General features: G+C 42.8%; 3 protein-coding genes across 6 annotated transcripts; 1 reads left to right on the top strand and 2 right to left on the bottom strand.

Annotated features, from left to right (window-relative positions):
• Positions 1–17,639: 17,639 nt before the first annotated feature.
• LOC306925111 (metalloreductase STEAP4-like) lies at positions 17,640–38,543 on the top strand (the record flags this gene model as incomplete). The annotated part of the gene is made up of 9 exons (XM_079503790.1): positions 17,640–17,771; positions 18,784–18,832; positions 20,633–20,703; positions 25,017–25,101; positions 33,032–33,310; positions 34,071–34,165; positions 34,992–35,145; positions 35,986–36,156; positions 38,274–38,543. Exons 1-9 carry the CDS (start codon positions 17,722–17,724, stop codon positions 38,541–38,543), a joined length of 1,224 nt encoding a protein of 407 aa, XP_079359916.1. The 5' UTR covers positions 17,640–17,721.
• A 3,821-nt stretch (positions 38,544–42,364) lies between these two features.
• LOC306924441 (serum amyloid P-component-like) lies at positions 42,365–54,283 on the bottom strand. Of its 4 annotated transcripts, none has more exons than XM_079502947.1 (6): positions 54,010–54,283; positions 53,755–53,937; positions 53,567–53,621; positions 52,620–52,722; positions 51,125–51,419; positions 49,603–50,694 (listed from the first exon to the last, which is right to left on the bottom strand). In XM_079502947.1, the coding sequence occupies exons 2-6, from the start codon at positions 53,809–53,811 to the stop codon at positions 50,476–50,478; spliced, it is 729 nt and encodes a 242-aa protein (XP_079359073.1). In that variant the 5' UTR covers positions 53,812–53,937; positions 54,010–54,283; the 3' UTR covers positions 49,603–50,475. The 4 variants fall into 4 exon arrangements, with proteins under 4 accessions (XP_079359074.1, XP_079359073.1, XP_079359072.1 ...); XM_079502946.1 differs by having other exon boundaries at positions 53,755–53,877; XM_079502948.1 differs by lacking the exons at positions 49,603–50,694; positions 51,125–51,419; positions 52,620–52,722; positions 53,567–53,621 and adding exons at positions 42,365–42,672; positions 43,147–43,441; positions 43,975–44,077; positions 46,290–46,344 and having other exon boundaries at positions 53,755–54,283.
• Positions 54,284–58,644: 4,361 nt separating this feature from the next.
• LOC306924743 (serum amyloid P-component-like) lies at positions 58,645–62,285 on the bottom strand. Its single transcript, XM_079503374.1, has 5 exons — positions 62,155–62,285; positions 61,967–62,021; positions 60,781–60,883; positions 60,006–60,300; positions 58,645–59,575 (listed from the first exon to the last, which is right to left on the bottom strand). The coding sequence occupies exons 1-5, from the start codon at positions 62,209–62,211 to the stop codon at positions 59,357–59,359; spliced, it is 729 nt and encodes a 242-aa protein (XP_079359500.1). The 5' UTR covers positions 62,212–62,285; the 3' UTR covers positions 58,645–59,356.
• Between the last annotated feature and the right edge of the window lie 9,804 nt (positions 62,286–72,089).

Raw genomic sequence — 72,089 nt, 5'->3', positions numbered from 1 at the left:
CCTCGGCATAGCAAGAGACCTGTCTTGTCGTTCTTACTAACTACAAGACGGTTTAGTGTCGTTGTCGGGAAAGAAATTCCCTCTTGGGCGGCAAGGCACAGCTCCTTAAATGCTGTGTCCCGCTCTCCGACAGAGAGCACCGCCCCCCACTGTACACGACTGCCGGACTTGAATAAGCCTCCGTGGCCGTGCAACACTCTGCGGACGTAGCCAACTGCCCCGCAGAGTTTTGACAGTGTGCTGCATCTAGCCAAGTCCATTTGGTTCACAAGGCCTGACCCCCACAGCTGTTCAGTTTCGTCATTAGATGCTGCCACAGAACCCCCATCACTGACTGGTGAAGGACCCCTGCTGACCGCTGGAGACCCCCCATTGTCTGGTGAAGATCTGCCACTGACTGGTGAGGACCCGCCACTGTCTGGCAGTGGCGCGGACCCCTGGTTCTTAGTTTGGGATCTAGTAACAGCAGCAGAGAATGCTTTCATTTTGAACACTTTTCTCAGCAATGTACTCACGATTTCCCGCGATGAAGCGGCCACCTCAGCAGCCGACTTCATGGGCCATTGGTCGACTGGTCTGGCTAGGAACTCTGGTCCCTTTTGCCACAGGGAATCACTGTCTAATTGCTCAGGAGAACCCCCCCTCGTGACTAGATCAGCTACATTTTCCACCCCGGGAACCCACCACCAGTCAGTCACAGGCCCCGCCTTCTGGATTTCCCCAACCCTATTAGCGAAGAACGTTTGGAACCCATAACTGTCCCTTTGAATGGCACCCAGCACTGTCTGGCTGTCGACAAAGTGATACCACTTCTCGATTGTCAGCCTGCTATGCTTCAGCACGTACCCTTTCAGTCGTGCGGCAAAGACAGCACCGCAGATTTCAGCTTTCACTGCATCACCCTTTTGGTCTAGAGGAGCCAACTTGGCCTTTGACTCCACCAGACGAGTCTCCACCCCGCTAGCAGTTTCCCACCGCAGGTAGAGCACCGCTCCGTAGGACTCTGAGCTCCCGTCGGAGAAGGTGATGCCCCAGGGTTTCCCCACCCATCCGGGCGGAGTGATACACCTGGGGAACGTGATCGCACTCAGCTTTGCGTATTCCTCAAAAAGTTCAACCGCTCTCACGCGGAGATCGCTAGACAACGGTTGATCCCAAGTGTCTTTGGTCAATGACCCCGCCTCTTGGAACGCCCTCCTGACTAGAATAACGCCTTTCTGTTTCAGAGGCGTCACAAGGCCAATGGGATCATACAGCCCCGCTACTTGACTCAGCAACATACGCCGAGTCAGAGGATCTGGCGTCTTCTCCGCCACCTCCTCCAGAGCAAGGTTTTCCTCGCTCCGCACTTTCTTTTTTCTGGCGGAAAAGTTTATGGCAACCATGATGAAGAGGCTGTCCTCCTTCACATGGTAACCAACCCCCAGAGCCTTATTGTCCTCCTCTCTCATCTGATTCGGAAACAACATAGTCTCTGGTTTCATTTCTCCATCTCCTTCCCTCCCACTTTGGCCTGACCGTACCCAGGGCTTTAGGTGAAACCCCCCGGTAGCCAGAATGGTTTTAACCCCCGCCAGTACCTTCTCCAGCCTCTGGGGGCAGTTGTGATATAGAAAAATGTCGTCTACGTAAGCGTTCTCCACGATTACGTCCCTCTCGTCAACCATGTGGGTGAACTGAGGTAGATACGCCGTCTCACGCATCGCTATTTGAGCTATGCTACCCGCTGGACGGTCTCCCATATTGACCCGTACAACTGCATAGTCTTCAATCTTGCTGTCAACTGAGTCTCTCCATAGGAACCGGTGCAAATGTACCTCCCGCTCTTCTAGCCAAACGGAGTGGTACATTTTGCTTACGTCGCCAATGGCGGCGTATTCCCCCTCCCTGAAACGCAGCAACACTGCTCGGATCGGGTTCAAAACATCGGGCCCCTTCAGCAGGATACTGTTCAAACTCACGCCCCGGAATTCTTGACTACTGTCCCAGACTATCCTAACTGGCGTGGAAACTGAGTGTGGGTTTGGTGCCATAAGATGGTTGATCCACCAAACAGCCCCGTCCCACATGTCCATGGCAGCTTTAGACAGCTTGACAGCAGCACCTCTTTTGAGCATCTCATGCACCTGGCTAGCATAGGCCTGGTACCACACGGGATCTCGCCTGAGACGTTTCTCAGACTTTAAGAACGTGGCCTCAACCGCCGCTCTGTTATTCGGTAAAGTAGACGGGTCCTCTTTCCAAGGATAGCTCGCGTCCCAATGCGACTCATCGCTGTGAGCGTCGCTTGTCTTAAAAGTCAGGCCCCTCTTGACAATCTCCATTTCTCTCTCGTCAGCGAGAGACATCTCTTTCCCACCAGGGGCGCATTTCCCACAACGACAACCCCCACACAGGGGATCACATGCCGCCCCAATACTGTCCCAACGCCACCAAGACAGTGCCGCGCTGGTGTCAGTATGGCATGTAGCAGCCTTAATTTCAACGGCTCCACCTCTCATTGAAAGAGCAAAATGGGTTAACGCCCACTGACCTGTGATCATTTCACTGGCGTCGAATAGAGACGGATGACATCCGCTAACCGTCTTACCCAAAATCCCCGACCAAAGTACCAAATCTCCACATCTAGCCAACCGCTGTGGGGCTAAACGACCCTCACGCGCACTGATAAGTATTTCCACTTCCAGTGGACGTCGCAACTCCTCCGGATCGGTGCCCGGAAAAAGATCTGCAATGCGCCTAGGATTAACCGGACAATTGATCTTTGCAATCTCATCCAGACCATAACAAGTCATGTCATGGTCCAGTGGAGAAGAGCCCTTCTCCCCCATTGTCTTCAACTTAATGGAGTATTTTTTCGTCTTGAATGTCTTTTTCATCCCCCCAACGCCCTGCACGCTCAGAGTGACAGGTCTTCCTTTCAGCCCGAGCCTGTCTGCAGCTTTGTGGGTGATATAATTTGTATCAGAGGCGAGATCTATTAAAGCCCCCACCCAATCACCACTTTCCGTGGTTACTTCCAACGTCATCATCAGAGCGGGCAGCTCTCCGCCCTCAGTGCAGCCTGTCGCGGCTGTATTGTTTGTGTAAGCTTTGCGCACTATAGCTAGTTGCTTTGGCGTCAACTCGGCCTCAGCAAGCTTAAGTTCAATTTCATGTGTAGGCCCACGTGAGTCCCTCCCCACGCTACTAGCCCCCCCTCTCGCGCTGTCACTATTATTATTAGTGCTACTATCCCCGTTTCGTGGACGCGCTTTGGGGCACAACTTGAAATTATGAGGAGGCGACGAGCCGTCCCTTTTGCACTCACTTAACCTACACAGGAAATTGTCATTGCGCACTCTGCATTGGCCGTCATGTAGATATAAACACTTAAAGCATGCTTTATGTTTCTTCGCATACGCTCGCCGGCCTTCAACGTTGGCTTTCATGAACATTTTACAACGGAACAATGCCCCTGAGTGATCGCTCTCTCCGCAGATTACGCACGAACCCCGCGCCTCCTCGCCGCTAAACGTAGCCCTTGTCGACGCACGCTTCTCGCGCGCCCCGTTCCCCGGCTTATCATTCTGTCGGTCATTATTACGGCTACGTGGGCTCGGATCACTTCGTTTGGTCCCTATGCCTTTTGCATTTAATTGTTCTTGTTCAACGAGCACCTTTGTATGCTCGCGTAAGAAGGCAATGAAATGCGGGAACCTGTTTTGGCTATCAATATTATTATTTGGATTACAACGCATCACAAGCCACCGTTCTTGCATTTCTGGCGGCAATTTAGCCTCCAAATTGTGAATCACGAGTTGATTTTGAATGACGTCGCCAGCATTAAGATCCGCTAGATCTAGAACCGATTGCTCTATTAATCTAACAAGATTTAATGTCTCCTTTGGCTGGCCACTGCTTACAGCGGGCACACTTTCCAACTTCATTATAATCTCCTTGACAATCTGTCCTACGTTTCCGTAGTGGAGTTCTAATTTCTGGTAGACCTCATCTGAAGTCTGGCAATAATCAAGCCTTAATTCATCATTTATCCTTTTATCAATAGAATCAATCAGTAGCTGGTAACGCATGTCATCACCCCATCCAGGATTGTCAAAGAGTGCATAAATCCTATGCCACTGTCTCTTCCATCTGAAGTATGACATGCGTTCCCCACTGAATTGGGGTAATTTCATAGGCTGAGCAGCCAGCTTGCTACCGGCTGACTTCTTTCCTCCATTGCCAACGGCGAGAGGTACACTTTCTTGTTTAATTTCCTCTTTCATTTCTATTACTATTTCGCCTTTGTGCTTTAAATCCTGGAGGTTGGCACTCTTACGTGCTTTCAAAGCATACACCTCAGCTAATACCTTGGCCAAATTCCCGTCAGAAATGCAACCTTCCCAAGAGTTTAGTAACGTCTGCATGTCTGTTAATGATCGATCAATCACACCCTCTAGCCCGTAAATAAGACTTAGGTTAATATCCTGTTCTTCGTAACGGTCAGGACGCGCTCTGTCTGCTGCCTCTGCTACCCACTTGAGGGTGCGCTGCACAGACTCATCTATGAACCGCTTCCATACGTTTTCCTGCAAATCTGTCCGAGCCAAAAGATAGGATATCTTTGCGGCATCGAGTCTCGTACTAACAACAGCTATGTCCATAGCGTTTTCATCAGCCTCTACCATTGCACTTGTATAATCCGTGCTACAAGTTAGAAGCTCATCAAAACCTATATCCATGTCTTTCAGTAAAGCCTTAAGTTCACTTTCGGACTTATGGGCAGCCGTACTTTTGGCTTTGGTCGTTAACCTTGTTAACGCGCCTTGGCTCGACGCGCGCGCTTTCTTTAACGCAGCTAAGGCTGCCATGGTTACACGAAATGGCTACTCGCTCGCCCCCCCCACCAACCTTGTCTCTCTTTTTAGATGGCCGGTTCGGCGTTCCTCCCTGGCGGCCAGTCGTGCTGTGAAACATACACAATGCGGTAGCCCCAACCCCTATGCTATTAGCGTTAGCATTGGCTAGGCTAGCCCCAACAACATCCAACTGGAGTTACCCTCCTTTAGCTTAGCATTAGCGTCAGTCAGCCCTCCTTTAGCTTAGCATTAGCGTCAGTCAGCCAAAGTTAGCCACCGTTAGCCTAATGCTAGTTGGTTGCTAGGCACAATGCAATGTCAATGGGAAGGTGGCTAGCTCCTTGCTTGTTTACAAGTTAGCTTGGTCTGGTATACCCCCCAAAGTCAATGCACAGTTCCTTTCTGCAACACACAATTCCAGCGATATTCCCCCCAATGCACAAGCACTCATGTGGGCACTGAAACTCTTTATTTAGGTCGGCAAAACCGGATGCTTCCTAGCACCCAGGGCACAACCTCCTTAGCAGCAGGATCACGCTACTAGCATCCTTTCCCGAGTCAACTCAGGTCACCTCAATACGGCACGGATGATTCCCGCAGATATCAGCTACCTCCGGCAGCCTACGGGTTTCGGTCGCTGGTCCTTGGACACGGCGATCGATGACGGGTCAGCGATGCTCCGCAAACGCTGGATGGCCGTCCCTTCGTTGTCTTGCTTCTCAGCTAGCGTCACGCTAACAGCAGACAACCACCATTGCTCACGTAGTAGCTAAGCTAACAGCTAAGCTAACACGGGCCGATGGCTTTCATTAGCATTTGCGGATCACACAGAATGCCCGTATTTCTTTAGCTACGGTGAATTAAGTACCGTTGCTTCAGTAATACGTCGGCGGATTACACCGAAATGAATTATTACTCCGGTGGGTTACACCGCAATTAATTATTGCTCTGGTGAATTACACCGCAATTAATTATTACTGTACGGATATAACTAAACTTTGCTGTTTCATAGCTTTGCTTAATTACTGATTCAGACCCTCCGCAAAGGGGTTATAACAAACAGGTCTGGTAACTGTGATTTAACACACACCACTTGTAACATTTATATTACTCAAACATACATAGCCTCGACGTTGCAATAATGCCCGTAAACAATCACTTGATTTTGGCCATTTTATTACTATTACTCATAACACACTCACACACGTACAAACATACTTCTACTACACTTGTGTACAGTATAAAGCCTTATTTGCCTTGTCTGGCCCGTGTTAGATAGTACAATAGCATTGATGATCATTACAACAAAGGAACCTGAGACTGTGGCGTTTAGGTAATAACTGCAAACACAAAGAGAAACACAAGATACACATGACTGAATTTAGAGCATTTAACGAACATATAACACATTAAAAGGACTTACTTAAACGCGTCATCCCGTTTGCTACATTGTTTCTGTAAGAATGAACGAACACATCGTGCCTTGGTATAGCTCGCCCCTTCCTCTGTCACCCGACACTTCCTATCCCCATACCATGTAGTAAGACCTCGCATTCCTGGTATATAGTATTAGTAACACATTGGTAACACATTTACCCCCCAATTAGCTGTATTAATATCTACATCCCTGAGATATACTGTAATTGGTTGATAAGAGGATCTCTGTTCTTATATAACACAGAGTATTTACTGTATAGGCAGTGAACTTCATAATAGCACCAACATTCTATACATAAATGACACAACATGAAGTTACAAATATAAGCTGGGCCGGCACTTAATATTATAATGATCCCACTCACGGAATAAACTCGACAGTGTGTGTGTGTGTGTGTGTGTGTGTGTGTGTGTGTGTGTGTGTGTGTGTGCGTGCGTGCGTGCGTGCGTGCGTGCGTGCGTGCGTGCGTGCGTGCGTGCGTGCGTGTGTGTGTTTGTTTGTTTTGGTGCCGGTGCCTGTGTGTTTTTCTTTCCTTTGATGAACAAGCATAGTCCACAGAGTAACTTTTTTTTTCTTTCTTTCTTTTTTTTACACCAGGGATAGTCCATCATGGGATACAGAAAAACTGCACAACTCATAAATCACAGAACGACAGACTGAAGTCCAAGGTCTCAGTGTTCATGATTTGAGGCATTTTCAAAACGGACCATTCCTGCAAACTTTGGAATCCAATCTTAGCCAATCAGGATGGAATATGAAAAATCGGGTAGGACGGACAGGGGCAAAATCATAGTCTCTGCCACGCCTTCAGCCTGTCGGAGACAATAATATGATGTATAATGGTGTCAGGAGGAGATGGGGGTTAACAAAAGCTTGCTTCCTGAAGTGGAAACAAGAGGTGGAGCAGCTGCAGTATCCATGCTGTGGTGGTGGTGCCATATTTTGGGCATGCTGTTCAGAATGACGCACCCGACCTACCTCCTGAAATGTCTCCTTAATTATGTCCAAGGGATATTCTCAGTTAGCTCTGTTGTTTGAATCGTCAACTATTAAAGCATGACAGAGAGACACGCTCTGTGGGCCAGGGACCCGAAATAGATAGGAACTGTTACTGCTGTACATTGAGCAGAGCCGGATAAAGAAAACCAGAAGGCTGGATTCACAACATTTTTAGAAGACGAGACATATTTGAGCATCTCTCTCAGCAATGTCATCTCCATGTTGAATGTGAGTGATGTGGTGAATTCATAATGGATTTTTATTGCAAGCAGTGTGTGAGTGTTGTGAACCCGCCTACTGTATAGGTCAATCTACTATCTAATCTGCTCTTGAACCACGTGAAGTGCCCTATACATGTGTCCCTGTTCTGGGGGAGAACATTCTGTGAAAATATCACCAAGCTCACAAAGCGACTATAGGGAAAAAAGGCACGGACCATGTATAGAATAATAGAACCCTGAGGGACCTGTCGTAGAAATGTAGATACAAACATATAATAATACCCCTTTATTGCACTCTGAGGTTATCTCATCTGTCACACCCCTGTGGGGCTGTTTGGTTACTTTGTTACTGTCCCATTCCCTGGGGCTATGTTGGGGGTTGACTATTGTGGGAGTGAAACTATAAAGGCTGTGACCCTATGTAGCTCTTTGAGTCAGACATTACGTGAATGACATGTAAGTTCTTGACTCCTTACTCGAGTAAAATCCTAGTACTTCCAAACTCTGAATCCTTGTGTTGCCTCATTATTATGTCTTTCTGAGAATGTGTCCTACAGACTGCCTTAACATTTGGAGGTCCCACCGAGATGGTATGCTGTATGCTGGACTTGGCGGTTGTCGGCCTGGTGAGTAAGTTCATTCTTTCGGGCTGGGCCGATGACGAGTGAGTATATGGATGTTCAGAAAATGAGGTATTGCTTTTATTCAGGGTTTTAAGGTATCAGTGATGAATTTGGTTGTGATCACGATAGGCATTTTTGGATGGCCTATATATTTAAAGAGGGAAACTGTGAAGTTTTGCCTTTCATGTGCATGCCATGAGAGACGGAGGAACAGTGTTTGGTTGGTTGAATGACTCAAGATGGTTAGACATGAGGTCTGACAAGTACATTTGAAAAAAATAAATAAATACAAATAAATCACTCATTACGTTGCCTGCTGTCTAAATAATAATAATAATGAATTGCATTTTTATAGCGCTTTTCCAAGTGCTCAAAGCGCTTTACAATGGTTCATTCATTCACACATTGGGAGGTGAAGTGGCGAACAGTCGACGCCAGAGTCCTCACTTCCCACATTCACACACCAATGGTGGCAAGCTTACACCGACCAACTCATTGGAGGCAATGTAGGGTTCAGTGTCTTGCCCAAGGACAATTTACAATTTACAATTTAGGCATTTAGCAGACGCTCTTAATCCAGAGCGACTTACATTAGGCAGGAACAAAAGTATGGGAATACATCACATATATAAAATGCATTTATCAAGAAACATGCGTAAGCTAAGAACGTAACTAGAACATATCTATATAATGACACTATACATATTAACTATACATATATACTATACTATGCTATACATATGTAGGCTACTATGATGTGCTATGACTATATACAATGCAATTATTGTGCTGTCTACATGACATGCTATAAGTCTGTTTCAAATGCTATCTAAGTCTAAAAAGTGCTATCTAAGGGGGTAGGATAAGTGCTATGGGCCATGATGGAGTCTGAAAAGGACACTTCGACATGTGGACAGGAGGAGCCGGGATTCGAACCGCCGACCCAGGGATCATTGGACGACCTGCTCTACCTCCTGAGCCACAGCCGCCCCAAATAGGGGGACGAGATCCTGCCTAGGGTATCCTGTTGTTTTATGAAGCAACAAAAATTGGCTAGCCAGAGTTTGAATGAACTGTGTCTGAGTGTTTTTGCCTATCTGCCTGTGTGTGTGTGTGTGTGTGTGTGTGTGTATGAGAGAGAGAGGCAGTGTGAGAGGATGAATATGAGAGAAGAACTATGTGGAAATTAGAGAAAAATAGTTAACAGCCTAGAATGAAAATGGAGATATGAGAATTATGATATAGAGATATACCTGAAAGGTAAAGTAATACGTTTTAAATCATATGATGTCATATGATTCTCGAGACGAGAAAATGGAAATAGTTCCAAATAGGGATACAAATAAGGAAGTGAATAAAAGTACCTAGAGTATGTGTATGGAGTACATATGTCTCAATGTATACTGTTTGAAAGCGTGAGTGTACACATGTGTATGAGTGAAAATGCTCAAATTTGTGAAGAACATTTTTTAGGGCCTGGAGAAGATATTTAGGTGCATTTATGGACAGTTTCTGTGTCGAAATGTGGGCTAGAGTAGTCAACAGGTGAAAATGGTAGTCAAAATGGTTTAGTCTATTACCTCACTCAGTTATCCTGAGTGTGGGACTAAAAGTAACCTTTGATGGAAGAGTAGCATAGATGACTGGTTTACTAGTTATCACTTCATTTTGATCAAGTGACTGTCTAATATAGACTGCCTTAACAGACCCCACCCCAGTCAATAAAGTACCTACAGTATATCGTCACTGTTGGACAGAAAATTCAGAAACCTTGTATCTCCATATTTATTCAACTTGTTGAATAAATATCTGTTTTTTTCGTGTGTCGCCCTTATCTTTGGCGCAGATCCTTATGAACATTTAGTATAGCATCTCTGTTAAGACAAGACTATAAGAACTGTCTGAGAATGGGGTTGGGAAGGCTTGTGCCCGGAGGGGCTGCTGCAATAGGCAAGGAGGCCTGTTCCTTACTCTCTGTATGTTGTTATTCTGCTGGATCTTCTCAATAAATTCTCAATACTTCACCCTGAAGAACTTTGTCATTCCTTCATCTTTGGAAGATTATTTAATCTACAACACCCTCCAGATGACAGCACCCTTCTGTTCTTTTGACTTTATGCCTTGATTTACACACCATACAACACCCCACACTACAGTGATCACACATCCACACTGACACTACTGATACTACTGACTTACACATCCCACACTCTTTTGTTTGTAAGCCTAATTTGGGTTATTATACCTTTTGTTAATAAATTATTGTTAAAAGTGTTACACTGCCTGCATCCTCCTCCATTTATCATGGCCCCACGGGCCGGGTTGTGACAAGTTGGGGGCTCGTGCTGCTTTAAAGTTAAAAGTAAACTCGGATTGGCTGTGACTCTGCAAACAGGTCAAATCAATTCCTGTTATTGTTTGAAGCCTAGATTGGCAACTTTAGTCACAGCATTGCTGAGGACGTGCATGGTAGTGTTTGGTTTTGAGTAACAATTTGTTTGAATTACATTTACTTTTGAGTAATTTGAGTAACAATTTGTTTGAATAACATTTTGTTTTGAGTAATTGGAGTAACTATTTGTTTAATTAAAAGTTTGTTTTGAATTTAAGTAATTGATTTTGATCATTTTGGATTAAATACAATTATTTAGATGTTGGTCTGGTGCTGTCATTTAGTTACCACTTGTTTGGTAATTAGGGCAGGTGTAGCAGGTGTGTCTTGCAGTCTGAGGGGTGGTGTTCCCCACCCACGTAGGTCAGCGGCATTTCCCCATATGGGATTCGGTCGTTTGTGTTTTCTTTACACTTGATATTTTATAGATAGACCATTAGACAGAACGTTCTCTCTGGCCACGTTCAGGTGTGTAGACAGATATCTCATGTTTTGTTTATAGACGCTTGCGTCCCCTCTCAAACAAGCTCTTGCCCGGTAGGACAACCTCAAAGCAAACTCCACATTTTATTTACCTGCCTGGGGTAGGTGGGCAACCCTTAGTGTCATTGCCTAAAGTGATTAAATAGCCAGTACATACTGCACTATGGGACTGTGCCAGACTTTAAACAAGGTTGGTGCTTGTCGTTGCAATCATCTTCTTGACTTATCACTCCACCTACAGCAACATGCTAATTTAGCCAGCCCACACTTCAGTTCAGTTCAGTGGCGCATGCTGAAGAAGACTCAGCCACGGGTTAATTATCTAAACCTTGCCAAACGAGCACAGCTCCCCTCAGATGTACTGACCTAGATATGTGTGACCTTTATCAGACCACTCCTGGAATATGCCTCATCTGTTTGGGCTGGCCTCCAAAAACACTTGACCCCATATTTGGGGACGTTTGCAGAGGAGGTGCTGCCAGGTTCTTTCTTTCCCTACAGCCTAGAGGTGAGTGGAGACTGAGTGGGTAGAAGTAGAAGAGAATTTGATGGTCTTCTGCGAGTAGGGACCAGTCGACTAATCCAGACTCATGTCTACAAAATAAATGTCCTTCCTCTCTGGCTTGTATTTCAATATTTACACATACATTTACTTTTGGATTACACCATAATAGAAAACATAGTGGAACCTTCAGTGCCTATTCCAACAAATGTTTCACAGTGCAATAAATATATCAATATCCATAATGAGCAAGTAACACATACATAAAATGGGTGTTCGGGTGAAAGGATGGCGGCGGCGCCATAGGAGGAGACGACCTAGTAGTACCACGCCGGCAATGGACCACACTGAACCATCTACGAACTGGGGTCGGTCGCTTTAAAACATCAATGAAGAAGTGGGGCTTTGCGGACAGTGCGGCATGCGAGTGCACTGACCCTGAGCAGACCATATAATCACCACCTGCCCCTTATAAGACCACCCTCGGAAGCCAGCCTCTTCGACCTAGGACCAGAGATGCAGGCATGGCTACACGACACCGAGTTGGACCTGACATTACACAAAAGAAGGGTGAAAGGATAAATAAAGAAAGAAACTGGATCAAGCTGTAAAAGGGAAATTAAGACACAAACAAACAAAGAACTGTAATACACATACAGCACGATTACCCATACAAACAAAATAATGTGTGCAAAGTATGGTGATGAGAAACGGAGGCTCGGTTTCAAGAGTGTAAATAGAATCCTGGCTCGGCTAGATGTGGCTTTTATTGAACAGCACAGACACACAGCAGTGTGTCTGTGACAACAAATAAACTGTTTTCCGATACGAGTCTCAGGTTAATGTTACACCACCACGGATAAAGTGCTGCTGATTGTTTCAAGCCCTGCTGTAAATGTAGCGTAGCTCAGAGCGTGACCGAAGCCAGATAAGATTAAGTACACTGAAATGGTTGGGTGGAGAGATGAGTCATAGCTGTAAAAACAAACCCAGGCATATATGCAAAACATACAATGTTTTTCAATTTTGTATTTACCCAGGCAAGGCTGACGGAGCACTGATACCGTACCAAAATATCTCCGTGCCATCTTCGATTCAGACCTCAAATTTGACAAACAAATCAACTGTTGTGGGTGGTATCTTCTTCCAGTTTATAGCCATTGCCTTTCCTCTAAGGATCTGGAGATTGTGATACATGCTTTAATTCCCTGCCATATAAATTATTGTGCTTTATAGTCAGTCACCTCTATCTTGGCTGCTAGGCTCCTGACAGACACTATTGAAAGTCCGCTACACTGGCATTTCCTCACTGTCACATACAGAATCAACTTGAATGTTTTATTATTTTGTTTTTAAAGCACTATATGGATTGGCACCACCATTTTTTGACCTCCTTTGACCCTATTCTACGTCCAGGCCATATAGTGTGCGGCAGTGGCTGGTAACAAGACAACTCACCCCTTTTGCCACTTTTGGTGAGTTGTCCAGACAACTCACCCCTAAACGTGAAGACATCTCACCCCTGCTTTTTTAGGGGTGAGATGTCTTCACTTTCCGGGGTGAGATGTCTTCACTTTTGGCCACTTTCGGGGTGAGATGTCTTCACGTTTAGGGGTGAGTTGTCAGGACAACTCACCAAAAGTCTGACTGAATATGTAGCCTTTGAGCTATACTTTACTGAATATTTCACAAGAATATAACACAAGAGTCAAATGTACGGTCAAATGTAATGTAGTTTATTTAAATATAGAAACATTGTAAACAAAGTTCAAACAGCAGTTTGTACAAAAAATATAAAAAAAAGGTAAACATCAAAAGTTTAGAAAAACATCAGTTTGTACAAAAAAATATAGAAAAAAGTTAAGTATAGAAAAAATGTAAACTAAAAAATATAGTAAAAAGTTGTCATAAAAAAAAAAAAAACATCAGTTTGCTACAAAAACACTAAAAAGTTGTCATATCTACAAAAAGAAAGAAAAAAGTTGTGCTGTGTGCAGTGCAGTGTGCTGTCCCATTTTGGTCAAAAGTTGTGCACTAAAAAGTTGTCATATCTACAAAAAGAAAGAAAAAAGTTGTGCTGTGTGCAGTGCAGTGTGCAGTGTGCTGTCCCATTTTGGTCAAAAGTTGTGCAGTGCAGTGTGCTCATCTCCACACTGGGGCATTCACTTCAGAAGCGAGAGTTAGCATGTCCATGATGGTCAGATCGTTCCTTTCCAAGTCCTTCCACAACTGGGCCAGATTGCCCTGTGTAGCCTTGGTCTGCTTTCGCTGGTAGCGGCGTAGCTTGTTCTCTGACACCATACGCAGCTGGAAGTCGATCAAGGTAGCTTCCTTGTGCAGCAAATCAATGAGCAAATAAATCGGCAAGTTTGCTCGCTGTGCTTTCCGATTTAGGCGGTTATGCCACCCCTCGACATCATTGTTTGTCCTGATGGCACGCTTGTACATACACCAGTGCTCTGGCTTCCACTGGCCACTTATCCAGGTGGACCGCATGTAGTCAACAAAGGGTTTCAGCTCGTCTGAGGCGTTTGCTGCGTGCAGGTTGAATGCTCCTTCAATCTCATGGATGGGAAGATATTGAAGGGCAAACAGCATCTTGAGGTATTGTCTGACCTCTGGTGTGGTTCTGTAGGCCACTGCCAAGCCAAGGTCTTGAACGTGTCTCCACAGAGCCTGGGTGAAGTGGAAACTACAGCCATGCATCCGCGCATCAGGAAAAACCTTTTTCGCAGCACCCCAAATCGCTGACTCAAAATCTGTCACCATGTCGACGTTGCTGAGGTCTATTCAGATGTAATTCAGTCAGTATAGGCCTGTGAACTGTGATTGATTGATCATGCTTCCGTTGTGCGTCTAATTAGCAACTTTGTACAGCCGTCAGACTCTGCCTTTGAAGCGCAAACATTATCCACAAACGACCCCCCCCCCCCCCTCAATGCTGCATAGAGAGAGAGAGAGAGAGACGCTCTACTCCTTACAAGTGTTTCACCGGATTTTACTGTTAAATAAATAAATAATTAGTCGTGATTGCGCACGTCTGTAGGAACCGATAGTTAGATCCGAAATTGAATTATGCCTACTGTAATGGGTGCCACGGAAAGTACAGACAACTCACCCCGCAATGTCAGAAAGTGAAGACAGCTCACCCCGGAAAGTAAAGACATCTCACCGGGGTGAGATGTCTTCACTTTCCGGGGTGAGCTGTCTTCACTTTCCGGGGTGAGCTGTCCGGGGTGAGCTGTCCGGACAACTTACCCCGACATGTCAAAAAGTGAAGACAACTCACCGGGGTGAGATGTCTCGTATTCCAGTGGCTCAGGGGTATAGTGTGGCTGGTAGAGCAGCCGGATGGGAACCGTGAGGTTCCCAGTTTGATCCCTGAGGGCTCCCCCAGAGTTAGTGTTGAAGTGTCCTTGAGCAAGACTCTGAACCCCTAATTGCTTCCGATGTGCAGGTTGGTGCCTCTTTGCATGGTTTCATCTTCCATCGGTGTGTGAATGGGTGAATGTAATGCACAATCTATATGTAAAGCGCTTTGGATAGAAACGCTATATAAATGCAACATTTACCATCGTCTGACTAACTACTCCTACTACTAGTCGCATTGTGAGTTTGTAGATCTCCTATTTTTGGTCTAGAAGGGGAAAAGTAGGATGCCTTGGGGATTATTGTCAACAAAATATATCTTTTTGTATGTGCTCATTCGTTTTGGGACTTTTACTTAGTATTCTTGGTCTGTTTCAGTGTTGTATGGTAATTTGTTGTTTTCCTAGTACATCTTATTTTGTAGTGATGTTCTGTGCTTTCCTTTTTTTTCTTATTTTTTATCCCACGATTTTGCAACCAATTTTTTCACCCAGTATCTAATCTAATCCTGGGCGCTACACTTCTGTGCTTTCCTGTCTGCCTTGTTTGCTGTTCCCTGCTTTGTCTCACCTCCCTGTATTATTGCAAACCCAGTCATCTGTGTTCTGTTTGCCTGTTAAATGGTAAATGGTAAATGGTGCATTTATATAGCGCCTTTATCCAAGGCGCTTTACATAGATTGTGCATTACATTCACCCATTCACACACACATTCATACACCGATTGCGGCGGAAGCCATGCAAGGTACCAACCAGCACATCGGGAGCAATTTGGGGTTCAGTGTCTTGCCCAAGGACACTTCGGCATGTAGACAGGAGGAGCCGGGATTCGAACCGCCGACCCATGGATCATTGGACGACCTGCTCTACCTCTTGAGCCACAGTCGCCCCTGTTAGCCTACCCCAGTGGTGATTGTCTGTTTCAGTTCACCTGTGTCTAGTTAGTCTTTGTCTATAGGCCTATATATGCCTCAGTGTGTTCAGTTCCTTATTGTCAGTTCATCGTCGTATATGATGTGTTCAGTTCTAGTTTGTGTCCTCTATTATATTTGAAGTTCCTTGTTATATTCCCAGTGTGGGTTTGAAACCTTTTGAACTTTCACTTCTGTGTGCTTGGTCATTCTGCATTTCAGTCCTACACCATCCGGGTCCACACCGTGACATAGGGCGTAAGTGGTTAAAAGCTGTAATGGGCAACCATGCTTTCTCTAAAGGCTTTGAAATAGTTTACCACTTTCTCTTAATGGGTTTTTCCCCGTATTTGACTCTTATAAATGCTGTATTAATACACACCACTGAGAGCAGTCTACGGTACAACCACAATGTGCTACTGCTGGCCACTGAGAGTTGTCTAGTACAACCAGCCAAGGAGAACTATAGCCAGTACAATAGACTTTGAACTGGGGGGAAAAAGTGAAGAAGATTTTGTGCTGATTCACGTTTGTATGTTGCCTGTGTAAAGGTTCTTGAAGGACATTCCCTGATTGCTGGTATTGCCCCTGACGGAAAGCTCAGATAACGATATAGCATGGTGCAATAAACAGATCTATCTAAGCCTACAGTACAGTACACACCCATTTACACACACACACACATGCACGCACGCACGCACGCACGCACGCACGCACGCACACACGCACGCACGCACGCACGCACACACACACACACACACACACACACACACACACGTCACACGTCAGTGTACTGTAAGTGTTATTAGCCTATATACAATATGCAATATAATATAATCAGGTGCAGTTCACGTCACTGGATTGTATTTGAAGGCTGGATACTGAATTAGTGCTACTGCCCAAACAGGACCCAAGCAGGATATTAGTGTTGACAGAGTTCTTTATGTTAACCCGAAAGTGGGAACATACCGAACGGTTTGCGGAGCGGTCTTGATACCGGAAGGTCGCCAGTTCGTATCCCCGGACCGGCACGTTGAAATTACCACCGCTGAAGTGCCCTTGAGCAAGGCATTTAACCACTACCATGAAATGTTCTATGAGCAGGGCCTGGCTGTAAACAAGTATCTGATGCTTAGTCCAGTTACCCTGGGTAAATATAGTAACTTATGTGAGCATAAAGTTCAGTTGAGTTGACATGGGCATTGGCCGATTAAAGCTCACCTCATTCACCTCATGCACCTCATTCAAGGACTACTCAACACAGTTTGTTTAAAACTGGGAATAATAGGTTGAATAGGTAGAGATACAGTAGGTGCATAGATATGTGATAGGCTGGCAGAGATAACCCTTTGATCTGCACAGTCATGCTCAGCTCTCTCTCTCTCTCTCTCTCTCTCTCTCTCTCTCTCTCTCTCTCTCTCTCGCTCACGCACGCACGCACGCACGCACGCACGCACGCACGCACGCACGCACGCGATTTCACACAGCATAGCAATGACGACATGAAGTGTCAGTGAAAGTTCTGTCAGTAATTAACTCTGTCACAGCCCAGCTGTCAACCGATGGGCCGACGCCCATCGGTTGGTCAGTTGTTGAGCGTACTGAGCCAACTATACATACATACATAGAAGAGAGTCTCTCTTCCTTCCTCTTTGGATCTGAGTCGTATTTGTGCGTGTGGCTTTACCTCCCGCCAAACACCACCAGACTGAGCTTTGTTTCTCTTCTGAACACAGAAAGCCTTTTCCTGCAGCAGCTCCTGGGTCTGTGTATAGCTGAGACACACAGAGGAAGCTTCATGTCAGGACAGGAGAAGACAGACAGCATGTGTCTGGGCCCTGTGGGGACAGCGGCCGAGCGTGAGCTGCTGTGTGTGTTCGGGACGGGTGACCTGGGTCGTTCTCTGGGCCAGCGTCTGATCCAGGCCGGCTACAGGGTGGTCTATGGGAGCCGCAGACCCCACAGCTGTGGACCCCTGCCTCATGGAGCTCAGGTACGTGTACACACACACACACACACACACACACACACACACACACACACACACACACAACACACACACACACACACACACACACACACACACACACACACACACACACACACACACACACACACAACCACAAGCAAACACATAAGATATTTCGCCAATGATTTAGTCTTTTTTTTACAAGATTGGTTTATGTGCTGGAATAAATACACCATCCTCACAGCTGGGTGCCCTTCTTGAACAAGGAATTCAGGGACACACACGCTGAATTCTTAGCACCTACAGGCTATAGTCACTTTTTAGCACTCTAATTCCTCAACTACATATTGTTTGACACTTGTCCATGTCTCATACATTTGATCTTGCACTTTACAAGTCGCTGCGAGAGTGTCTGCTAAATGCTTAAAAGTGTAGGCTGCTAGACAGCGCTGAGATGTGTGTATGAAATGTATGACGCATGTGCTGCTTTATAGATGCACGAGTGTGTCTCCCGTGGGACTTGGAAGCTCGGGCCCCTGAGACAGTCAACAGGGTTACTGTACATGCTGCATGCGTTTAGATTTAGATGAGTTCTGCTGTATACAGTATGCTAGATGTAAACGTGTCTTCATCTGTCTAGGTCTAGTACTGTGTTTGTATTATTGATGTCTCTGCCTCCACGTGTGTCTCTCTGGATGTCTTTATCTGTCAGTCTCCACTAGTCCCGTCCCCCTCCTCTCTCTCTCTCTCTCTCTCTCTCTCTCTCTCTCTCTCTCTCTCTCTCTCTCTCTCGTCTCCCTCTTGTGGTGTGTTGCTGTGTTTTTTCACATCTATTGCAGAGCATAGCCAGAGTATATCCTTATATACAGTAACATGTGTGTGTTACTTTGTGTGTGTGTTACTGTGTGTGTGTGTGTTACTGTGTGCGTGTGTGTGTGTGTGCGTGCGTGCGTGCGTGCGTGCGTGCGTGCGTGCAGGTACTGAGTCATGCAGCAGCAGTCCAGTATGCCAGCCTGGTCTTCATTTGTGTCCACAGAGAACACTATGACTTCCTGCAGAGTCTGGCTCCTCAGCTCAAAGGGAAGGTGAGAAAATGTATACTGTACCTTCTGTCAACTCTCTGCTGCAACTCGCTCCTCTGCTGGCTCTCTGTTGGTGTTTCCTGATTAGCAGCTGTTTTTTTGTTATCCTTTTTTTTTATTTCAACGACCCCCCCATAACTTTGAGAGAGTGTCAGAGTTACAGACCTGTAAAGGTCCAGTTTCATCCAAACGCTTTCTTGTGAGAGACAAGTCAAACTCAGAGATTCGTCACATCTGGCTGACTGGTCATTGACAAATGTGAGTGACTTCGCCAGCCCTTTGATGCCCAGTGGACATCAAATTCCACAACCAAGCTTGACCCCCATATGAGAACTGTAACCGAAATTAAACCCTATATACTTTGTTGAGTGGTGACAGATCTACAGTAGAAGTTCACAATGCATCACAACACACTTCTTCAAGCTTCTAGATCTGCTTTTGCTGAATTTTTGTCTATTATGACACACGCCCAGACATGCTCAGGGTCACTAGGGTTCAAGTGGTTCAAGGGCCGTCCACACCAAGCACTATAACCATATTGTCCACCACTGTCATTGTTATACAGTCGTTGCGGTTAGGGAAGGAGCTCGAAACCTGAGCCCATTACACACTACATAACACATTTATCGAGACCCGGTATCAATAAGCTTTGGGCTTATCGAGCCTGTTATCGAGCATAGAGGCCTATGATGTCATTTTTAAACAATCAAGACAAGAGGCGATCAAGAAATAAATCCAATCATCCACACTGGCACAAACATGTCGGTCTAAAGGTGTATCGATACCTGCCAACCAGCACTGCGTGGGTAAACAAAATGACACTTTTAAAGTGACGGTATATGGGGGCACGGTGGCACAGTTGGTAGTGCTGTCGCCTCACAGCTAGAAGGTCCTGGGTTCGTTTCCTCCTCCGCGTCATCAGTGCCCATACCCGAGGCGGGGGTGGCGAAAGGGCCTTTCTGTGTGGAGTTTTATGTTCTCCCCGTGTCCCCTATAGGGTAGGTACGCTCACAAAAAACATGCAGTAATCCTGGTCTCTAAAATGCCTCCCCCTGGCCAGCCGGGGCGCCTGATGGAAGGGAAAGGAACTGGTTGGAATAATGTGTTCCTTCCATGCACTACATCCAATCAGGGAAACTCCCCCCTGTCAGGTGTGAAGGAGCAACTTGGACACTCAGGCATGAAGGAAGCATCACATTAGATAATTGACACAGGGGTGAAAAATGGGTTACAAAATCGTGGGATAAAAAAGAAGTGATGGTATACACACATTAAGTTAAAAGTTTATTTGATATGGGAGTGATGATGACACACCTGTTGTGCATCAATCTAACCAAAGCCCACAGGCTAAATCAGACATCCTTACACACAGAAAGAGTCTTAACCGGCTACGTATGCATGATCCATAATCCTTTAGCTTTTATTTCCATGTGATGACAACTACCTTGAGTACACCTACATTAAGACATGGCAAGCCGCAGAATGCGTAATGTCTGTTACTTGGTGCACCAGGAATAAATTAGAACATTGGTTCAAACCCTGCTGTTGTCTGTTGAACTGTTCTCTTCTCTTATAACAATGGAAGCAGCTTTGGGAGAGAGCAGCCCACAAGCTAATTTCTTCCATTATAATCTTCCCTCCTTTTTTGTCACCAAAATAACTGACCAACAATGCTTTTTTGGGGGGAGGTGTTATTAGTTTGAAAGTGGAACTTTCATTTATCACTTATACTGTACAAACCCTTATATGAAGTTCAACAGATGTATATCTATATTGTGTCTCCTCTTGTGTTGTTATTGCCAGGTGATAATAGATGTCAGTAATAACCTGAAGAAAGGACTCTACCCCGAGGCCAATGCTGAGTACCTACAGAGGTGAGAACAGAAAGAAGTTAAAGGTCTCTCTTTTCAGTTTTTTCCCCAGTGGTCAAATCCTTTTAGGATGGCTGTGACAGTCGGCCTGTCGGTCGGTCAGTCCGTCCATCCATCCACCACAATATCTTGAAAACTATAAATTTCTGTTGCCGTGAGACATCCAAACGGATGGATGAGCAAGTGTTTGTTGTTATGCACAGGTGCGGGGGAGGAGAGGTGAAGTATAGTAGGTGTGTTGTCTGTACTGTAAATCAGCAGGACACAGCTGATTACCCAAGCGTACCAGCCAAGTTTTATAGACAACATTTCTCATGTGCAGGTCACAAAGACATTACAATTTACAATGTAGGCATTTAGCAGACCAAATAATCCAGAGTGATTTACAGTAATCAAGAACAAAACATGGTAATACATCAAATACATAAAAATACAGAAAGAGAAAGTGCATTCTCCGGCAGCGGCAATCAGACTGCCGGGGGGAGGGGCGGCACCTGCCGGGGAAGGTGGGGGGATAATTTATGACACTCCACTGCCGCTCAGTGCCGGGGCAGTGTCGGTCCGTTTGGCGGCCGACGCTGCAACTGCCGAGACTTGCCTTGCCGGGTTAAAAATCACCCGTGTCTTCCCTGTGAGGTTAGGGTTAGGGTTTGGGGTAGGGTGTCAGCATCGCTGGTTAACACTCACCCGTAGCTCCTGACATGCACTGCGGGTTAAAAATCAGCCGTGGCTTCCCTGTGAGGTTAGGGTTAGGGTTCGGGGTAGGGTGTCAGACTGATGATGCCGCCGAGAAACATTGACGCGGGTGTTGGCGGCAATTGGTGGCGACTCCGCGGCATCAGTCGCTGCCGGAAAATGCAGTACCTAACAGTGGAATATCTATATCTATGCGTATACAATATACTGAATATAGAATGCTATATGTTACATTACACCCAGACACAAAATGAGTGCTGCACGAACATCTTACTGCAGGTGGACGTCTGCTCAGGCTGACTCAAAGCGCAGAACAGAGCTCTGCCTAGGGTTTCCACATAGTGGACGGACATCCGTCCACATAGTTTTTTTTGTGAATATGAATTGGGATTATGAACTGGACTTTACACTGAGAAACGCTTCTCATCAGACCAGTGCTACACATTATCTCTCCCAACTTGTCACATAGAGTCATGTGGTCTGGACACCTTGGTGTCACTATTAATGCACTGGACATCCCTGTAGTTTGTTTTTTCAGATAGAATGTGTTTTCACATGACTGATGTTGGAATGCAGAGTGCAGACGTACTGTAAAACTGCAAAACAAGGTAAAAGCTTGCTGATGAACAACCGTTGAAATATGTCAAGGCGGAATTTAGAGTGTGAATTCCTTGACCAATGCCAGACGTATAAACTGCTGTTTGCCCCAAGATAATTGAACATCATCTCCTTTGGGCAGTCTGAGGTGCCATAGGTTTGTTGTTGGCTACTTTAAACTTCCCACACAAGGCCATCAGTTTGCTCTTGAGAAATTGCATTTCTGGGGATTTCTATCCATGCCATGCTGAGGAAATTACCACCACACCATTGTGCTGAGCACAGTGTACTACTCTTCAAAGTAATGAAAAGACATAATTCGATTGTTCATGATTCAGTCTACCTCCAACACCTAATATATTCAGCCAGCCTAAGGGTACAGTCACACATGGCCATCTCCATCCACATGATGCAGGCGATGCGACGCAGATATTGAAATTGTGCATGTGTGATAACGTGTCATAATCCAACCCACTTCTCCACTTTGCTGTGGTTACTCCACCCTTCGCACAAGGATGCTAACGCACACCAAAGTCCTTTTTAGCGGTGCCGGCCCACGGGAGAGAACTTGAAGAGGGAGTCTTGAAAAAACAAGAAAGTGGCCATGCACACACACGCCAATAGCCAGAGTGCCAATACTTATAGGACGCAGCAGGTTAAGACATATGAATCCAACGTTTCGGCGGTTAAGCCTTCATCAGGGAATACAGAGCACATAATAGTTCACACTTAAATATGGTGCCAGAGAGTCAACCAATCAGAAGGTAGTACGGAAACACGGGTTAAATAAGACCAGTCCCTGTGCTATGAGAAGTCGGGATCAAGGTCATGTGGTGTCTCAAGTTCATGTAAAGGAGGAGTTACCTCAAAAATTACTATAAGGCCTCATATAAGAGGCTCTGGAATATCATTTCCTTGTCAGAGAGACAATTAAATACATCTGAGAAATACAGCAGATATAAAGTTATGAAACGAACTAATAAAGAACCATACAACAGTAAAATCTATACTACAAATGTCCTGAAGGTAGACCTAAATGCCCCTAGTTATAATGGATTGAGCCTGGAGTATATAAGGTAGGCCACCTGCAGGTGAAAAGGGGAAAGAAGGCAGTTATATGTACAAAAAATATTTTTAAATGTATTTTGTTTTTACAAAAAAGATTTGAGGTCAAAGTCTATATTAAGGCCAAAAGGAGATACTGTTTTTAAGGACTGAATCCAAAAAGCTTCACGTTTTAGCAGAAGCTGATCAATCTCCCCATCTCTTCTAGGTACAGACACTTTTTCTATGCCTATGTAGTGATAGAGATGATACCGGGTGGTTGGCTTCCACAAAATGAGCGGCAACAGGGTATGTCATATTCTTACACCGAATAGTACTGCGGTGCTCTGCTATGCATACTTTTAATTTACGGGTAGTCTTACATATATCCGCCTTGCCACACGGGAATGTCAGGAGATACAATTTAATAACTGCCCTATTGTGCAGGTAATAACGCCTCTGATGGGGATATTTTGACCAGAATGAGGATGCTTAAATTTGTGACATTTATGAGTGCTGTTGCATTGGGCGCACAAACCGCATTTATAGTTGCCGTTAGGAATAGGAGCCAATACACGTTGAGTTAAATCAGACTTGACCAAATGATTTCTGAGATTCTGACCACGAGAGAAAACAATCAGAGGAGGTTTGGAAAAGGTGTTATTTAGTAGTGGATCCGATGGGGACTCCACCCTTCTCCAGCCATGAAAATATCCACACGCTACAGCGTTGACTGCACTTCATGCCACGCCGTTCACAGGATTCCCCAAAATAGAGCCATATAATATAGTCTTGATTTTGTAACAATACTTGAAATGAATCATTCATTGGTTCACAAATGTACACTTTATATTAAGGTCAGCTCTATGATGCATTATAAGCTCATTTATAATGCTCGTTATAAATGTTTATAATCATGTATAACAACTTATAACCACATGTATAACATATTATAAGTGCTGGTCATAATGCATTATGTTCAGTGAAACAGCACATTATAACTACCATAACTTAGTCAGTTATAATGGCACATAGATAAGTGCTGTTATGTGTCATAACGCATTATAACCAATATGTTTATTAAATGGAATAATGTCTTATAATCATCAATAATATGCTATAGCACTACTTTGAGACCTTTATGTTGGTATTTCTCAGATCAAAGTTTGACATAGCTAAAATAGCTCATAATTTTAACGACAATCACTTAATGTCCCTGAAAACACTTTGATTTATGTGCACTGTTTCTGTAAAGAGTATACTGTAGGTCATCATTGAATAATAACTCACCAACTGAAAACAGTTCACATCATCGGCATCGCAGTCTCGGAAGACCATAGATATCTTGTGCCTAGGAGTTAGGTCTTTGGCGCTCGGGGGCGGGCGGAGCGCCTGGTTCCCCGGGCCTGTTCGGAAATCGCACTAAGTATGAAGGAGTCCCAGGGGCGGGCGGTTCTTTTGGCCGTTCTTGACGCAGCTTCTGCTGTGGCTGAGAAGACCAGCAAGTGTGAGGCAGGCTCGGCCGCAGATGACCCACGTGTGGGCCAGTCCCGAAGTTGTTGATGGTGTGGCGGTGTCCAGTTGTTTTTGCTTTCGCTTTGTTCTCTTTGCTTCATGGTGTTGAGCCATAAAACAATAAATAATCTATGTTCTTATTTCTTCAACTGCATGTTAACCTGCATACAGGTGATGCATTTGTCTCTACCACAAGAATCTATCATCCCAATAGCATTAGTAACTTAGATATACATTAAAAATGAGTACCTTGAGGACTGTGTTGTGTTACGTTATAGTTTAAGTTTTGGTGCCTGAACATTTCTTTCATTTGTTAGCATTTGTTTTTGTTTTTTTAGGTATATGAACTGCAGGGTTTCACGCTCTGATGTTGTTAATAAGATGTTGTTGTCACTGTCATTTGACTGACAGGCAGGAGTACTGTCACTTATTGAAAACACCTGCGGTTTTGTTGTCTGTTATAGGCTGGTCCCTGCATCTGCTGTAGTGAAGGGTCTGAACACTCTCTCCGCCTGGGTCTTGCTCAACGGACCACTGGCTGGGAAACAGGTGAGACCGGAGCCTATAACATAAGTTAACAAACCATAGTAATGTCAATTATTGCCATAACCCTGGCTCTTAGGGTATAGCAACAAAGCAACTATATGTGAAGATTATTCAGGGGGTCGACATACTGTATCTGATCTCATGCAATTGTGCAATTTGGAAATGACATGGCGCACACACACACACACACACACACACACACACACACACACACACACACACGCACGCACGCAAGCACACACACACACACACACACACACACACACACACACACACACACGCATGTACGCAAGCACGCACACACACACACACACACACACACACACACACACACACACACACACACACACACACACACCGTGAGTATTGGCCAAATTAAACATTTAATCACATTTAAATTATTAAATCATTATAAATGTTAGAGTGTGCAATTTAACAGCAACTGTGAAACATAACATCAGTAACAGTTTGCTACTAGTGAAAAAGTACTAACGACTAAAATTAGACAGAGCACTGTAGTTAACCCATCTACAATGAATGAAGAGCTCATAATGTCAGCTCTGGAGAGAGAGAGAGAGAGAGAGAGAGAGAGAGAGAGAGAGAGAGAGAGAGAGAGAGAGAGAAGAGAGAGAGAGAGAGAGAGAGAGAGAGAGAGAGAGAGACTGTAATTCTAATCTCATCAAATCATCTGTTATTTGCAGCACATAATGTGCCTGATATTATCATACTGTAAGAGGTCGGGACATTTTAACTGACACTTGGCCCTCATTGAAGTATTGTTTTTAGAGAACCCCTTGAGATGTGCCATCTGCTTCAGATACTGTAGTTAAAATGAATACATTTGAAAATGAGCTGTAAGCAGTGCTGCTGTCGTCTTACTGTGTGGCACGTTTACATTTTCAGTGATAATTCATCTGGACCAGTGGTTCTCAACGACCCAAAGTTTGACAACCACTGATCTGGACAAACGAGAACAAATCTACATACATTGTACATAAATTGTACTGAGAGGAAGAAGGTTAGTTTTAGTTGCAGTCTGATAGACTACATCAGCATAATCATCGGCATAATCCATTCTAGGTAGTGTGAGTTGTAGAATGCGCAGGTCTGTAAATGTAAAACATATTCTGTTCCGGAAAGAACACCTCAGTGGCGTGCACAGATAGACACTAGCCCTTTTCCCTCTGGACAAATGTGCCCTTTTTTTGTACAGTATACACTGTACAGTATGTGGACCGTGGTGACATTGATCAATTATTGATAAAAAAGCTTCTAATATATTATTTAGGCCCCAAAATCTATAAATCTCACACTATTAAGGCAACCGGCCGGTTCCACGCGCTGCACAAGGTGCCCTTTTTTCAATTGAGCACCTGCCCCTCTAAATGTCTGCATGTGCACGCCACTGAGTAGCCTACTGAAATAGATTTTCCTCACAATGTGGCATTCGAATGAAAGTTCTGAATTAACCCAAAGGCCAAGGTACAGTATATGATGTGATATCATGTATGCAAGTGTGTCTTCTCTTATGGGGGTCCCTGGCATATGTTTTCAAATGGGGGTCCACGGGGCTAATTGGTGTCAATTTGGGGGTCCTTGACGTGAAAAAGTTTGGGAACCACTGTGTTGGGGGTTAGGGTCATCATCTGGTATTTGGCAAGGTACCGGTGTTTAACCCCTTAAAGTTTAAACCCTCTAGACGTAGCAAACTGGACCGCTTTTTTTCTCCATCCTATATGCCAAATCTCTTCACCAAAAAATAGCCGATCTGTGTGGCTTTGCAACGCATAGTGAGCTTGTAGAGCTTGCGAGTTATTTTTGGCTAATGTTCCACCCAGAATATGGATGCTGGAGTACAAGTGGTTAAAAACATTTAACTTTAGATCTTAGTGAAATGAAGTGAGCGACTTTGCTGGAGTGACAGCAGTGAGATGCAGACATGTAAAGCTGAACTTGAATTTATGTTTCTTACATTTTTATTTTATTTCAAGGAAACAAGTGTGTGGAGAGGCATCCAGCTACTTTAAAACATTGGCATGTACAGTGTATTGTCTATACTGCAGTGGTTCTCAAAAATGTATGTGAAAAATACTTTTTTTCTTTTAATCGTGATACCAATAAGAACCTCGGGAATATTTTATTTCCATTGATCCAAGCCAGAATCCAATCAATTGATTGATATTTAAGATGAACTGATGCTCGTGGCCCACCCATCTGACAGCTGGCTAAGCTAGTAGGCAGGCTAAGCGGGATGGGTGGGCCGTGAACGCTTTGAAGATTTTCAAGCGAAAAGCTTGAGGACCACTAGTCTACAACTGGTATACACGTCAGACTTTACATTTCATCCCATTTGGGCAAAATATATACCTATGTTCTTAACCGGGAGCGAAGATGATTATAATAATAATAATAATAATAAAGCTTTATTTATATAGCACCTTTTAAGAACAAGTCACAAAGTGCTTAACAGAAATATATAGAGAAAACATGGATCAAAAAGGCATAGAATACAATAGAAGAGAATAGAAGATAACAATACAAAATAAAAGAATCACATGGGTGATGGGCTAAATGCAGCTCTGTAAAAATGAGTCTTTAGGAGCGATTTAAAATGCGACACAGACTCGGCAAGCCTGATCTACAGGGGCAGGGCGTTCCAGAGTGACGGTGCCCGGATCGCAAATGCCCGGTCACCTACAGCTTTTTTGCAGCCTGATTTTATGGTCAGAAGGGCCGTTCCGGATGATCTCAGTACACGAGCTGGCTCGTAAGGGTCGAGTAAGTCAGATAGGTATGCTGGAGCAAGACCGGATCTAGCTTTGAATGTGAATAAGAGTAATTTAAAGTCTGGCCTGGGCCATGGCTCAGTGGTCCAGGCACCTTGGCTGGTAATCCAGTCTGGCAGTGTTTGATTGATTGATTGATTGAAAATTGTATTAACAGTTTGCAGAATTACAGTACATTTCAAGCACAAACTCAATACAAAGGCTGTTAACTGTGAGTGGACGACCCAATTAAGCATTACACTTGTTTACAACAGGGTCCACCATGTTCAAATCATCAAAACATTTAGAGACGTACAAATAGACACTTCTATATAGACAAAGAACAGTACAGGAATTCATCATAATGGAGGTAAAAAGGGAAAAGAAACATATACAGTGAGGGAAAAAAGGGGGGGGGGGCGGTGGGGGGGGGAAATGTGTGCCGCGGGTTCGACTCCCGATCCCGACGGCCTTTACTGCATGTCTTCCCCCCATCTCTCTCCCCATTTCCTGTCAGCCTACTGTCTGTCCCTCCATAAAAATATAAAATAAAGGCGAAAGCCACAAAAAAAAAACATTAAAAAAAAATATATATATAGTAATTTAAAGTCAATTCTGTAAGAAACAGGGAGCCAATGTAGGGAGGCCAGAATAGGGGTAATGTGGTCGAATTTTCTAGAGCCTGTTAGGATGCGAGCTGCAGCATTCTGAATGAGTTGTAACCGGTTGATGGATTTTTTTGAGAGGCAGGAGTATAGGGAATTACAGTAGTCGACACAGGAGTAAATTAATGCGTGGATAACTTTTGTGAGGTCGGGGCGGCAAAGAAAAGGTTTGATTTTGGCTATGTTTCGAAGGTGGTAAAATGAAGACTGGACGACTTTCGTTACGTGACCCTCGAGGGAGAGGTCAGAATCCAGAGTGACACCCAGGTTTCTGGCTGCAGATGAGATATTGGGACGTAGGGGGCCAAGGCTAAGTTCTAAACGTGCTTTGTCAGATGGTGGGCCAAATAGTAGGACAGTTTTGGATTCATTAAGTTGGAGAAAGTTGTTTGTCATCCAAGCCTTGATGTCGGCTAGGCATGAGTGCAGTATGGCTATGGCTATTATGGGGTGTATGCTTCCACATTCTCCCTTATGATTAATTACTGATAAGTGTGTCCAAGCAATTTACAATTTACAATTTACAATTTAGGCATTTAGCAGACGCTCTTAATCCAGAGCGACTTACATTAAGCAATAACAAAAGCATGGCATACATCACATATATAAAAAGTAGTTATCATGAATCATGCGTAGACTAAGAACGTAACAGTGGAGTATCTATGTAAACTATACATACTATACTATATAATATATTATACATGTGTACTATAAAGTGCTATGACTACATAAAGTGCAATTCTAGAGCTGTCTACGTAACAAGCTATAAGTCTGTTTAAAATACTATCTAAGTCTACATAATGTGCTATCTAAGGGGCTAGGCTAGGGCAAGTGCTACGGGCCATGGTGGAGTCTGAAGAGGTGGGTTTTCAGACTACGGCGGAAGATTGGGAGTGAGGCTGCAGTTCTGACTGTGATGGGAAGTGCATTCCATAGTTTTGGAGCCAGAAGGGAGAAGAGTTTGGGACGTGTGGAGCGTTGTCCCGGCGTTTTTAGTGAAGGTACCTCCAGCTTCCCTGCGTTGGCTGATCTGAGTGCGCGGGAGGGTTTGTAGGGTACGATCATACTTGTGAGATATGGGGGGGCCATGCCTTTGGTTGCTTTGAATGCCAGCATCAGAGTTTTGTATTCTGTGCGGGCAGCGACCGGGAGCCAATGGAGGGAGCGGAGAAGGGGGGTGACGTGTGAGAATTTTGGCTGGTTGAAGACCAAGCGGGCTGCGGCATTTTGGATCAGTTGGAGGGGCTTAAGTGCACATGCCGGTAGGCCAGTGAGGAGGGAGTTACAATAGTCAAGTTTTGACAAGACTGTTGTCTGGATTAGGAGCTGGGCTGACTCCTGGGTGAGGAACGGTCTAATTCGTCGTATGTTGTACGACATACATACCACTGCATATAGGCTGCAGGAAATGGACTGGGTACTATATTTTTCCTTCAACCACCTCGTCTAAGCTTGAACTGGCGGGGGTGTGGGGCTGTCCTACTGGTGTTGTGTGTGTGTGTGGTGCGTATAATTTTTCACCGGTCCCATGATCAAAAGTGTTAAGTGGGCCATGCCTTGAAGACACGACCGACACCATGTCTGTTGGTTCCTTTCGCCATCAGAAGTCAAGGTGAGGTGAGCTCCTGTGCAGTAAGATTGATAGGAGGTTACTTAGGTGTACTGTTACAGGTGACTGATTTTACCCAGGTGACTGATTTTGTCCCTAGCAATGGCCTGATGAAATGAGGACAGCGTTTGTACGAACAAATACACGCACGCACGCACGGACGCACGCACGCACGCACGCACGCACGCACGCACACACGCACGCACACACACACACACAGCTTTGTGATGTGAAGATGAGAGGAATGCTTTCATGGCGGTTTCTATTTCTCACAGAGAGATGCACCAACACATAGGAACCTCCAGAGACCAAACCTGAATCTGCCTGAAATCCCCTCTCTCTCTCTCTCTCTCTCTCTCTCTCTCTCTGTGTAATGTACCTAAACACATAGCTATACACACGGACGCACGCACGCACGCACGCACGCACGCACGCACGCACGCACGCACACGCATGCACGCACGCACACACACACACACTCAGAGAGCTTTACGGTTGGTGTAAGACAAGGCATCTGTAAGAAGATCTGATGTGTGCTCACTTGCAAGTTGCATCATGCACGTTTTGCGAGTGTATACATTATGAATATGCAGCGTGTCGCAAGAATGTGTGTGCGACTGTGCGTGCATGTGTGCATTCGTGCGTGCGTGCGTGCGTGCGTGTGCGTTTGCGTGTGTGCATGCGTGTACATGCATGTGTGCTGCTGTTCCCTGGCTGGCAATTTGATTACCCACAGAGGTCTGTGGTTGTGTCACATTTACATTCAGATGCAGGTTTAGTCTGTCGGCCATCCTCCTCTGTCACTGCTGTTGTAATGTATGGAGACATGGCTGGCTGCCCACTCCACTTATAGACACACCTGGGGGCCAAAAGCACTCATTCCTGCCAACTGTACCATCTGCCTGTCAAACCACTTCTCTCGCTCGCTTCTCTCATTTGTTTCTTTCTCCCTCTCTCGTTCATGGTCTCTCTTGCAGCCTCTCTTGTATACTGTATACCACTTCTCTCTTTCTGGATGTCTCTCTCTCTCTCTCTCTCTCTCTCTCTCTCTCGCACACACACACACACACACACACACACACACACACACACACACACACACACACACACACACACACACACACACACACACACACACACACACACACACACACACACACACACACACACGCAGACTGATTCTTTTTTCCAAACAATTGAAATCTTCTCATCATGGCGGTGGGAGTGGAGTAATATAAGCCCCACGTGCGGCAGTAAGAGACGTGAGAACAGGATTACATGACGTGCAGCGGCAACGTCCATGTGGCGTGCACGTGTCTTTAGATAGACAGTATACGCCTCCATGAGTCAAACACCTCAAAAGACCCAAACACAAGACGAGGAAGATTTTGTGGAGCAGAGACATTCCAGGCTGTAAACAATACACCATTGTCCTGAACATTTCAACCATGATGAAATTCCTGTTAAACTTGCTATCGATTATAAACAGCTGACAGCTTGTTTGACAGCAACATTCACACCTACTTGCAACAATAGGCTACTGAATAGTTGCTTGCCGGTGTGATGCTGTGACGCATTGTGAGCCTATCTGCTATTTCTGGTGCTCAACACAATGTACAACCAAGTATAACTCAGGCTGAAACTTTGTTTCAAGTAGGGCCTAAACACAAGACAGTTCTACAGGCCAAATCAAATCAAAGCCTTCTTTATGGAGCACATTTTTACATTAAAACCTATAAGTAATGGTACTGTAGGATAGTTCAGAGCTAAAGCACAATTATTCTGATAGTAATCATCGCTATGGAGTGTTTGTTCATTAACAGGAGTCTCCTCATATCTCAGCTCTTTAAGGAACAGACATTTTTATTTTCAGGTAGGTTGCAAATGTTCGGCCAATCAGGAGCGAGTACCCATTTCAGCTTCATTTTTAATGCATTTTATTAGGTTCAAGTCAGACATAAAAACCTATTTTTGTGACAGTTAGCATTCAAAACCACCCAAAAAAAGAAACAAAAACAAAACCACGTGCATTTTGATAGTGCTCCAGTTCCAATTTTGTGTGCTCTTTGTGTCATTACTTCCAATTTCACTTGTTTAATCTGTATCCTGTCTGAGTTCTCTATCCTGATAAAACTGGTATCCCGACATTAAAATGCATCTTATGTTTACTAAAGAGCTGGTATACAGGGAGACTCCTGATACTGAACAAACAGTAGCAATTAATATAAAGCTATTTAACACTTATTTTAACCAATGAAAATCACTTACCCTATAGGCCTATGTAATACGATTCCACTGCATGATCACCACTAACATACAGTTGCGAGACGCCAAGCCAATTCACAAACTAACAAATGTCTAGCACAATAAAACACTGGTTCTCTGCCTCTCTCACAGCAGGTGTACCTGTGTGGGGACAGTATAAGTCCATTGATCCTATAGGAGACGTCATGCCGCTGCTCCACGGCAGCATATACACAGTAAAATCAGGAGAGTTAAAAACGGGGTCCATTTGTACACTCTCAAGAGTTAAATGTAAACTCTGATTCTCGCTGTGCACTGTATGTTTCTTTTAGATTTCAGAATTACCTGTGTTGGGACCGTGGGCAGTAGATACATTCAGTTCGGTATACAGGGTCGCCCAAATCAACCACTATACAGTAACTATATATCGGTCACCACTGTTGTCATAATCCTCTTGAGGTTTAATTACTTTTAAAACAATATCTTTATAGTTATAGTTAATTAGTTATAGTGCTTGTGTGGACTGCCCGCAACTCTCCACATGTTTGTTGTACTGCACGTGCACCTGTCTGGGGACACTGTTGTATGTAGGCTATGGTATGGATGGACAGTAGTGCTTTCACTCTCCACTTGTCTCCTCTGTACTGCAGGTGTACATTTGTGGGGACAGCGCTGAGGCCAAGCAGATGGTAGCAGACCTTTCCACCAGCATGGGTCTCAGCGTCGTAGACAGGGGTTCCCTGTCAGCGTCCAGGGAACTGGAGGATTTCCCACTGCAGCTTTTCCCCCAGTGGAGACTGCCTCTGTGCCTGGCCACTGGCCTCACCGCCTTCTTCTACTTCTACCTGCTCATCAGAGATGTCATATATGCTGCCGTGGAGTGGAACAAGGACATCTCTTATAGGATCATTGTCGCCCTGGCTAACAAGGTACAGCATCAGAGACAGAGAGACACACAAACAAACATTGACCCATAGCTCTAAAATGTATTGTGAAACATATCTGAGATTTGGCTAATGAAAATATATATTCAAATTAGACTTGAAAATACATTCCCGCGAGTCCACATTTCCTTCCACATATTTTACATATCTTTTTACAGACTTACTTAAGCGTGGGCGACTGGGCGTGCTTTGTGTCTAACAATATTGCTGTGGCAGCTAGTGGCACTGGGGAAGAGGCGCTATACCTCTGCCAGTGTGACATTATTGTCACAGAACCCCAGAAATCCAGGCAGCTCAGTCTTGTGGCTTAAAAGCGTTCCTTCCTTAGCCAGTGGAAAGCCTCTTGCTATCCCACAGCTCAACTATTGACAAGTGCCTAATGCTTGCGCCTTATACCAAGAGAGAAACATCTGTTCATTGCCTAACTAAGTATCCGACAAATAGAATGTCCATAAGATGTTTTTATTCTTAGGTAGTATATGCCCTGATGCCCGTTGGGAACAAAGCCCGTTAGGAACGCATGCCCCTCTGGTTATGCAGTATAGCAGTAGCTACAGTACCTGTTGTATCCGTTGATACGCACGGCAAGTTTTACTGAGCAGTCGAACGGTTCTCAAGCTATGCTGGGGACACAGGGAGGACAGTAGATACACACACTTGCAGAGATGTCACACATTTATAGATTAGAAATAAATGGATGGATGGATGGATTTAGTCCCTGTTCCTTTGTCTGCTCATGCTTCAGGTCTTCCCCATTGTGTCTCTGGTCATGTTATCTCTGTGCTACCTGCCTGGAGTCCTGGCCGCCATTCTGCAGCTCTACAGAGGAACCAAATACAGGTCAGGCAGCAACACGCAGGACCAACTTCTGTGTACTTCCATGGTTTCAGACCTTGCCCCCGGCACTTTCCTGTTATTACATCCTCTATGGTCTCAGCTCACAGGAGCATTTTGCGAGTGTTGTGGAACCGGCACCATTTCACAGGAGATGCTTTTTATGTGTGCAAAGTAACGCAAGATTGTCCGGACGTTGGTTTTTATAAGTTGCTCTGTATAAGAGGTGCATGTATAGGACGTGTGTTCTTTCTGGGTTTAAAATAAAGTTTAAATAATAGGCACATGGAGGACACGTGAAAAGCAGACACAGGTTTGCGGCAGATCCCCATTTTTGAGTGGTGCCAAGCGCTCCTTTAGGTGACGGAGTGTGTCTGTCTGTATGTCCCTATGTCTGAGTAAGACCTATTGACCTCTGCAGCTGATGCTGATTGTCCTATTGACCAATGAAGTTGGGGTTGGGGTTTAGTTTCGTATACTCGTATTGTTTCGTTTGGTATAATAATCGTTTGGTATGTGCATTTTTTATTCTAACTCGTAGCACGACTACTGAGAGTAAACAAATTGATTTGCATTACGTGGGGAACAAACAACACCAACCGGAACCAACCTCCGGAACCACAATTATTATTATTTTCTAAACCGGATGGATCACACGGCTAGTTTTAGAACGATTACAAGGCTTTCCTCCGAGGTGTAAAGTCTGGTGACACAAGGTCAGTGTCACGCTAGTGTCACACTTTTTTTTTGTTTTTTCTTTTTTTTACACCGAACCTTTGATGGAGAAACATGGGCTGGCCTCCATAAAATTAAGGTGTTGTCATATTTCCAGGCGCTTCCCTGATTGGCTGGACCGCTGGATGCTATGCAGGAAGCAGATTGGTCTGTTGGCGCTGGCCTTTGCCTTTCTGCATGTAATCTACACCTTCGTTATCCCCATCCGCTACGCCGTCAGACACAAGCTCATCTCAACGGTGGTGGACGAGGTGAAGTGGCACAAAACACATTATCCCTTAAACACCATTATGGGTAACCGTACTACCTCAGGGCTCAATATAGTGTATTTTCGTTTTTCTCTTATTGTGGGGGAAAGCTTCCGCTGAAAATAGCTGATCGACAAGCTCACAACGCGAAGCAACGCATCGCGTTCTGAGCTTGTCGGTCTGCTATTTTCAGCGGAAGCTTTCCTCACAATTCCGATGCTGGGGTTCAAGTGGTTAACACACTGGTTCCCAAACACGGGGCCGGGACCCATGTGTGGGTCGCGGATACATTTTCATGGGTCCCTTTATTTTTTTGTTTCCTACATTTTGTTTTTAATTCATATTATTAAAAAAAATTAATGAAATAAAAATCCCCAAAAAGCTAAACAAATCATGAATTATAAACAAATTCAATGATTTTTTCCAAAGTAATTTCATGAATAAAAAAAGAAAATTCGATAAATTAGAAAACTATAGTGAAAATAGCCGATCTGTCTTGAGCTTGTAGATCTGTTATTTTCACTAGTTTCCATCCCGGGCAAACATCTAATTTCTCTTTTGGGTCACGAGCTAAAACGTTTGGGAACCACTGCATTAAACATTCACATTTATGTTTTATCCCAAGATTAGCCAACATATATAATTGAAAACGTTTCTGTAACGAAAGAACAGCGTAGCCTAAATGCTTGACTTGGGCCCCCGATGAGGTCAGGCGGGAGGTAGCAAACTGAAAAGTCTGTGAATTCTGCCACACACTTTGACAGCTACATTTTTCAAACCTACATTGTGAAATGTGGAACGTTTTATTGTCATGCAATATGGATGGCGTGTTATGTGTTCCAGATGAAGGAGAACAAGACGACTCCCTTTGACTTTGACAATACGGAGTCGTGGGGGACAGACTCCATGTTTGCTTGTGGGCTTCTGGGCTTCTTCCTGTACGTTCTGCTGGGACTGACCTCTCTGCCGTCGGTGGGAGCCACTCTCAGCTGGAGAGAGTTCAACTTTGTCCAGGTCTGTATGTATGTATGTATGTGTGTGTGTGTGTGTGTGTGTGTGTGTGTGTGTGTGTGTGTGCGTGTGTGTGTGCGTGCGTGCGTGCGTGCGTGCGTGCGTGCGTGCGTGCGTGCGTGCGTGCGTGCGTGCGTGCGTGCGTGCGTGCGTGCGTGCGTGCGTGCGTGCGTGCGTGCGTGCGTGCGTGTTTGCAATAATTCCCATTTGGAGTTCAGTCATTAAAACATTCTTAGAAGCCAAACGTCACCTGCAATGCTAATCCCAGTCTGGTTAATGAGGTGTCTAACACCAGTGCACAGCACGGACGCACAGATAACTTTAGGCCTGGACTTTAAATGTTAAGTTATTCATTAAATAGAATTATGATACTAGGGCATATAAATCCCCACCGGCCAGATGACTGTTAATACAGGTCGCTAGTCTGTTTGTGTAAAGGTCAGAGAGAGAGAGAGAGAGAGTATAGTTGGCAAGTAAGCAGTCAAGGTCAGGCTAATCTTTATAGTTTAATCTTGTGCAGAGGAGTTGTCCAGATATGAAATTAAGTACTAGAGCATTATAATGGTTGAAAGAGTTCATTGTAATAATAACCAGTAAGACGCCTAAGGGCGAGAAGCGACCTCGCCCTATAAGGGCGAGGTCTGGGTAACAGCAGACTGCTCGGCCGCTGCATGGTGCTTTGGCATGGGGGGTCAGATCAACATATGGAATGAATTCTGTACTGGCCATATATGGAGCGTGTCTTGAGTGTACAGGGTTTGATGAGGTCAGATCAACATATGGAATGTCAGAACAGGTCAGCTCCATATATGGAGATCTATGGGTGGCAGCGGGGCAGCTAGTGTCTTGAGTGTACAGGGTTTGATGAGGTCAGATCAACATATGGAATGTCAGAACAGGTCAGCTCCATATATGGAGATCTATGGGTGGCAGCGGGGCAGCTATAGTGTCTTGAGTGTACAGGGTTTGATGAGGGCCCAGGTATAGGGCCCGTATTACGTATTACACTTGGTTGAGGTAACATAGGGCTGAGGGAACTTAGGACCTATTTTGTGATGCAAAATAACTAGCGCAAAATGCACGTCAACCAAGTTGTATCCCTTTAATGCGTAGGCTACTCTTTTCAATGGGAGATGAGTACTAGCCAATACATTCTCTCTCTCTCTCTCTCTCTCTCTCTCTCTCTCTCTCTGAGAGAGCGAGGGTGAGACAGAGTGTGTCCAATAACCCGCAGCTTATTGTAGTTTTGTACAGTACTTTGTTGCATGCCACTCTGGGTAAAAAGGTGAAATGAAACTGCATTATCCCAAAACACAGCCTCAAAGGCCACTAGTGGCATGAATCCAATTATACTAGAGAGACAGTGAAATATATTTTATTATCTTTAACCAAGCAGCCCAGCATACTTATAACAAACAGGACAATATACTGGAAGGAAAAGTTCATTTTCGTTTCAACAGAGAATTCTTCAAAGAACTTGTGTGGTTCAAAATGTTTTAATTAATAGCATTCTGATCTGTAGTTGTTTAACAAAACATCTCGATAAAGTAGGGCGTTTGTATAGAGGTGTGAAAATGTAATTGAAGATCTGTCAGGAACTTGACAGTGATGGAGATAACATGTAATAAGTCATCACTATTTAGTATTTACTATTTAGTGTCTGAAACATGTCTTAATGTTATTAATTCAGTGATGAATTTGACAGCTTATATAGTTTCACAGCTCATATACTCACACACAGTGGAATTTGTACACTAACAGGCTTTCTGTATAAAAGACCCGCACGGTAGAAAGGAGAGATAATGTTGTTCAATAATAATGATGATGTTTAATTATTCAGTTGTTTCTAAGAATAATTTGGTTGTTTATTCAATTAGCCTTTAATACTAAAATTCAATACATTTTGAATAAATAATAAACAGTTTGAAATAATGTGTGTGTGTGTGTGTGTGTGTGTGTGTGTGTGTGTGTGTGTGTGTGTGTGTGTGTGTGTGTGTGTGTGTGTGTGTGTGTGTGTGTGTGTGTGTGTGGGTGTGTGTGTGTGTGTGCGTGCGTGCGTGCGTGCGTGCGTGCGTGCGTGCGTGCGTGCGTGTGTTTGTTTGTCTCTCTCTGTCTCTCAGTCCAAGCTGGGACACTTGACGCTGTTTGTGTGCACGGTGCATGGCTACCTGTACGGCTGGAACAAGTTCCTAAAGCTGTCCACCTACAAGTGGTACACTCCTCCAGGCTACATGCTGTGTCTGATCATTCCCTCTGTGGTGTTGTTCTGCAAACTGCTGCTGCTTCTCCCCTGCGTCGACCACAGCCTCACACGCATACGACAAGGCTGGGAGAGGAGGAGCGACCCAGGAGCTGAGAGAGGAGAGGACAACAAGGCTACGCAACTCTGAAACAGAGCCGGACTATGCTGGCTGCAGGGCCGTGTGTGCCTCCAAGGCTTATTCAAAAGCACATGTACAGTTTCTATAGAAACGCTTAAATACTTGACAGTATTTAAGCAAAATGCATTTATTGTAGACTAGAAATGATCCAAGATTTTTTTTCTTCTATAATCAGTACATTCCAGTCCAGAGCAATGCAGAGCTCAAATTTTGCTGTGAAGGAAAACAGAGCAAACGGCCCTTATTGTCACACAATGGCTTACCAATATAATTGACTTGCCATGTTGATCAATTCATCATAGTTAATTAAGTTGTATGTGTTAGCCTATTGTTTATAACATTATTTATTACTATTTATTATTTCAGCCTATATATAATACTTAAATTGAGAATTTTGTTGGTTATAGTCTATTATTTGCTATATTGTACAGATACAAAAAACAGACAATAGTTCACCTACAAAAGTCTTAGATATTTTGCAATACTGTATATCTCATATTTCTGTCTGAGGAATATGGATGCTGGGGTTCAATGTGGTTATAAAGCAGGAAGCACTATAGTCTGTACTCTGTACAGTGTATGTGACAGCACGTTACTTATGGGAACAATCTGGTCAGAGATGTGTCTGCATTAGAAATATAGTGTGTAAATGTAACTTCTTGAGATCAAACGCATTAAATGCTTGAGTTGCATGCAAATGCTTGCAACTCAACTATGATTTAAACTTGCAAAATGATTTTACTGTTATTAAAACGTGTTTTACTTATTTAAAATGACTGAAGACAGCAGTGGTGTGTGTGCTTGCTGGTTTTTAAAATATTTTAAAATGTGTAAATATTGAGCTTCATCAGCAAATTCTTAGCGCTTGTTACAAATTCTGTTGTGCCTTTAATTTGCATTATATTGTGCGTATGTATGGACTCCGGTAGGCCAACAAGAAATTAACCTGTCCTATAGAAGCTCAGTCTCCACTCTCCACACCAATGATTCACAACACAACAACAGCTTGCAACTGCAACCACTAAGATGCAACTTGTTGGCGTGAGCTTAAGGTTAACCAAAAACACGATGCATAACAAGTTTGTACAATTACAAAGTCACGTGGCATCGCTTTTCGTAGGTTGTCATGCAAAAGTTATGCTTTTTGTACCAACCTGAGTGAGATTACTTTGAAATAATACATTTTAGATTATACAATGAGTGCACCCGTCGACTTCTACCACTGAAAGGGAGATCAGATCAGACATCAATGTTTATTCTGGGGACACATGCATGTGTACAGTATGCATAATGTGTCAAAATAACTTTTTCGCTACAAGCGAAACCCCATACTTTTTTTCCCTAGATGTGTATCTCCATTTTTAATGCACACAGTTGTGTTTATGCTTTGGTAGGAGCGGCTTTTGTTTGATGTCAACACTCCATCTTTTTTCCACTGGATGTGGAGAAAAATAGACAGATATCCCCAGCTGAAATGCATTGTTTTGATAAACATAGACAGCTTGTTTCCTGTTCCTGTCTGCTCTCCCCTCCAGTGCTGGTAGTAGATCCCAGAGGTCGTTCTCTTTTTTCAGAGGCTTATTGATCTTTTTCCTTCTCTAACACAGACACCTCTCGCCCCCAAACTGGCTTTTGTCTTTATTTTTGAGTGTGCACGCACATGCACCACCCACAAGCACACTGCCGACATGGGAGATTGCTATCTTTGTGTGTGAAGTGTATTGAACATATATGCATGCACGCACAAATGCACACACAACACAAAAGAAAAACAGACTGTAGGTGAGGGAAAGGTCAGCACTGCGGGTTATAAAATTACACACTTGTGAGTTGTGACCCACAAACGCACCAAACCCTGAGTGGTATGTCGGTGTAATGTACGCAGATCCTTTTTCTCAGCCCTTAGCGTAACATTCCGTCAGACACATCCTATTATCTCACATTTTAACCACATTATCTGCACATGCAATCTACAATCTCATGTACTCTCATGCTGCGCATCATTATCCCATTACTGAGCGAGTCTTTGTTGATTTTGCTGTAGGGCGCTGATCTACAAGCCAGATTACAGCAAAGCAGTAGCATATAGCTCAGGAGAGAATCAAGATGTATCCAAAGCAAAGAAATCAGCCCTCTTGCATTCATCATCAATTCGTCTTGTGTTTAATTTCACACGCGCAGAGGCCCTGTAACCTGATTATTCCGTGTCTGACCGCGATCCACGCGCCCTTCCCCAGGAGCGTAAACACAGGGCTGAAACTAGGTAGGTAGCCTACATTTGCCATCAGCATGTGTCTACATACGTAGAGAACTGTACACTTTATCTAATGTAGAACAATCGTGCCTGGGATTCACATGTTAAATCATGCATGCACGCCTATGCAAATTGTCCCTTGTGAAACGTACCGTCTGATTAGAATGATGCAAGTTTGATGTAAAAGGTTGCAGGCAAAAATATGGTTTCTCTCCTTAATTGGAGCTAAGTCGTGTCCAAATAATGTATTTAGATTTGATTAAGTTAAGTCAAAATGTTTGAAAGAGAAAATAATCAATAAACACTTGATAGAGTCTAGCTCTGCTTGTAAAATGTTAAAATGACTACATTTATCACACATGGGGGGAAGACATGCAGTAAAGGCCGTCGGGATCGGGAGTCAAACCCGCGGCACACTGCCAGACTGGATTAACAGCCAAGGTGCCTGGACCACTGAGCCATGGCCCAGGCCTAAACTGCATTCCTGGTGTTGACATGTCTGCTCCATTCTTGCACCCCATATGAAGCCATGCAGAACTAAAAAGACTGATCAAGGTTTGTTGTTGTTGAAGACATTATTCCTACTGTATATGTACTAGTTTTTATCATAGTGAGAGTAGATTACAGTTGAGAGTTGTCATCTTGTGCAGCAGGCAGCTACAACATGAAAAAAGCAACAAAAAAGGACCGCTAAAGTATCTAGCAAGGTGTATGTGTATGTCTTGTGTATGTGTATGTTATGTTGCACCTAGGTGTCTTTGTACTGTGTACTTGCACTGTATGTAATGTTGTATGTGTATAGGACCCCCTCTAAAACAAGATGCTGTATCTCATCCTCCCAATAAAGTTCTGAGAAGTTCTACCATCATTTATGATCATCCACAAACAGATAGTTTAGTTGTTTTGAACAGAGGCAAAATCTCGTAATTACTATTTCATAAAGAATAATATACAGTCTGGTGGTCGTAGAGTTAACACTTTCTTAATGACTTCACTTTCTCAGAAGACTAAAGACAAAAGGGTACTAAATTTGGCTTAAAGCAAACGAAATTTGTAATCATGGGTAATGAGTAATTATCAACTCTATTTATCACTTCCGTCATTTCTCATATTTGTATGTAATTGTTCTGACTCCTAAACTATGTTTACTTCATGTCATGTCTGATATTTATATCATGTCTGTTTTTTGTATGGATAGTTTGGATATATCACTACTTTTAACAGCCTGCCTATAGGGTCTAAAAATATAAATAAATAAGTAAGTTTAAACAGTGTTTTAGTGCAGACATTCAGGTGCCCTTTACATCACTTGAACAATTAATAACTTGAGCCAAGTTGTTGAAGAGTGATGGATGTGCAGTATACTATAGTGACATAATGTGCAATAATAAATGGCCCTTTTTGTTATTTGAAGTAAAGACAAGAAAGGAAAAGTGTTTATAGTTTTTTAATAGTTAATCACACTGGACATTCAAAACAGACATCCACAGTTTGGATATTGGTGTTGTGAAGATTATACGCTTAAGATTCAGAGAACATGAGTTGAATGCTTATGGTTATTGTACTTCGGATAATTTTTTTTATACTTTTTTTCTGCAAACTGTTAATACAGTATTCAATCAATATTCAAAACCATTTTCCACCCACTGGATCAAATGAGATTCTTTAATGACAGCCATTTTGATTCTCTTCCAGCACCACACTTCCCGCAGTCTCAAACTCCAGAGCCCTCCAGTTGAGCATGTTCCCTGGGGTGAAGTTGAGATCGTCGATGTACCGCTGGATCTCACAGGGCGAGAGGACATAGTTCCACATGTGGACGTCAGACAGCATACCAACAAAGGACTGAGCAGCATCAAACCCACCACCATGAGAGTCCTGATCCTGTAACCATGGAAGAGAATCAATATTAGAGGGATCCAAAATAGATCCAAAAATCAGACTCTCCTGAAGTGAGTGGTACTGTACTGTACTGTACTGTACTGTACTGTACTGTACTGTACTGTACTGTACTGTACTGTACTGTACTGTACTGTACTGTACTGTACTGTACTGTACTGTACTGTACTGTACAAGCCCTCCTCTCTGTCCTGTGTGTGTCTGTGTCTGTGCTTTAGGCTGTGGAACAGTGACACTTTTTTCGTGCTTGGACACAGCCAGGGACAGACCCAGCCACACTCAAAAATAGACATTAAAGCAAACCATACTATACTATTTTTCTGTACTATTTTTTTATTGGATGTTATATTGTTTGAAATGAGCCAATAACTCTGAGACATTGTGTATCAGCTACCATCTGATATATCTAATAAAATAAGCATAGATGCATGATGCAGTTTTTCAGCTGTACAACATTACCTGTCCTAGTATGATGCTTGGGGTTCCTTGGATGCCTCCAGATCTGAGAAATTTCCTGGAAGTGGGTCTTCCGTCCAACCACACTTGTCCCAGTCCAGTTGTGTTATCCCAGGTGGCACACAGGTTGTGCCAGGTGTTAAGTATGTACTGTTGCCCGTCAAAGTTTACATTAGTGTTAGAAACATACAGATTAATCTGAGTCGCCGTACCCATGTTAAAGATGAGGAATGCGTTGTCTGAGGAGGGAAGGGCCATGGAGAACAGGGCGTGGTTCCTGGTGAGGTCTGTAAAGGATCTGAAGGCAGATGTATGATAAATAATAATAAGTTCAGTATAGTGTTCTGCATGCTTAGTCAGTTGACCTTACAGTATAATCCTAACATTCAGTCAGAATCTTCCACCAGGTGCTCATGTCCGCCTGTGCGTGCGCATGTGTGTGTGCGTGCGTGCGTGCGTGACCGCTGGACCACTCATTTATTATATATTTTTAATTTGTTTCCAAATCAGCCATACGCTGACGCTATAACAGGCTGCAAATTCCATTCCCTGGATTTCAATGAAAAAATGCAACCAATCTACGTACCCCAAATTTAAATCACTTGATTTACAGAATAAAAACATGCAGAGCCAAACTATCCCTGTCCCTAACCCTAACCGCACGCAACGCCACGTAGTTGGAGTGATGGGATGTCAGAGTAATGGGGAGTCCCCTCACTGGCACCCATATGGGGTGCTCCAAATTGTAAAACTTACTGTGTGCTATATATCATGATCGCAACTTCCAATCATCCCAAATCACTTTCACTTGTTCCCATGGCATGAACTTACCTCAGGCAAACAGTCACAGCTCCGAAAGTGTCTTGAGTTGTCATTAATTTCACGTGAGCTGTGTTAGTCTGCTGTGGGAAGGTCAACATTTTACCTGTAAGGTCTAAACTGAAAATGACAAAATGAAGCACAGAAGAAGAAAAAACAACTAGGCTGCTCTTAAATTATGGAGTCTGTGCTTTTACACTTTTGGCTCAATAGACATGTTACAACATTGTCAAAACGTAAAGATAATATGAAAAAACACTTTTTGAACACTTGGAATAGACCTTGCTATACAATCTGGGACGTATTTGAATGCATACTATACAATTGTATTTAACCAATCTGTATGGTCGAGTAGGCTATGAAACCAGCATACCGGCAGTGTTTTGAGGTTCACTTCTCTCCATTGAGGAAAAAATAAAAACATTTGTGAAAGTGGTTAAGTCTGTCTGTGTGTTTTATAAATATTTAACCAATGAAAAGTATTAACAAGCACTTGTGTCTAAATAACTGCTTTGGATCTATTAATTGGAATACAGTTCTTATTTCCTTATCCTTCCTCAGGTTAATATCAGAATACTGATATTGATTTCAGCTGTTCAATTCCAAACATGCAAGCATGACCTGCTTTTGTATGTCCAATGTGTTTGGATTTAGTTCATAAAGTTAACATAACTATAACTAAATTCATTTGAAATTAAATAAAAAGGTTATTTTTCAGGATTCCAATAAAAAAAATAGCCAATTTATTTTCATGATTTCAATTCAAATATAGAAAAAAATAGCTGCTCTACAAGCTCAAAACATTCCGCACGCACCGCGACGCGTTTTGAGCTTGTAGATCGGCTATTTATGTAGTAATATGCAAGTAATATGCAACGTGGCCCTCTGGAGTGAGTGTGGAAATATAGTGGCCCTCTCCATCGTCAAAGTTGCCCACCCCTGCCTTAGTCCTTGTCTCCCATCCAGCTCTTAAGTGGACAGGGATAAAAATCTGGTTGGGAGAAAGAACTCACACAGGATACAGGATAAAAGATAAACAGGTGAATTTATAAGTGATGAACACAATGAAATGAGAGAACCCATTGGAAGTACGCTGTGTCAGCAAAGCTCGAGGAATAATGAAGGACCCAAGTCATCCCAACCGCAGTCAGTTTGAGATGCTACCACATGGGAAGCGGTTTCGCAGTCTCAAAGCCACTGGAAATAGACTGCAAAAAAGCTTCTTTCCCCGAACAATCAGATACATGAACGAACTGATAAGAACCAAAGCGTATCAGGGAAAAGGAAAACGCTAGCACCCTCCCGCACCTTTGCTCCGCACCTTTTGCCCTTTGCCCTCGCACTATTGAGCACGAAATGCACCTCTCTAAAACTATGTTGTTGTATATTTATATTGCACATAGTCTACTGTGAAGTTAAAAAATAATAATAATAAAAGAATACTATAATAATAATAATTGTCCTACTACAAGGAAAACATGCACATGTACAAGATACTCCTTTTCTACTCTTGTTTGCTCTTTTTTGCACTCTATATTCTATTTTGTTTGCTGTGTTTTGCTGTTTTGATGTCGTATTATATTTTTGCTCTTTTTTGCACTCTATATTCTATTTTGTTTGCTGTGTTTTGCTGTTTTGATGTCATATTATATTTTTGCTGCTGCATTGTCTGAAGGAAGCCAAACAAAAATAAGTTTTACTCTTATGTACCTGTACACAAGATGTAACAATAAAGCACAACCTTGAAACCTTGAAACCTTGAAAAGTAATAAATGGGTACTCTCTCCTGTTTGTAATTGGCAACCCACAACTGAAAAATAATGTTCTGTTTATTGGATAGCTGGAGGGATGGAGAGACCCCGGTTACTGAACAAACACTCTATGGCAATGATTACCAATCAGCTTTAACCCTTTATCAAAACCATTTTAGGTTTAACCCAAAAACATCACTTACCCTACGTTTAAGAAGTCAATAAAATCTGTTTCGTTCTACTGTAAATCTATGTGCCTGTCTTCCTCTCTCTGTGTGGCTGGGGGTCTAATGTTCTACTCTAGGTCTATATGCTCTCTCTGTGTGGCTGGGGGTCTAATGTTCTACTCTAGGTCTATATGCTCTCTCTGTGTGGCTGGGGGTCTAATGTTCTACTCTAGGTCTATATGCTCTCTCTGTGTGGCTGGGGGTCTAATGTTCTAATCTAGGTCTATATGCTCTCTCTGTGTGGCTGGGGGTCTAATGTTCTACTCTAGGTCTATATGCTCTCTCTGTGTGGCTGGGGGTCTAATGTTACACTGCAACCAAAATAATGTCTTATAATTAAGTGTTGTACCTTGTGGAGCAGCATCACAAACTGCCAACATCACAAACAGCAGGAAGAACTTCATCTGGCATGAAAGAACACAAAGAGATACCATGAAATACTATTATAACAGGATTGAATTGGCTTCTGCCTGCAGACCTGTATGAATTGCGGACCACAAAGGACATTGCTGTGCTGTGTCTGTCCTTAGCCTGCTGTGACTGCAGTGTAAAAAGGGTATTAATTATAACTAATAAAATTACAGTAGCCTAACAAACTATTCTGCTCATGTCTTGACCTTACCTTGTGCTGATACACACTCAGGTGGAGGTGGTGCAGTGGTAAAGTCCCTGCCCGCCACCACAGAGGTTGTGGCCGGGTTGGAATCCGGTAGCCTGGCATAGCCGATAATATCACTTGTGACCTGTAGTGTTAAGCGATGTGCGCGGCACATCTTTCCACCAAAGATATCGATCTTTATTCTATTCTTGGCTGCAGTAATTACTCAGTGTACACTTGTATGTGTATTTTTTATAGATAACTCTTCACTTAATCTAAATGGGCTAATGCTATCTTTAAGGGAGAAGATCTGATATTTGTGAGAATGTGAGAATATTCAGATGTCATCAGAGCAGACTGTCTGTGTTGGAGGGCATAGGAGTTTAGAATCAGGGACTGTTGCCACTATAGCAGTGAAATTAAAGGAGTCTCACAGTACAAGTACTAGATATTTGAATTGATTGCAATTTAAAATTAAAATTCGTAAAGAAGCTCAATCTCAAGCTAGGATTTTATTCTCGAATATGTCCTTTGTCGGCAAGAAAAAAGGAATGCTCATTTTCCGTCAGGCACGAGGCAGAGTGAGCAGGAAATGTCGAAGTCGCCGCCCGTGCTACAAAATGGGCGCTTCCTCCACAGACCACTCTTCTCCATCGTCCGCAGCCGGAGTTTGTGAATGAGGCCTTTATCCACCGGGACAAAAGGGACAACAGAAAGTCTAGATTGTCCACAAAGCATTTGATAATACCATTTGCTTTCTTACCAGTTTGGTCCAAATAAAGCTTTGTGTAACCCCCAGCGGCGTAGTCGGCAGACCGTGGAGCATGAGTTCCGCAGAGTGAAGTGTGAAGCACGAGGACGCGCTCCAAAGACTGGGGGTCTGATTGTAGCCCCCAGCCAAGACCCAGCCCCGCAACAGCTCTGTCAATCGGGCTCAGCCCTATTGGCACAGTAGGTTGGGCGTTGGTCTGGTGAGTGGGAGCCCTGGGTTTAATCCCCGCTTCCGCATAATGCTACACATGAACTTCTGGGGTCAATGTACAGTTTTTGAGTGGTGCAACCACTCCAAGGAACAGCAATGTCCGTGTTAACCTATGTGTTAACCTATGTGACTATGTGACTATGTGACTACTGACTATGAGTAGCAGGAGGGGCAAAAGTGGCGCTGTTGTGCCAGAAACAGAGAGAGAGAGATAGTGCTGCACTGTTGCCTGCTAATGAGAGACAGATAGAGAGAGAGAGAGAGAGATAGGGGGGGGGGGGGGGGGGGGGGGGGGGGGATTGGAAGGGGGAGAGGGGAGTTGCACCACTCAGTTCACACGGGTGTGATTTTTTTGTAATGAATTCTACTGTCCATCCCAACTTTAAGGTGAAACACCACTCTTCACTGATGACAGATGGTTATTCTCAGCCTGGTCAATCTGAAAACTAAACTTATTAAACTTCAATAAAAGCTGATTTTAGAAATGTGCATTCATTCTTCCCCTTCTTGAGATAAAGAGCAATCCGCCTGTACCAAATGAGCACAGGTGGGTAGGTACAGTATATGTGTTTAACCTGAGCAACAGGTTTGATACAGCTGTGTTGATGAAGCTCAAATTACATGTGTGTTTAATACAGCAAGGGACGGCATTATAGGCCTACTGTGTGAACATTACCTTTCCTTACTTCCAGGTTTTGGGGTCCAGCACAGGTTGTATCATGAATTGTACAGTCAACACATTCTATTTGTGAGAATGTTGATACTGTATACTGTACCTCTTTTTCATTAGATGTAAAAATGTCCATTCCTCCAGCTGTACATGCCAGTATGTAGTCTCCATTACTGCCACTGGGTTATTGACACTTTGCTTACAAAAAGGAACAGGTACTTGAAAGTGGTTTGTTTCACAGAGCCGGATGATGTGTTTTCACTTATATCAAACCCAGTGAGTGTACTGTTTCCTTGTATAGGCTACTGTATACTGCCATTTATGTCATGCCATATTTCCTGTGTAATTAGCCTACCATAATTTATGAACATGAACATCCACAAACAGATGGGACGTTTAGTTGTTTTGAACAGAGGCACAATCTCGTAATTCCTATTTCATGAAGAATAATATACAGTAGTCTGGTGGATAACACTTTCTTAATGATTAAAGGGTCAGAAGACTAAAGACAAAAGGGTAAGAATACATTTGGCTTAAAGCAAACGAAATTTGTAATCATGGGTAATGGGTAATTATCAACTCTATTTGTCACTGGTGTCCTTTCTCATATCTGTATGTAATTGTTCTACCTCCTATACTATGTTTACTTTAGCTTCTGGCTAACTCTAAATAAATAAAAAGATTAGGTATGCCCAGACCCCTTTGTCCATGCGATTTCTTAATTCAAACTCATTGCGTTTGTTGTCCATAACAACTTATTAGAAGGGAGCACAGTGCCTTGCCCCATATAGGTGAGAAACAGGACCGTCATTCTGCAGTCCGTATTTTGTCCAGGAGCGGATCAAACTTCATGTTCACTAACTCGTCCAATTTAGGTGGGAAGATTATTCCTAAATAGTTTATGCCCTTTTTATGCCATTCAAAGGAGCCCGTCCGAAACAATGATTTAGACAGTCAATATGGAGTGAGTGGAAGGGCTTCAGATTTTGACCAATTGATCTTATAGCCTGATATGGATGAGAACTTATCAAAGATTGAGTGCAGACATTCAGGTGTCCTTTACATCACTTGAACAATTAATAACATGAGCCACGTTGTTGAAGAGTGATGGATGTGCAGTATGCTATATACGCATGCATAAAGTGAATGGCAGATCGAGTGGCAAATCGAGTGGCAAAGTGAGTGAAGTGAATTTAATGTTGTTTAAAGTCATTTAATGGAATCAAATAGGACTTTTCTGTTTGGACGTATGAGCTGCCAAGGCCAAAAAGTAGTGTTTTGCCAGTGTTTCCGGGTATGATGATGATGTCACACGCATACCCTCTATAGTGACTATGTGAAATAATGTACATAAATGGCCCTTTTTGTTCCTTGAAGTAAAGAAAAGAAAGAGAAAAGTGTTTATAGTTTTATTAGTTCAAAACAGACATCCACAGTTTGGATATTCTGGTGTTGAGAAGATTATATATGTACTTTTGCGCTTAAAGGACTACTTTAGTTTTTTTCAACCAAGGTTCATGTTTTAGGTTATTAGAGAAAGTAAAAGATGAGTGTTCATTTATTTTCTTTTTTCCCCCTTTTTTTCATTTGCTGCTTTCTTTCGTTTTAGCAATTTTAGCTATTTTTGACAGGGGGGCGGGGGCATTCAAACATGGGGCTAAATATATATATATGTTTTAACATTGTTTTACGGCGATTTCATTATTATTATTTACTATAGTCCTGTTAGACCCCAGGAAATTACATTTGGCCACAAAAGATCACGGGATCTACTGAATGTACTAGGGGGATGCCATACTGTGTGTTGTAGGCTCAATATGTCCGTTTGTCACCTCCCCTTTGACATTCAATTGATCCCGTGATCTTTTGTGGCCAGATGTAATTTTATGGGGTCTAGTAGGACTATAGTAAATAATAAAAAAATAAATCGCTATAACATTTTGTAAAAAAAAAAATACATATTTAGCCCCATGTTCGAATGCCCTCCTGTCAAAAATAGCTAAAATCGCTAAAACGAAAAAAAGTAGCAAATGAAACAAAATGTACGCTCATCTTTTACTTTCTCTAATAACAACCTAAACATGAACATTGGTTGAAGAAAAAAATAAAGTTTTCCTTTAAGATTAAAAGAGCATGAGTTGATTGCTTCTGATGACCACCACCACCACCGTTATTTTACTTCGAATAGTGTTGCAATTATTGTACCTTCTGCAAACAGCTGTTAATAAAGTATTCAATCAATATTAAAAACCATTTTCCACCCAATGGATCAAATAGTTTTAAGATTAATGACAGCCTTTTTGATTCTCTTCCAGCACCACATTTCCTGCAGTCTCAAAGTCCAGAGCCCTCCAGTTGAGCACGTTCCCTGGGGTGAAGTTGAGATCGTCCACGTACCGCTGGATCTCACAGGGCGAGAGGACATAGTTCCACATGTGGACGTCAGACAGCATCCCAACAAAGGACTGAGCAGTATCAAATCCACCACCCAGAGAGTCCTGCTCCTGTAAGCATGGAAGAGAATCAATATTAGAGGCAGCATTGATACCCAAAATAGACATTAAACCATACTATACTATTTTTCTGTACTATTTTTTATTGGATGTTATATTGTTTTATTTGTAGAGAAGCCCACCTGAAGGCTGAAGGAAAGTAAAACCTATACGCTTAGAATGTAAATTCCTTAGCTACTTGAGCTGCTCTTTGAAAACAAGAACCATGTTCATTATATTTAGAAATGAGCCAATAACTCAGATAAATTGTGAATATAGGCTACAATATGCTCATTCATAACAATAATTTTATAGTATTCTATCAAGTTAGGCTACCTAATATACCTGCTTGTTATCGTATCACATCTACCATCTAATATATCTAATAAAACAATCATACAGTAAAAATGCATGATGCAGTTTTTCAGCTGTACAACATTACCTGTCCTAGTATGATGCTTGGGGTTCCTTTGATGTCTCCAGATCTGAGAAATTTCCTGGAAGTGGGTCTTCCGTCCAACCACACTTGTCCCAGTCCAGTTGTGTTATCCCAGGTGGCACACAGGTTGTGCCAGGTGTTAAGTATGTATTGTTGCCCGTCAAAGTTCACATAAGCGTCAGGAACGTGCAAAGAAATCTGAGTCGCCGCATTCGTCTTAAAGATGAGGAATGCGTTGGATGCGGAGGGAATGGCCATGGAGAACAGGGCGTGGTTCCTGGTGAGGTCTGTAAAGGATCTGAAGGCAGATGTATGATAAATAATAATAAGTTCAGTATAGTGTTCTGCATGCTTAGTCAGTTGACCTTACAGTATAATCCTATCATTCAGTCAGAATCTTCCACCAGGTGCTCCTGTCCGCCTGTGCGTGCGCATGTGTTTGTGCGTGCGTGACCGCTGGACCACTCATTACTTGCGCAAGCAGAGCGTGCAAGTCATGTTTTCAGTCAGGTGCTACGATGCGTGTGTTTGGGGCCAGCACATGTTATGACGTCATATGCTGGCCCCAAGCTGACCGTGCAGGTTTGTTTTTGTCATGCTACGAAGCATATGTCCCATGACATGATGAAGATATGTACCAATGTCCCTTAGAATGCACGTGATATGATGTCATACGGACATACGGAAGCTGACCGTGCAGGTATGTTTTCCGTGAATCGTGATGAAGATTATGTACCAATGCCAGGGTATAATTGGTTGACAATGGTGACGTAATGATGATAGGTTTCAGTGTCAAGTACATACGCATCAAACCACCCAGCCGATCACATTATACCACCAACCACTCAGAAAACTACATATACATACATATAGACATATACACATATATGGACATATGAGCATATGACGTGATGAATATATGTACCAATGCCAGGGTATAGTTGACGGTGACGTAACGATGATTTTACCATACATAAAAATACTACTTTTTTCCTTCAGAAGCAAGGTACGTAGCAAATAGCTAAATCTAATAATTCAATGTGAGACTAAGATTTGAAAGTTTATAGCGGTCTACAGCACATGCACGCTCTGCTTGCGCACTATGGCCTACTTGTGTGCAACGAGCAAGTAAGCACTCGACAGAGTGCAGTTCTAGTTTAATTTGTTTCCAAATCAGCCATACGCTGACGCTATAACAGGCTGCAAATTCCATTCCCTGGATTTCAATGAAAAAATGCAACCAATCTACGTACCCCAAATTTAAATCACTTGATTTACAGAATAAAAACATGCAGAGCCAAACTATCCCTGTCCCTAACCCTAACCGCACGCAAAGCCACGTAGTTAGAGTGATGGGATGTCGGAGTAATGGGGAGTCCCCTCACTGGCACCCATATGGGGTGCTCCAAATTGTAAAACTTAATGTGTGCTATATATCATGATCACAACTTCCAATCATCCCAAATCACTTTCACTTGTTCCCATGGCATGAACTTACCTCAGGCAAACAGTCACAGGTCCGAATGTGTCTTGAGTTGTCATTAATTTCACGTGAGCTGTGTTAGTCTGCTGTGGGAAGGTCAACATTTTACCTGTAAGGTCTAAACAGAAAATGACAAATGAAGCATAGAAGAAGAAAAAACAACTGGGCTGCTCTTAAATGATGGAGTCTGTGCTTTTACACATTTGGCTCAATAGACATGATATAAAATTGTCAAAACGTAAAGATAACATGAAACAACACTTTTTGAACACTTGGAATAGACCTTAGCTTGCTATAGAATCTGGGACTGCATATATGCATTCAAATTGTAATTATATAATAATAAATTGTAATACAAGTGTACAATTGTACAGTATACTGTATGGTTGAGTATGAAACTACCATATCGGCAGTGATTTGAGGTTGACTTCTCTCCATTGAGTCTGTCTGAGTTATATGTAACCATAATGTAACCAATGAAAAATATTACCAAGCGCTTTTGTCTAAATAACCGCTTTGGATCTATTAATTGGAATACAGTTATTTCCTTTAAAGTTATGATTTTGGACATGCTAGGTTTCCAAACGTAATGTAGGCTTTTGAAACGCATTAGATGTTTATTAATTATGGATGGCACAGGAAATGCCTGGCACATTATAAGAACATTATAAGAACAAAAAGGAAAGGTATGGGGAAAGTGATATGTTAAAATAAGTGATGTTGAATTGCTCTGTATTAAACACTTGCTGAGTGTTTGTTAAGTAACATGGTCTCCAGCTCTTAAGTGGACAGGGAAAGAAATCAGGATGGAAGAAAGAACTCACACAGGATACAAAATAAAGGATAAACAGGTGAAATTATAATCGATGAACACAAATAAATGAGGTCTATATGCTCTCTCTGTGTGGGTCTAGAATGTTAACACTGCAACCAAAATCATTTCTTATAATTAAGTGTTGTACCTTGTGGAGCAGCATCACAAACCACCAACATCACAAACAGCAGGAAAAACTTCATCTGGCATGAAAGAACACAAACAGATACCATGAAATACTATTATAACAGGATAAAATTAGCTTCTGCCTGCAGGCCTGTATGAATAGCACACACTTCACAGTAGCCTAACAAACGGCTCATGTCTTGACCTTACCTTGTGCTGATCTGTGTGAGTGTCAGGTTGTTGAGTTGAGTGAGATTGTGGACTCATCGCCTCTACTACTTATTCCATTTGGGTGGAGACTATGTGGATCTGCAGGTTCCTTGTTCCTTCGTCCTTGTTGATGGAAATAAAATTCCGGCGACCCCAAGGATCAATTAATAGATTTCTGTAATGCTAATTAGAAAGGACTGTAAATATATACCTTCAATAACCCAGCAGGGAGACCAAATACCGTGCTGTATTTACCTTACAAATGAGTGGATAGCCCTTTAAATCTTGAATGACAGCCACGGTACCATAAAAAATAGAAGGATACCTTAAAAACGAATTGGAGACAGACGAAATAAAGTTCTGAGAGGAAGTTTAAGGTTTTAACTGTAATTTTTAGTAGGTAATAAAGTCAATTTACATAGAGAATGTGCTACATGGTTCAGATAATAATAAAAATAGTACAATACATCACTATAATTTAGAGTATTCAATTGTTCCAATATGGATCCGAACTGAACCCGAACCTGAACTCCCCTTCACAGTATGTCACTGGCATTAATAGTGCATCTGACGTCAGTTGTTGATAAACGTCCATTGGCTCAATAGATAGTTCATTTCCGCAATATCCCACGGTGGTGCTGGTTGTCGAGCACTCATTGGACCAGCACATGGATGATGAGACTGCTATCATTGATGTCGCCTCAAGCCGGGAGAGCGTGGACGCTGGCGTTGCCAGGCAACCTGTTGATAACTTTCCCTGCACTGTGAACTTTCGACAGAGAGAAACACTCCTATCTACTTTCTCACTAGGCATCAAGGTCAAATACATGTCTCAAATCAAAATAGGCCTCTCAGTATGCGAGTTAACTTGCCTGGGGACAGACAGTATGGAGACCAAATAAGGAGTCAACAAGATATATGATATTAAATCTGAATGTGGCATCAGGAAATCCATAATATAAATATGATAAAATAATATAAAGGATAATATAGGGCTGAGATGATTAGGCACGTGGATGGTGACATGACATAAATAGGATAAGGAGAACAACCCGGAGTAAACAGGCAGTAGGCTAAGAGTAAAATGATGAAAAGGGCAAGATGACCAAATATGACCTATATGGAACACGGTCTGGGCCAAAGTTCTATCTGTGTTGACCAACAGAATATGATGGAATGGCCAACTTGACATGACGTGTAAAAACAACATGTCAGAATTTATCTAACACTTGTTCATCTACCACCTCCTCATAATAATGATAAAATGTATTTATTATAAACCAGAGTACTTAAATCACACACACACACACACACACACACACACACACACACACACACACACACACACACACACACACACACATACACACACACACACACACACACACACACACACACACACACACACACACACACACACACACACACACACACACACACACACACACACACACCTACAGTGACCTAAAATCATTGTCCATGGATGTCATGTAATACCTGCCACAGAAGACAGTGCTGCATTGTTTTACACAAAAGAGATTTTTTTAGTAGCTCAGGAAACAAATTCCAGAAATTCTAGCTTGATCAAACCAAGTGATGAGACAACCATGGGAAAATCACTAGGGCAAACTTTATTTCTCCTGCCCCCCACCCACCAGGCAGGCCAGCCCAGGTCATTGTGAGGTCAGCAGCGCACTGTCTCTCTGCATGTTGCGCGACACGTGACGTCACACGGCCGACACCACAGTACTACGAAGCCTAAACACGTGCATCTACCATACTCTAAGGCATCTACCCACAGCTGTAGGCCGTAGGCTATAGTTAATTAGTCTGCCTCGGCTGGCCGTGTGGAGTGTGTACTGTGTGTCAGTGTGTGTGACACTGACAGGCTGCAGCCAGGATGGCTGAGGCATTATGTCACAAAGCAACATGATTATAGCCCAGGCGGTGGCGTAACCGTCTGGGCACCCGACTGGTAATCCAGTCGCAGTGTGCCGCGGGTTCGACTCCCGAGCCCGACACGGCCTTTACTGCATGTCTTCCCCCATCTCTCTCCCGTTTCCTGTCAGCCTACTGTCTGTCCCTTCAAAAACCAATAAAAGGCGTAAGCCGCAAAAAAATATCTTTAAAAAAAAAGCAACATGATTATATACTGTAGGCTGTTACCTTGATAAAAGATAATAAACAAATAATTCACAACCAAGCAAAGCATTGTCTTTTTCTTTTATTTTCATTTTCATTTTGAGGTAAGATCTACCTGGGTTCTAAAGGAGAAAATAATTGCAATTGTAGCATTACGCAGAAGTGGGAATTGAACCCGGGGCTCCCACTCGCCAGACCAACGCGCAACCTATACCGTGACAATAGGGCTGAGCCCCAGGTTCAATCCCCGCTTCCGCGTAATGCTACAATCTGGCGTAGTCGGCAGGACATGGAGCGTGATATCCTCGCGTGAGGGACATTGTGTGCGGCGGTCCGCGGTGTGACGTGAGAAGCGCGAGGATGTGCTTCAAAGACTGGGGGGCTGATTGTAGCCCCCAGCCAAGACCCAGCCCCGCAACAGCTCTGTCAATCGGGCTCAGCCCTATTGGCACAGTAGGTTGGGCGTTGGTCTGGTGAGTGGGAGCCCTGGGTTTAATCCCCGCTTCCGCATAATGCTACACATGCACTTCTGGAGTCAATGTACAGTTTTTGAGTGGTGCAACCACTCCAAGGAACAGCAATGTTCGTGTTCACCTATGTGTTAACCTATGTGTTAACCTATGTGACTATGTGACTATGAGTAGCAGGAGGGGCAAAAGTGGCGCTGTTGTGCCAGAAACAAAGAGAGAGAGATAGTGCTGCACTGTTGCCTGCTAATGAGAGACAGATAGAGAGAGAGAGAGAGAGAGAGAGAGAGGGGGGGGGGGGGGGGGGGGGGGGGGCGATTGGAAGGGGGAGAGGGGAGTTGCACCACTCTGTTCACACAGGTGTGATTTTTTTGTAATGAATTCTACTGTCCATCCCAACTTTAAGGTGAAACACCACTCTTCACTGATGACAGATGGTTATTCTCAGCCTGGTCAATCTGAAAACTAAACTTATTAAACTTCAATAAAAGCTGATTTTAGAAATGTGCATTAATTCTTCCCCTTCTTGAGATAAAGATCAATCCGCCTGTACCAAATGAGCACAGGTGGGTAGGTACAGTATATGTGATACAGCTGTGTTGATGAGCTCAAATTACATGCATGTTTAATACAGAAAGGGACGGCATTATAAGCCTACTGTGTGAACATTACATTTCCTTACTTCCAGGTTGTATCAAGAATTGTAGGGATGTGCAACAGTCAACCCATTCTATTTGTGAGAATGTTGATACTGTATACTGTACCTCTTTTTCATTAGATGTAAAAATGTCCATTCCTCCAGCTGTACATGCCAGTATGTAGTCTCCATTACTGCCACTGGGTTATTGACACTTTGCTTACAAAAAGGAACAGGTACTTGAAAGTGGTTTGTTTCACAGAGCCGGATGATGTGTTTTCACTTATATCAAACCCAGTGAGTGTACTGTTTCCTTGTAGGCTACTGTATACTGCCATTTATGTCATGCCATATTTCCTGTGTAATTAGCCTACCATAATTTATGAACATGAACATCCACAAACAGATGGGACGTTTAGTTGTTTTGAACAGAGGCACAATCTCGTAATTCCTATTTCATGAAGAATAATATACAGTAGTCTGGTGGTGGAACAGATAACACTTTCTTAATGATTAAAGGGTCAGAAGACTAAAGACAAAAGGGTAAGAATAAATTTGGCTTAAAGCAAACGAAAGTTGTAATCATGGGTAATGGGTAATTATCAACTCTATTTGTCACTGGTGTCATTTCTCATATCTGTATGTAATTGTTCTACCTCCTATACTATGTTTACTTAGGGGTTACGGATGGAAATTATAAATAAATAAATAAAAAGATTAGGTATGCCCAGACCCCTTTGTCCATGCGATTTCTTAATTCATACTCATTGTGTTTGTTGCCCATAACAACTTATTAGAAGGGAGCACAGTGCCTTAATTGTCCCATATAGGTGAGAAACAGGACCGTCATTCTACAGTCCGTATTTTGTCCAGGAGTGGATCAAACTTCATGTTCACTAACTCGTCCAATTTAGATGGGAAGATTATTCCTAAATAGTTTATGCCCTTTTTATGCCATTCAAAGGAGCCCGTCCGAAACAATGATTTAGACAGTCAATATGGAGTGAGTGGAAGGGCTTCAGATTTTTGACCAATTGATCTTATAGCCTGATATGGATGAGAACTTATCAAAGATTGAGTGCAGACATTCAGGTGTCCTTTACATCACTTGAACAATTAATAACATGAGCCAAGTTGTTGAAGAGTGATGGATGTGCAGTATGCTATATGCGCATGCATAAAGTGAATGGCAGATCGAGTGGCAAATCGAGTGGCAAAGTGAGTGACAAAGTGAATTTGATGTTGTTTAAAGTCATTTAATGAAATCAAATAGGACTTTTCTGTTTGGACGTATGAGCTGCCAAGGCCAGAAAGTAGTGTTTTGCCACTCAGTAGCATTCCCTCATAACTTCCGGGTATGATGATGATGTCACACGCATACCCTCTATAGTGACATATGTGAAATAATGTACATAAATGGCCCTTTTTGTTCCTTGAAGTAAAGAAAAGAAAGAGAAAAGTGTTTATAGTTTTATTAGTTCAAAACAGACATCCACAGTTTGGATATTCTGGTGTTGAGAAGATTATATATGTACTTTTGCGCGTAAAGGACTACTTTAGTTTTTTTCAACCAAGGTTCATGTTTTAGTTTATTAGAGAAAGTAAAAGATGAGTGTTCATTTTCTTTTCTTTTTTCCCCCTTTTTTCATTTCTGCTTTCTTTCGTTTTAGCAATTTTAGCTATTTTTGACAGGGGGGCGAGGGCATTCAAACATGGGGCTAAATATATATATATGTTTTTTTTTTAAATTACGGCGATTTCATTATTATTATTTACTATAGTCCTGTTAGACCCCAGGAAATTACATTTGGCCACACAAGATCACGGGATCTACTGAATGTGAAGGGGGGTACTAGGGGGATGCCATACTGTGTGTTGTAGGCTCAATATGTCCGTTTGTCACCTCCCCTTTGACATTCAATTGATCCCGTGATCTTTTGTGGCCAGATGTAATTGTATGGGGTCTAGTAGGACTATAGTAAATAATAAAAAAAGAAATCGCTATAACATTTTGTAAAAAAAAAAATACATATTTAGCCCCATGTTCGAATGCCCTCCTGTCAAAAATAGCTAAAATCGCTAAAACGAAAAAAAGTAGCAAATGAAACAAAATGTACGCTCATCTTTTACTTTCTCTAATAACAACCTAAACATGAACATTGGTTGAAGAAAAAAATAAAGTTTTCCTTTAAGATTAAAAGAGCATGAGTTGATTGCTTCTGATGACCACCACCACCACCGTTATTTTACTTCGAATAGTGTTGCAATTATTGTACCTTCTGCAAACAGCTGTTAATAAAGTATTCAATCAATATTAAAAACCATTTTCCACCCAATGGATCAAATAGTTTTAAGATTAATGACAGCCTTTTTGATTCTCTTCCAGCACCACATTTCCTGCAGTCTCAAAGTCCAGAGCCCTCCAGTTGAGCACGTTCCCTGGGGTGAAGTTGAGATCGTCCACGTACCGCTGGATCTCACAGGGCGAGAGGACATAGTTCCACATGTGGACGTCAGACAGCATCCCAACAAAGGACTGAGCAGTATCAAATCCACCACCCAGAGAGTCCTGCTCCTGTAAGCATGGAAGAGAATCAATATTAGAGGCAGCATTGATACCCAAAATAGACATTAAACCATACTATACTATTTTTCTGTACTATTTTTTATTGGATGTTATATTGTTTTATTTGTAGAGAAGCCCACCTGAAGGCTGAAGGAAAGTAAAACCTATACGCTTAGAATGTAAATTCCTTAGCTACTTGAGCTTCTCTTTGAAAACAAGAACCATGTTCATTATATTTAGAAATGAGCCAATAACTCAGATAAATTGTGAATATAGGCTACAATATGCTCATTCATAACAATAATTTTATAGTATTCTATCAAGTTAGGCTACCTAATATACCTGCTTGTTATCGTATCACATCTACCATCTAATATATCTAATAAAACAATCATACAGTAAAAATGCATGATGCAGTTTTTCAGCTGTACAACATTACCTGTCCTAGTATGATGCTTGGGGTTCCTTTGATGCCTCCAGATCTGAGAAATTTCCTGGAAGTGGGTCTTCCGTCCAACCACACTTGTCCCAGTCCAGTTGTGTTATCCCAGGTGGCACACAGGTTGTGCCAGGTGTTAAGTATGTACTGTTGCCCGTCAAAGTTCACATAAGCGTCAGGAACGTGCAGAGAAATCTGAGTCGCCGCATTCGTCTTAAAGATGACGAATGCGTTGGATGCGGAGGGAATGGCCATGGAGAACAGGGCGTGGGTCCTGGTGAGGTCTGTAAAGGATCTGAAGGCAGATGTATGATAAATAATAATAAGTTCAGTATAGTGTTCTGCATGCTTAGTCAGTTGACCTTACAGTATAATCCTAACATTCAGTCAGAATCTTCCACCAGGTGCTCATGTCCGCCTGTGCGCGCGCGTGTTTGTGTGTGTGTGTGTGTGTGTGTGTGTGTGTGCGTGCGTGCGTGCGTGACCGCTGGACCACTTATTTATTATATATTTTTAATTTGTTTCCAAATCAGCCATACGCTGACGCTATAACAGGCTGCAAATTCCATTCCCTGGATTTCAATGAAAAAATGCAACCAATCTACGTACCCCAAATTTAAATCACTTGATTTACAGAATAAAAACATGCAGAGCCAAACTATCCCTGTCCCTAACCCTAACCGCACGCAAAGCCACGTAGTTAGAGTGATGGGATGTCGGAGTAATGGGGAGTCCACCCAAATCACTTGCACTTGTTCCCATGGCATGAACTTACCTCAGGCAAACAGTCACAGCTCCGAATGTGTCTTGAGTTGTCATTAATTTCACGTGAGCTGTGTTAGTCTGCTGTGGGAAGGTCAACATTTTACCTGTAAGGTCTAAACAGAAAATGACAAATGAAGCATAGAAGAAGAAAAAACAACTGGGCTGCTCTTAAATGATGGAGTCTGTGCTTTTACACATTTGGCTCAATAGACATGATACAAAATTGTCAAAACGTAAAGATGACATGAAACAACACTTTTTGAACACTTGGAATAGACCTTAGCTTGCTATAGAATCTGGGACTTATTTGAATGCATATATGCATTCAAATTGTAATTATATAATAATAAATTGTAATACAAGTGTACAATTGTACAGTATACTGTATGGTTGAGTATGAAACTACCATATCGGCAGTGATTTGAGGTTGACTTCTCTCCATTGAGTCTGTCTGAATTATATGTAACCATAATGTAACCAATGAAAAGTATTACCAAGCGCTTTTGTCTAAATAACCGCTTTGGATCTATTAATTGGAATACAGTTATTTCCTTAAAAGTTATGATTTTGGACATGCTAGGTTTCCAAACGTAATGTAGGCTTTTGAAACGCATTAGATGTTTATTAATTATATGCCTGGCACCGAGGAACATTATAAGAACAAAAAGGAAAGGTATGGGGAAAGTGATATTAATTTGTTAAAATAAGTGATGTTGAATTGCTCTGTATTAAACACTTGCTGAGTGTTTGTTAAGTAACATCTCCAGCTCTTAAGTGGACAGGGAAAGAAATCAGGATGGGAGAAAGAACTCACACAGGATACAAAATAAAGGATAAACAGGTGAAATTATAATCGATGAACACAAATAAATGAGGAACTGGAACTGATAAATGGGTACTCTTTCCTGTTTGAAATTGGCAACCCAACTGAAAAATAATGTTCTGTTTATTGGATAGCTAGAGAGAGATGGAGAGACTGAACACTCCATGACAATGATTAGATTACCAATCACTATATATCCTTAACCCTTTATCAAAACCATTTTAGTTTTAACCCAAAAACATCACTTACCCTACCTTCATGAAGTTTTATCTATCCATCTATTTGTTCTACTCTAGGTCTATATGCTCTCTCTGTGTGGGTCTAGAATGTTAACACTGCAACCAAAATCATTTCTTATAATTAAGTGTTGTACCTTGTGGAGCAGCATCACAAACCACCAACATCACAAACAGCAGGAAAAACTTCATCTGGCATGAAAGAACACAAACAGATACCATGAAATACTATTATAACAGGATAAAATTAGCTTCTGCCTGCAGGCCTGTATGAATAGCACACACTTCACAGTAGCCTAACAAACTGCTCATGTCTTGACCTTACCTTGTGCTGATCTGTGTGAGTGTCAGGTTGTTGAGTTGAGTGAGATTGTGGACTCATCGCCTCTACTATTTATCCATTTGTGTGGAGACTATGTGGATCTGCAGGTTCCTTTGTTCCTTGTTCCTTGTTCCTTCTTCCTTGTTCATCTGGTTCATTCCAGAGTTAAGTTAAAATTTCCTTTTAGATACTTAAGTAGGGGCTATACTAAGTATAGCCTGGTATTACTGTAAAAGTGTTCCTCATACGCACTCAGGTGGAGGTGGTAAAGTCCCTGCCCGCCACCACAGAGGTTGTGACCGGGTTGGAATCCGGTAGAGCTGGCATGGCCGGTAATTTCATTGCATCGATAATATAGTCTAGATGGAACAGGGGTTTACACGCATAGGGTGGATTTTTTCAAAAAGTTACTGAAAAGAGAAGTATAGATGTGATCTGAACGTTTTCAGCTAATGTTTTGGCAGTTTTTGTCCTGTATTAGAGTCAAGATGTGCTTGAATCTTAATAATAACCATTTATATGTATTCCTTGGATCCTAATTGTATCGAAACATGTGTTCATTTGTCTCAGTAGGTTGTTTCCTTCAAAAGTTATTGTCTCCACCAGGCCGAAGGCATGGGGAGAGAGTATGTTTTGCACTCCGTCCGTGTGTCCGTCCGTCCGTCCGTCCGTCTGTGAACAGCTAATCTCCGGCACCGTTAACCCGGTCGATGCCAAATTTTGCACACACACTCCCTTGATGCCAACGATGAACCTCTGCCCCAAAATTTTCAGAACGGCCTGTTATAGCGCCACCAGGAGGCCGCTTTGTGCAAAACAAGTTTTTGGACAGTACACCTACAGATTTTGTCCAAACATCACGCAAATTGGTACACAGTCTCTCTAGAGCCATTCAACGAAATGGGTCTTTCAGATTTCTCAGACTCCATCCTGATTGGCTAAGATTGGCTTCCAAAGTTCGCAGGAGTGCTCAGTTTCAAACAAAATGCTGCAAATCATGAACACATCTTGTGATTTCCGTGAAATTGTGCACGCACATTTCCACTAGGCCGAGTGAAATGCCACATGAACATTTTCAACTCAGCCTCATGGTGGCGCTATAACTGGCCGGTTATCCACAGATCCTGCACGGATCTGTGGATAACTTTGTATGCCAACTCCCTAGAGGCCAAGGAAAAACCTTTGCCTGGAATTTTTCACATCTGCTCTTTATAGCGCCACCTGGAGGCCGACATATGTAAAACACATTTTCTAATATTACTCCTTCAGATTTTATCCAAATTTCACGCACATCGGTACACATGCTCTCTATAGTCATGTGATCAAGAAGGGTTTGTTTGATTTCTCATAATCCACCCTCATTGGCTACGATTGGCTTCTAAACTTTTCAGGAGTAGCCCGCTTTGTACCCGTTTTGTACAAATCGCCACAACTACTCAACGCAGCGTCCGATTGCGGTGAAACTGTGCATGCATATTCCCACTAGGCTGAGGAACAAATCCCACTTGACAGTTTTCAAATCAGCCTCATGGTGGCGCTACAACAGGCCAAGCCACGTCTCTCTCACACACACACACACACACACACACACACACACACACACACACACACACACACACACACACACACACACACACACACACACACACACACACACACACACACACACGTTTTCTAGTTGTAACTTATTCTATGAGTAAGCAGACACTTGCAATTGATTATGGGCACATTTCCTTAATGGTGACTCAACCAGGCAATCCGGTTTCCCTTGAGATTCTAACTCACTTTTCTGTGGAAGTTCTTGAAATCCGACTTCCCAGTAACTGACAACATCGACGCGTCATCATTTGTCACCAGATCATTTACTGCATTGTTTCTCAACTTGTGGTCAATACAATAAATTCAAATACAAATCTTCACTTTCCTACATTACTAAATGCATGGTCAGGGACAGGGACCACATGCAACACCTTCACGGACCACCAGTGGTCCACGGACCACGTGTTGAAAACCCATGTTGTACACCAGGGTTCCCCAATTCATTTTCCTCAAGGGCCATATTTTGACTAGGGAACCAGGCTGGGGGCCGAGTCTGCACGCGCAAAAAATTGGGTTTTTAATTTTTTCATTAATTAATAAAAAATGGTTCTCAACCAGTGGTCCTTGAGGGGGTGCCAAGTTTGACATGCATAGGCTACTGACCCCCATTTAATGCCATTTATATCTGGGACACCCCCCCAAAACAAAACAAAAAAACTTTTTTTTGTTTTGTTTTTTGGGAAATTCTTCCAGGGGCCACAAGGGGGCGCTCCGCGGGCCGCCTATTGGGGAACCCTGTTGTACACCATCACTTGTTTACCTTTACTACCAGTACCACCATATGATAATATTGTATCTGTATTTATTGTCTCCACCAGGCCGAAGGCATGGGGAGAGAGTATGTTTTGCACTCCGTCCGTCCGTCCGTGTGTCCGTGTGTCCGTCCGTCCGTCCGTCCGTCTGTGAACAGCTAATCTCCGGCACCGTTAACCCGGTCGATGCCAAATTTTGCACACACACTCCCTTGATGCCAACGATGAACCTCTGCCCCAAAATTTTCAGAACGGCCTGTTATAGCGCCACCAGGAGGCCGCTTTGTGCAAAACACGTTTTTGGACAGTACACCTACAGATTTTGTCCAAACATCACGCAAATTGGTACACAGTCTCTCTAGAGCCATTCAACGAAATGGGTCTTTCAGATTTCTCAGACTCCATCCTGATTGGCTAAGATTGGCTTCCAAAATTCGCAGGAGTGCTCAGTTTCAAACAAAATGCTGCAAATCATGAACACATCTTGTGATTTCCGTGAAATTGTGCACGCACATTTCCACTAGGCAGAGTGAAATGCCACATGAACATTTTCAACTCAGCCTCATGGTGGCGCTATAACTGGCAGAAAAGTGTTTTTACCTCTAACTGCACGGATCTGTGGATAACTTTGTATGCCAACTCCCTAGAGGCCAAGGAAAAACCTTTGCCTGAAATGTTTCACATCTGCTCTTTATAGCGCCACCTGGAGGCCGACATATGTAAAACACATTTTCTAATATTACTCCTTCAGATTTTATCCAAATTTCACGCACATCGGTACACATGCTCTCTATAGTCATGTGATCAAGACGGGTTTGTTTGATTTCTCATAATCCACCCTCATTGGCTACGATTGGCTTCTAAACTTTTCAGGAGTAGCCTGCTTTGTACCCGTTTTGTACAAATCGCCACAACTACTCAACGCAGCGTCCGATTGTGGTGAAACTGTGCATGCATATTCACACTAGGCTTTGGAATAAATGCCACTTGACAGTTTTCAAATCAGCCTCATGGTGGTGCTACAACAGGCCAAGCCACGTCACACACACACACACACACACACACACACACACACACACACACACACACACACACACACACACACACACATATACACACACACACGTTTATATTGCTCCTAAACATTTTGCCAAAAATCACACACACACTCCTATCCTCCTGGTGGAGACCTGTGCCCAGAAGGGCACTTTTTCTAGTTCTGTTTTCTTGTGTAAGAAAGGGTTAAAAATGAACCCCATGGAACATTTTTCTTGGTTACTTTGCAGAATCTTAAAATACACCCTTCAGAAAATAACTGTTGTGATCCGAAGATTTTTAGCTATTTTTGTCCAGAAATAGAGTCAAGGCTTGCTTGAATCTTCTTAATAAATTTCTTTTGAATTCCTTGGGTCCCAATTGTATGGAAACATGTGTTCATTTGTCCCTGTAGGTTGTTTATGTCAATATTTATGCTGTTTTTTCTTGTCTCCATTAATTTCCATATTTAGGTAGGGTATGTGTAAGAAAGGGTTAAAAATTAACCCCTTGGGACATTCTTTTTTCTTGTTACCTGGCAGAATCTTAAAATAGACCCTTCAAGGATTCAGAAAAAACAGGTGGCGTTAAAATGTGTGTAAACCCCCCATTTCATCTAGACTAGAAGAGCCAACTGATAAATTAAACTCTTTCCAAATCCGGTAGGAATTAAGAAAACCGAACACACCTAAGTTGTTCGCATTTCAAAGACGTTAGTCCTGGAATTTTATTTAACACCGTTTTAATAGCCAGATCTATACTATCGCATATTACCGCAGCCATGTTTGCTCTCGTGTTGATGTTTGGTAATTGGTCTGGCACCGTCATTTCATTGCGCTGAAACGACGCTGGCCAATCAGTTGCTGCATCAGATTTTCAATGCAAACTGACACCGCCTTTGACCAAGTCACCAGACCTGAATCTCCAGAACATAATGTTTGAGGGGCGCTAGCCCCTCCCAACTCCCATGTCCAGTTTTGAGGGTTTGTGTAAACACAAACAAAAGTGTGTAAACACAAACATTGAAGACAAAAGTAAGGACACAAATTGTGATTGGTCAGAATGAGATGATGACACGGGTGTGATTTGCAGGCTTGGCTAGCATCACGAGTCAGGGCTGGAGCCAGACAAAATTGATTGTATTAAACAACGTACATACTCACCAACATTGCAGCTGTATGAAAAGCTTGAATGCCAAGTGACATGTCAAACCCATAGATCTATGGGAATTTCCATTATTATGTCATCATGCTGTTGCCATGTGTGATGTCATGGAATTTTCCATGACATATGAAATCAGCATCACCACTTATATAAACCGTGCATGGGAAAATGTATTACAACAAAGAGGCAGCCCCAGAATATATAGCCCCTCCTATGTCCAGCTTTGAGGGTTTGTGTAAACACAAACATTGCCTTAACACAAACATTGAATGACATTGATAATGAGCTTTGTGTGTTTGTGTAAACACAAACATTGTGTAAACTTGAAGACAAAGGTGAGGACGCAAATTGTGATTGGCCGGAATGAGATGATGTATGATGATAATCATACATCATCATACATCACACACACACACACACACACACACACACACACACACACACACACACACACACACACACACACACACACACACACACACACACACACACACACACACACATGACTCTGACCTCTTAAGACATTTCTGAGTGTATCTTGTGCTTTTTTTTTTCTTCACATCCCACGCACTGACCTTTGGACACTTTCTTGTTTGGCTTTGCACTGTTGACTTTTTGTCTTGTTTTTCTTATATGATGAGACGTAGTAACACTTTATTATGACGCACTGATCGACTGTATATACAGTATGTATATATGTTTTTTGTTTATCCTTGTTTTCCCTGTTTATTACTTTTATTATTATTATTATTATTATTATTATTATTATTATTATTATTATTATTATTATTATTATTATTATTATTATTATTATATCTTGATGCACCTTGCTTTTTCCTTCTGCCTTGTTTCTTCTGTATACGACAACTTTTGTATCCGTCTTATCCTTACTTGTTGTAACTAACTGCTGTGCCGCCCCCGTGTTCTCCTTTTGTCTGATTGCACTAGTGCATGGCAGTGAAAATAGAGGGTATGCGCGTGATGTCATCATCCTACCTGGATGTTATGCAGGAACGCCTACCGAGAAAACTACTTTCTGGCCTTGACAGCCGATATCCAAACAGACAATTTTATATGATTGCATTAAACAACGTTAAACTCTGCACTTTGCCACTCACATTATGCAGGCGCATACCCTCTATGAAGATTTCAACATACCCTCTATTATAACATACACTCTATAAAGATTTCAACACAACACAACACAACACAACACAACACAACACAACACAACACAACACAACACAACACAACACAACACAACACAACACAACACAACACAACACAACATCCTCAGATCAGTCAGGTAGATTTTGTGGGCCTACAATGTTCGGAATTCAGTACTTCTGAGGTGAGTCTGGATCAGGGGTGGGCAACTTTGACGATGGAGAGGGCCACAATATTTCCCCACTCACTCCAGAGCCGCAATATTGCATATTACTGTCGTAGCAAAAATAGCCGCCAAAACAATGGCCGATCTACAAGCTCAAAACAGCTTGTAGATCGGCTATTTTTTGCTATATTTGAATTTAAATCCTGAAATCCTGAATTTTGGCTATTTTTGAATTGGAATCCTGAAAAGTAACATTTTGATTTAATTTCAAATGCCTTTAATTATAGTTATGTTAATACATATACATATTATGTATATACATATATATACATATTATGTTATGAACTAAATACAAATGCATTGGACATGAAAAAATAACATTTTAATAATACTCATTAAGCTACTAATCTACTTAACTGTATTCTGGTATTAACCTGAGGGCCACATTAAGTGAAGGTGAGGGCCTCATGTGGCCCCCGGGCCGCCAGTTGCCCATGTATGGTCTGGATGATCCCTCCAGGTCAGGTAGGTTATTGTGGACCAACAATGTTTGGTCATTCAGAGGTGAGTGGATGCGTGTTGCCCCTCTCCATTCCTAACAGAGCCACAACTCTTCTGGGCAGTTCCTTCAGGCCATGGGACACCTTTTATACACAGAAATGCTGTCTTACTGTAAATGCATGGTCATATAAGGATATGTGCTAAAGATACAGTAGACACCACGCCTCAAGAAAGATTATGCTGACTAGTTAAGTTAAAAACGAGAATTGAACTAGAAAAAGTGCACCTCGGAGCACAAGTCTCCGCCAGGGCAGGTAGGATATTGTGGCCTCCTAGGTGGTCCTATAATAGGACAATGTGAAAAGTGTGGCATTTCGTGTTACGCCAGAAATTTGATGCTGCATTCATGATTTGAGGTATTTTGTTCCAAAAATGTGTTTTGCAAACATCGACCTGCTGGTGGCGCTATAACAGGCCAATGTGGAATTTCTTCCCTGGCCTAGCGGGAATGTGCATGCGAAATGTCTCATATATTCCACGCTGCATTCATGATTTGAAGTATTTTCTTTTGTTACGGACAAATCCTACAAACTTTTAAGTCAATGTTAAATAATTAGGACGGAATATGAAATATCAGACAGATCCGTAATCTCAGTCTGCCTAAAGTTTAATGCTGGCATGTTTCAACTTTATTAACTGAAGGCTAACATACACAATTACCAGACATTGACTGACTGTCTGAGTCAGGGTGTAGATTTGATATATTAGACCATGATCAGACTTTCAGGTTTCAGCACAGAGATTCCATAAAATCCCAGCCCTAGCTGGAGTATTTCAACTAAATTAACTGAAGGCCCATACACAAGATCACTTCAAAATTACCAAGAGGCCATGTGTGAGAGTGTCTGAGTGATGGTGTGGGGTCTAATTATCGGAATCTCAACACAGAGATTTCATGTTCAAATCCCAGACCTCCTATAGTTTACTGCTGGATTCAACTTTACTAACTGAAGGCTAACATACAAAAGATCACTTCAAAATGACCAAGAGACTTTGGCTCAGAGTGTCTTAGGTCACATTCTCACCTAATACTTCGGTAGACTCGAATGCAAATGGGCGGAGAATTTGGATTCTTGCATATTTAATTTGCTGCGGTTTGCCTTCACACTGGATGTGTCAGGCGCAGCAAGTAAACGTAGCAAGGAATATTATCAATGTGTTCAGAAAGCCGATGTTAAAAATATACTTCGAGTAGCCTAATAGTTAGGACTTTTCACGTAAAGTGAGGGTAACGGATGGTGTGTGTGTGTGTGTGTGTGTGTGTGTGTGTGTGTGTGTGTGTGTGTGTGTGTGTGTGTGTGTGTGTGTGTGTGCGCGCGCTAGCCACTGTTCTTTTGGGCACATGAACGAGGCACAGCGGAGACGGGAGCGCAAAATGATCCGAAGTTTACAATAGTATAGCCTACTCCCAGAGTCCCATTGATGATCCGATCACAATTATTATGCATATGCCATGTTAGCTATAGAGTTTATAGATCATGCTGAGCTAAACATGTGTTTTAATTTTGAAGTAGGCTATTTATATTTAAACAAGATGAAGAAAGTCTCCACTCTCCACTCGGATCCCCACACAGTGACAGCCCTCCATGTTTACGCACGACAGACAGACAGAATATTCTGTACAATTTTACAATTTACAATTTAGGCATTTAGCAGACGCTCTTAATCCAGAGCGACTTACAATAAGCAAGAACAAAAAGCATGGGAATACATCACATATGTAAAAAGCATTTATCGCGAAACATGCGTAAGCTAAGAACGTGACTAGAACATATCTATATAATGACACTATACATATAAACTATAACTAGAACATATCTATATAATGACACTATACATATAAACTACACATATATGCTATACTATGCTGTACATATATACTATGAAGTGCTATGACTACTATACACTATATACTATGAAGTGCTATGACTACATACAATGCACTTATTGTGCTGTCTACATGACATGCTATAAGTCTGTTTCAAATGCTATATAAGTCTAAGAAGTGCTGTCTAAGGGGGGTAGGGTAAGTGCTATGGGCCATGATGGAGTCTGAAAAGGTGGGTTTTCAGACTACGGCGGAAGATCGGGAGTGATGCTGCAGTTCTGATTGCAACGGGAAGTGCATTCCACAGTTTTGGGGCCAGAAGGGAGAAGAGTTTGGGACGTGTGGAGCGTTGTCCCGGCGTTTTTAGTGAGGGTACTTCCAGCTTCCCTGCGTTGGCTGATCTGAGTGCGCGGGAGGGTTTGTAGGGTTCAATCATGCTGGCAAGATATGGGGGAGCCATACCTTTGGTTGCTTTAAATGCCAACATCAGAGTTTTGTATTCTGTGCGGGCAGCGACCGGGAGCCAGTGCAGGGAGCGGAGCAGGGGGGAGACATGTGAGAATTTTGGCTGGTTGAAGACCAAGCGAGCTGCGGCATTTTGGATCAGTTGGAGAGGCTTCAGTGCACATGCCGGTAAGCCAGTAAGGAGAGAGTTACAATAGTCAAGTTTTGCCAGGACTGTTGTCTGGATTAGGAGCTGGGATGATTCCTGGGTGAGGAACGGTCTAATTCGTCGTATGTTATAAAAACACTGTACACTGCAGTGTTTTTTATGTGTTTCCTTAAGCAATAGATTAATGTGCTCGTCCTCATATTTCGATGAGGGCTTAATTCGGTCTCCTTATTTGACCACGTCACATGATAACGGGACATCTTTGCACTGCGTAAAATGAATATCCCTTCTCCGTCCGTCTCCAACTGTGTTTAGCTCCTTATCCGCCACATGATAGTTTGCTTCATTTCCTTTATTTGCTACGGATTGCAAAAACAGCCTGGCCAATCAGCAGCAGCTAGAGGCGGGATAGCTGCTGCTGATTGGCCAGGCCGTTTTGTGGCCGGGCATCAAGTCTGCCTGAGAGTTCCCAGATGGGAGCAGGAGGGGGGAACCCAGTGTACTCTCTGCTGCCCCATCTGGCGGAGTCAGGTTAATTCCCACCTGCACCGAATCAAAATCAAGTGCGATTGGAAGCGAAGCGAAACCCCCGTTTTTGGGCGGAGTAGAATGCGGTTCTTTGCTGCGCATTAGGATTCTAATGAGCCTTCACACCTGCCAAACGAAGTGAACTTTCGGACAATGCGCAGCAGGATTCGTTTTAATCGCAGTAAAGCTTTCTGGTGTGAATGTCACCTTAGTGATGGTGCAGTGCACGGTCTAATGATCAGACAGACTCTCAGTGCAGAGATTCCATGTTAAAGACCCATTGCTCCTGCTTTATTGTCGAAACAAATATTGAGCAACTGTAATTTATGAACAGAAACAAATGGGATGTTTAGTTGTTTTGCACAGAGTTAGTAATTAATCATTCCTAAGAATAATATGCAGTAGTCTGGTGGTCGTACAGATAACACATTCGTAAGAACTTGAAACACTTCAAGGTCGAGTCCAGACATTCAGGTGTCTTTTACATCGCCTGAACAATTAATAATAACCTGAGCAGTTGTGGAA

The sequence above is a fragment of the Electrona antarctica genome (genome assembly GCF_951216825.1).
Source record: "Electrona antarctica genome assembly, chromosome: 6".
NCBI lineage: Eukaryota > Metazoa > Chordata > Actinopteri > Myctophiformes > Myctophidae > Electrona > Electrona antarctica.
Note: the sequence above shows the minus strand (reverse complement) of the source record. Positions and strands in the feature narration are given on the sequence as shown.

Bases quoted from the DNA above. Each gene is read 5' to 3' on its own strand.
- LOC306924441 (XM_079502948.1), bottom strand. From the start codon at position 53,811: ATGAGTCCACAATCTCACTCAACTCAACAACCTGACACTCACACAGAT. The intron at 43,442-43,974 runs GTAAGTTCATGC...ATCTGCCTTCAG, and splicing joins GCTGTGACTGTTTGCCTGAG to ATCCTTTACAGACCTCACCA. The intron at 42,673-43,146 runs GTAATGTTGTAC...CCATGGTTACAG, and splicing joins CAAGCATCATACTAGGACAG to GATCAGGACTCTCATGGTGG.
- LOC306924743 (XM_079503374.1), bottom strand. From the start codon at position 62,211: ATGAGTCCACAATCTCACTCAACTCAACAACCTGACACTCACACAGAT. The intron at 60,884-61,966 runs GTACAACACTTA...TTTTCTGTTTAG, and splicing joins TTGTGATGCTGCTCCACAAG to ACCTTACAGGTAAAATGTTG. The intron at 60,301-60,780 runs GTAAGTTCATGC...ATCTGCCTTCAG, and splicing joins GCTGTGACTGTTTGCCTGAG to ATCCTTTACAGACCTCACCA.